At 35.4% G+C, this 72,089-nt stretch overlaps 2 protein-coding genes and 1 pseudogene across 2 annotated transcripts; all 3 read left to right on the top strand.

The window, feature by feature from the left end:
• The first annotated feature begins 17,524 nt into the window (after nt 1-17,524).
• LOC141661433 (cytochrome P450 704C1-like) lies at nt 17,525-19,689 on the top strand. The gene is made up of 5 exons (XM_074468443.1): nt 17,525-18,129; nt 18,231-18,512; nt 18,637-18,972; nt 19,068-19,268; nt 19,423-19,689. Exons 1-5 carry the CDS (start codon nt 17,611-17,613, stop codon nt 19,612-19,614), a joined length of 1,530 nt encoding a protein of 509 aa, XP_074324544.1. The 5' UTR covers nt 17,525-17,610; the 3' UTR covers nt 19,615-19,689.
• Nucleotides 19,690-21,111: 1,422 nt separating this feature from the next.
• Nucleotides 21,112-23,243, top strand: LOC141660131 (uncharacterized). The gene is made up of 3 exons (XM_074467093.1): nt 21,112-21,642; nt 21,729-22,745; nt 22,950-23,243. Exons 1-3 carry the CDS (start codon nt 21,112-21,114, stop codon nt 23,241-23,243), a joined length of 1,842 nt encoding a protein of 613 aa, XP_074323194.1.
• A 2,336-nt stretch (nt 23,244-25,579) lies between these two features.
• LOC141660130 (cytochrome P450 704C1-like) lies at nt 25,580-68,933 on the top strand (annotated as a pseudogene).
• The last annotated feature ends 3,156 nt before the right edge of the window (nt 68,934-72,089 follow it).

The following is a 72,089-nucleotide window of genomic DNA, read 5'->3' as shown; positions in this document are numbered from 1 at the left end:
TTAATTAATTAAACACTAAATCGTATTAGACTTAGCTTTTAACCCGCAAATTTTGGTAAAAACAATTGGCGCCGTCTGTGGGAAACTAGCTAAAAGTCTATACAATTTTCAACTTGGGTGACGATTCTATAAATGAAGGTACGATGACAAATCAAGGTGGTAAAGTGGTTATAAATGGGGACATGGCTTTATTCGTTAAAAAGCTTCAATATGACATAGAATTTCTTTATTTAGAAAATGATGCACTAAGGACGACTAAACGTGGACGACATCTACGATGATGAAAAACAAACCATGAGGAAGAAACTTTTATCATCGACCTTGAGGTTCCTAAGTTACAAAAAACGGGATTATAAAAGGGAATTAAGACAAATAAAGGAAGTTGATGACACACAAGTCGAAAGGTTGTTGTCTTTCATGAGTATGGGAGTGAGGTTATTTAAGTGTCAAACGATAATAGGAAAACATAAATATTTTTACAAAGACATACATATTTTGATGAGATCCGCATACTGACATGAAGTACATCCAAAGATGATGTTCAACTTCATCAATTTATTGACATGAAGATCAATACGATGACTGAGTATAATTTGGTGACATTTCTGGAGGTGTCCAACGGCTCCAACCTGTCTCAAATACAAATTTGACATGAGAAGAAACCAACAACCCGACGATAAAAGCCAAAACACCCACTGGTTGTCACGGCGATTCTAGAAAACTTGGTCAAGTTTAACTTGATGATGGGGGACATGAATGTCGTAATTGGACAGGGTGTGACACCAAAGATAGAGTTCAACTTGATTAATTTTCTGATGAAAATAATGGACTCCTTCGCTTGGGAACATGAAGACATGAAGGGTATCAACCCTGACATGATCACACACAAGTTTAATGACAAGTCAAATGATGCACATGTCAAATAGGAACTGAACATAGATTAATTAGTAAATGAAGATATAGATCACACAGACTTGACATTATTATCAACGTGACAGTTGGACATGAACTCTTGACATGATGATCGACATGACGGCCATACACAAACTCTTCACATGATGATCGACACGACGGCTAGATACAAATTCTTGACATTTTCTGGATGCATAAATGGTTATAACTAGATTCAAGTTCATCCTCCAGATGAAAAGACGAAAACTTTCATAATGGATAGGGGCATTTATTGCTACTTGGCCATATTATTTGGCCTAACGAGTTTTGATGCGAGATTTAAATGTCTTGTCAACAAGATGTTTAAAGCTCATATTGGACCTACAATGAGACAACTCCTAGAAATTTAAAATTGGGCACATTCAAGAAAATTATGGAATCTTACTCATTTTGATCGATGAATGTCATTGGATGAGAGGCCTGCAAGTTGTCCAGAATTGACAACAAACATGTTCCAAAGAATCAGACTTTTCTCAATTGGAAAGCATACTACAAGTAATCTATTTTCATGCTTCTCTGTCATTTCTTTGTTATTCCAGTTACTTTTAAATAAATCATTAGAACATTATGCTAGCTGTCTTCACTCTCCTGAACTTGATTTCAAATGTTATCTTTTACGTTGAATTAAATAAAATAGATTTGATACCTATAATATCATCATGTTGTTGTGTTGATGAATTTCATTAGATGTTTGGTTGACGTTTGCCATGATACATTGATTCACATTCACTAGTGTAAAGTGGGGAACTCAGTACTCTCTCTTGGCATGTTATCACTCACGTACTTATTAATTATATTTAGATCTTTCATTTATGCATGTTATTCACATATCACGATGCCATGTTGATTCTTGTTATTTTTTCATTCAAACTTTATAAACATGTATTAAACTCTTAGATTAAGCATGACATAGAGAGACATAAATATGTATATCTTGAAAGGAATATGTCCTAAGTCCAATCATGTATTAGGATTTAGGAATAACTTTTATGTAATCTGTTTTGATTTCATTGATATTAATAAAGACTTGTTTTATTTTTATTACGGGCTTTATCTATTTAAGTGTTTAAATAAGATATACCATAGTTTAGAGTAAAGCTTTTTATGGATTATGATGAGATCATAATAGTGAGACCTAAAAAGATGATAACTCTAAACTTAAATAGTTCCTGGTCATAGGATTACTAACTGGTAATTAATAATCCGCAAAGATCGGTACATACTATGCTTGCTTCATTATGAAGGATGTCTGTTCTCATAGACATTTGTGTGGTGACACTATAGCTAGTATGTAGGTGCTTATTATAGAATAAGTTCACTGAACATGACTCGCACAGCTAAACAACTGATGGAGTTCACTCACGTGTCAGCAGTTGTTCACATAGTGATAGTTGTACAAGTATCCTTAGACTTGCGGTCATCATAGTCATCTTGTGTACACTGAACTATGTTTTGGTTTAGTTCTTAGTCTCCAGGGACAATTATTAGGGCTCTTCTGGGTATAGGAATTTGTACACGAAGATAGTGTATGATCAATAAAGGATCTACCCCTTCCAGTGAAGGAAGCGAATGTTCAAGGCTGATCCACTTATGCTAGTTCAGGAATCTCTGCCCAGAGTGAATGAAATTAGAAAGGAGTTTCTAATTTACATAGAACTACGCATAGTAAATGGTAAGCAAGTGATTGAATTAGATAAGCTTGACACGAGATCCATGCCTTGTATTTAATCAGAACATTGTAGGGTAGAAGGAGTTTATTGTACGGTAACTATTCACTGACAGGTTCTTGGTATTCTAAGCAGTGAATTCATATTATCCGGATAGTCGCGATATGTTGAGAAGTATCACTCACGATGTAGAATAAATGTGATTAATTAATTAATCATATTTAATAAATTAGAGAATTTATATAAATAATGATAAAATAATTTTATTATTATTTATTTCTACTACCGGCTTAATATTGAACCTACAGGGTCACACCATAAAAGGAGAATGATTTTATGGTGGAGGAATTAATTAATAATGGCTAATAATTATTTATTTGTGAAATAAATAATTAATTGGCAAATTTAATAATTGATTAAATGAGATTTAACTGATTATAAATTAATTAAGAAAAGTTCTTAATATTATTAATTAAGGATTTAATTTTTGGAAATTAAATCAAGAGAGAGAATTATTTCTAATGTGTTTAGAAAAAGGATTAATAATTAAAAGGTGTTTTAATTATTAATGAGAATAATAAATGGGATAATAATAATAATATTTATGGGAAAATTTCAGCTGAAAATTTTGCCTATAAATACACTATTATAGACCCTATTTTATTCCAACCCACATCGAAACCCGAAAACCCATAAAGTTTGGAAAACCCAATTCTCTCCACCTCGTTCCTCCTCCTTAACATCGTTTTCTTGGTGGATACCGGTGGAGTGCTTCACACTTGAGGAGCAACTGCTTAGGATCTCTGATCGTTGTCTCCGAATTATTTTTAAAGGTTAGATTCGATCCCTCGAATTTTTATTCACGATTTATATGCTTTTATTTGTATTTTGTATGTGTAAAAGTGTTTTACCATGACCCCGCTGTGTTAAAAATCCAACAATGGTATCAGAGCATAGGTTGTATGCATATAGATCTGTGGTAAAAATTTCAGAATATTATGTGCTTGTATGAATTAATTATGAATTTTACAAGTTATATCATGGATTAATTTTGTCTGATGAAAAATCATTTCTCAGAATAATTTTGAATGTTGATCTGGGTTCTACAAGTGTTGTAGATCGTCTGGGTATTTTTTTCATAATTTTATGATGTATAGATTTTTTATTATGAATTTTTGAAGTTCTTACAATTAAATTCGTAATTAAATAAAGTCATATATATATATAAATAAACTGTTAGTATATATATATTATGTATCTGCACTGCTGTGGTTTCTGTACTCTGCTGCACGGAAGCAAAGGTACGGCTGTACTGTTGTGATAGTCAGGCACGGGAATCGAGAATACTGTCAGGCGGCTGCAAAAAAAAAATAGGGGTGTCACGCATTCCGGGAATGCGTTACACACCTGTGGCGCATTCACGGAATGCGTTACACCCTTTAATGGCTGAAAAGGGGTGTAACGCATCACCGGAATGCGTTACAGGTCCTGTAACGCGTTCCTATAATGCGTTACAGCCCCTCTGTTGATTTTAAAATTGATTTTCTGGGAGTTTCGTAACTCCGTTTTGGGCGTGCAATATACCGTTGGATTCGTTTTTCTGAGAAGGATCTAATGGAGTGATCAATTTTAGTTTATATAAAAGTTTTGAACTGTTTATATTTCCATGAAGTGTTTTAAAGCTGTTTTTGACTGTTTTTAAATGCTTCATGTGATACATAGAGATGTATAATGCTTAGACTAATGTGCTAGATGATATAACATGCCTACCTTGATGTTTATTCATGTTTATATATGTGATATATGCTTAGTTTATCATGTGATGATAGATTTAGGTGAACTTAAATAAACATAAGGCGTTTGTTAGACAACTATTATAGTGAAATTGTTTCATAACCTTAATAACAATATTATGAATACAATCATGAGATTCTTGTGTTTATGAAACACGTAATTGAATATGAATTTTCGATATGAGAGAAAGGATGATTCTGTCAACAACAAATTTTTATCTGTATGAAAGGGTTATTAAGTGACGCCTCTTGACAATGCTCCACCCGATCTGGGAATCATCTGATTATTGATTATTGATTTGAAATATTTAATTTAAAAGGAAGAATCTCTTTATAATATGATTATGATTGTAACGTAATATAATCCCTCTAAAATTAAATAATATCAAGTAGTAATTGGCCAATGACACAACGGGCTTGTGTCGGTCATAGCCTTCCAACATGATAGAAAAGTAGTTCTTATTTTTGAATCATTGTCGGTTCGTGCTACAGCTGAGGGCTTTGATTTCGAAATAAGAAATACTTGTCTATTACATAAAGATGTGTACATTGAATAAGAATCTAAAGGTCGGTATGTGCTACAGCCGTGGGCCTTTGGGGACTGATTCAACTGTACGGAATGTTGGGTTTGACTTGACTTAGAATATTGAGTTTGTCGTGCTACAGCCGAGACTCAATTATTCAAGAGGCTAAAGTTTGATTAAGGAATAACATGAGATGTAATTGACAAGAGTTGTCTGTCTATTGAACATTGCATGGCGGTTCGTGCTACAGCCGGGGTTGTGTAATGGAATGTAGGATCCCTATTCCCACTAGCATTATGAATGCTTAATTTTTCACGTAGGGGGTTGAATAAATTAGGAAAACTAGTGGGAGCCACTTATGAATAAAGACCCGATTCATGTAATGTTTTAAAATGAAATCGAATATTTGCTAAGTGTTGTTATGTGTTTATCATTTATAGATTTACAATATACATTATGTTTTCTGCACTATCACTCAGGAGCATACTAGATGCTCATAAATTGACTGGTCCTAATTATGCTGACTGGCTTCGAAACTTGAGAATTGTTCTCAGGATTGAGAAGCTGGAATACGTGATTGACTCACCTAAGCCTACTGAACCTGCTAGTGATGCACATAATGATGAACATGTTGTGTATCGTAAGTGGATAGATGATGCAAATGTTGCTCAATGCATCATGCTAGCTTCCATGAACATTGAGCTACAGAAGCAACATGAGCATATGGATGCTCACACTATCCTCATGCATCTACAAGAGTTGTATGATGTGGCAGGGAGGACAGCTCGATATGAGATATCGAAGGAGCTGTTCGGTTGTAGGATGTCTGAGGGATCATCTGTGAATGACCATGTACTTAAGATGATCAATTTGATTGAACGTCTTGGACAACTTGGTTTTGCCATGGATGGGGAGTTGAGCCAAGACTTGGTCTTGCAATCGCTTCCGAGTTCGTTCTCGCAGTTTGTTGTGAACTTTCTCATGAATAAATTGGATGTCAGCCTGCCTGAACTCCACAATATGTTGAAGACTGCGGAATCGAATTTTCCCCCTCAGAAGAGTTCTGTTCTTCTAATTGGTGAAGGTTCCAATCCTAAGAAAAGGAAGAGGAACTCTTTCAAGAAGAAGAAAGTAGGTGAGAAAACGCCGGTTCCACCAAAAGCTGAAGACCCTAAGAGCAAAGTTGTTTGCTTTTACTGTAATAAGGTGGGGCACTGGAAGAGGAACTGCAAGGTTTACCTTGCAGAAATGAAGAAGAAGAAGGGTAGTGAGACTACCGCTTCTGATTCAGGTATGTTCATGAAAGAAGTGAATATGTCATTAAATCAAATTTCTACTTGGGTATTAGATACCGCCTGTGGTTCTCAAATCTGCAATTTATTGCAGGGACCAAGGAGAAGTAGGACTCTTGAGGAAGAGGAGGTGATTCTACTGATGGAAATGGAGCAAGAGTTGCTGCTGAAGATGTAGAATCATTTCATTTACATATGCCTATGGGCAAGACTATTGTTTTAAATAATTGTTATTTTGTTCCCTCGATTGTGAGGAATATTATTCCCATGTTAGACTTGGCTGGATTTTCATTTATTATTGAGAATAATGAATGTTCTATTCTTAGAGATAATATTCTTTATGGACGTGGTACTTTAAATAATGGTCTGAATATATGTGACATAATTTACTTCAGATTGAACAAACTAATAAAAGAAAAGGGATGATGAAAATCTCACTTCTTTGTGGCACTGCAGTCTCCATTTAGTAGACATGGAGAGAGGGCTGCAAATTTGCTAGGAATGGTACACACAGATGTATGTGGACCGATGTCTACGCAAGCCATGGGTGGATTTTCATACTTCATTACTTTCATAGATGATAGATCTAGATTCGGATATGTGTTTGATGAAACACAAGTCTGAAGTCTTTGAAAAGTTCAAAGAGTATATGTATGAAGTGGAGAAACAACCAAACATAGTATTATAATTCTTCGATTAGATCGAGGTGGTGAATACTTGAACGGAGAGTTTCTGGATTATCTCAAAGTAAATGGTATAGTCTCCCAGTGGACTCCTCCAGATTAGTATCTGAAAGGAGAAATCGAACTTTGTTGGACATAGCTCGGTCCATGATGAGCTATGCAAATCTTCCAGTATTCCTATGGGGTTATGCATTGGAAACCTCAGCATATTTACTGAATAAGGTGCCTTCCAAATCTGTTCCTCAAACTCCGTATGAGATATGGAAAGAAAGGAAACCGAGTCTTAAACACGTTAAGATTTGGGGATATCCAGCTTATGTCAAGTAAGTTGACCCAGAGAAGCTGGAATATCGATCCGTAAAATGTAGTTTTGTGGGATATCCTAAAGAGACTTTAGGGTATTACTTTTACACCGATCATCGGGTGTTTGTCTCCAAACATGCTACCTTCTTGGAAAAGGAGTTTATCCTTGAAGGAAACAGTGGGAGCAAAATTGAACTTGATGAAGTTCAAGAAGCACAAACTACTACGGATCAAGTGGAAACACCTGTTCTGACTGAACAACCTTTTGTGGAACAGCCCATTCATAGATCAGGGAGAGTGTCTCGCCAACCTGAGAGGTATTATGGCCTTGTCATTGAGAATGACAATGAGTTGTCGATCATTGATGATGATGACCTTGTAACCTATAATGAGGCTATGAATAGTGTTGACTCAGAGAAATGGCATAGTGCCATGAAATCCGGAATGAAATCTATGTATACGGGATACAAAAGAATGATTAGAGCAGATGGCCAGGTGGAGACCTTTATGGCCAGGCTTGTGGCAAAAGAATTCAAACAAAGGCAATGGATTGACTTTGATGAAACCTTTTACCTGTAGCCCTGTTATAATCAGTTCGGATTTTGCTTACGATTGCTGCTTACTACGACTATAAGATCTGGCATATAGCCAGATGGTTTTCTTTCCAAGGGAAATGAAAGCCTAGTATGTAAGCTACTGCGAACCATATGTGGTTTAAAGCAAGCTTCTCGAAAGATGGAACATTCGTTTTGATGAGACAATCAAAGAGTTTGATTTTATCAAAAACGTAGATGAACCATGCGTCTACAAAAGGGTTAGTGGGAGCGCGGTAACATTTCTTATATTGTATTGAATTAGAGTTGACACACATAACAACATAGCAGACCCACTCACAAAGCTACTTTTTGAAAGTCACTTTGATCGTCATAAAGACAAGATGGGTATTAGATACCAGAGTGATTGGCTTTAGTACAAGTGGGAGATTGAAAGGAATATGTCCTAAGTCCAATCATGTATTAGGATTTAGGAATAACTATTATGTAATCTGTTTTGATTTCATTGATATTAATAAAGACTTGTTTTGTTTTTATTACGGGCTTTATCTATTTAAGTGTTTAAATAAGATATACCATAGTTTAGAGTAAAGCTTTTTATGGATTATGATGAGATCATAATAGTGAGACCTAAAAAGATGATAACTCTAAACTTAAATAGTTCCTGGTCATAGGATTACTAACTGGTAATTAATAATCCGCAAAGATCGGTACATACTATGCTTGCTTCATTATGAAGGATGTCTATTCTCATAGACATTTGTGTGGTGACACTATAGCTAGTATGTAGGTGCTTATTATAGAATAAGTTTACTGAACATGACTCGCACAGCTGAACAACTGATGGAGTTCACTCACGTGTCAGCAGTTGTTCACATAGTGATAGGTATCCTTAGATTTGAGGTCATCATAGTCATCTTGTGTACACTGAACTATGCTTTGGTTTAGTTATTAGTCTCCAGGGACAATTATTAGGGCTCTTCTGGGTATAGGAATTTGTACACGAAGATAGTGTATGATCAATAAAGGATCTACCCCTTCCAGTGAAGGAAGCGAATGTTCAAGGCTGATCCACTTATGCTAGTTCAGGAATCTCTGGCCAGAGTGAATGAAATTAGAAAGGAGTTTCTAATTTGCATAGAACTACGCATAGTAAATGGTAAACAAGTGATTGAATTAGATAGGCTTGACACGAGATCCATGCCTTGTATTTAATCAGAACATTGTAGGGTAGAAGGAGTTTATTGTACGGTAACTATTCACTGACAGGTTCTTGGTATTCTAAGCAGTGAATTCATATTATCCGGATAGTCGCGATATGTTGAGAAGCATCACTCACGATGTAGAATAAATGTGATTAATTAATTAATCATATTTAATAAATTAGAGAATTTATATAAATAATGATAAAATAGTTTTATTATTATTTATTTCTACTACCGGCTTAATATTGAACCTATAGGGTCACACCATAAAAGGAGAATGATTTTATGGTGGAGGAATTAATTAATAATGGCTAATAATTATTTATTTATGAAATAAATAATTAATTGGCAAATTTAATAATTGATTAAATGAGATTTAACTGATTATAAATTAATTAAGAAAAGTTCTTAATATTATTAATTAAGGATTTAATTTTTGGAAATTAAATCAAGAGAGAGAATTATTTCTAATGTGTTTAGAAAAAGGATTAATAATTAAAAGGTGTTTTAATTATTAATGAGAATAATAAATGGGATAATAATAATAATATTTATGGGAAAATTTTAGCTGAAAATTTTGCCTATAAATACACTATTATAGACCCTATTTTATTCCAACCCACATCAAAACCCGAAAACCCATAAAGTTTGGAAAACCCAATTCTCTCCACCTCCTTCCTCCTCCTTAACATCGTTTTCTTGGTGGATACCGGTGGAGTGCTTCACACTTGAGGAGCAACTGCTAAGGATCTCTGATCATTGTCTCCGAATTATTTTTAAAGGTTAGATTCGATCCCTCGAATTTTTATTCACGATTTATATGCTTTTATTTGGATTTTGTATGTGTAAAAGTGTTTTGCCATGGCCCCGCTGCGTTAAAAATCCAACATATCTAATATGCATAAATTTCACCTTAGATTCACAAGTAGTTGTTATACTGTCATGGCTTCGTCATATGATCACAATTTCTTGTCATCACGTCATAATTATTGAATGTTGTCGTATTAATCAATCAACACCTTGTGGCCAAACATAAATTAGTTTGTGCGTGACTAATCAAAGTAATTTATGTTTGAACATATTTCGTGTCAGGATGTTATTTTTATTCTTATTTTTGTTATCTTTGTTATGTCATATCGAAATGTACTGATTTTACGATCAATGAATGATACTTTTGTCATGAGTAATATGCTTCTAAATATATACAGTGTATAACGAATTCAACATGATGTCTCTATACATAATTAGTACATGCATAATATCAAGAAGTTAAATAAAATACATGTGAGAAAGTATGAGTCAGATGTGTACGAGGTAACCGAAAAGTGACAACCCACGAGCCTACGTAAAACCAAAACTATAGTATTACCTTCATGATGACTATGAACATAAAATACATGAATGCGCAACATTGAGGAGGACAATGCAAGTACTCGTCAAGAAAGGCTACTTGATAAAGAACATGTCGAGACGTAAAAATGAGTACGACAAGAGGGAGACGACACCTCCTAAATGACTACCTTCACATTCATGCTAAAAGAAGTCTTTAAGTACATCAAATAAAAATGTTCATATTCACTTGGCCATGCCATCTAAGATAAAGAGTGCATACAAACCTTTTCGATGACTTATTATTTTAATGAAGACATGAATTATAGGAACACGGTTGATCACGTTGAACACTTGACTGAAGCTCTTGTGTTGACATCTCCAACATCATTCAAAGACGTCCAAATATTGACTAACTTCTTGGAAAAGATTTATTTAAAATTATTAAATAAGTGCGGGTTGTTCCACAACATACTACAATATAACAAAAGATTCCATCGGATGGAGCAACATGAAGAAGCCTTCACACAATTAAAGGAATACTTGACAACTATGATCTCACAAGCCCTGATGATTTTGTGGCTCATTTTAATCCAAGTCTTTTGACACAACTGAACGAAAAAGTAAAGTAATACATGACAGCTGCCAATGTCAATGGACATGATTGAGACTTGTCTTAAAATTGTCACAAGGGGACACCAAAGTGTACTCTATATATCGTGACTTTAAGAACAAGAATTACAAGAGACATGGAATATGATTCAAATGATTTGTGATGCTCTAAAGCCCTTAAAAGAGACAACACTGACATTGTTATGATCAGTTATGATCGACGCATTCAGTATGTAGTATGCAAGTAATTGATAGTTTGAGAAGGCGAAAAGCGATCTGTATTGCATTGCCCAATATTTTAGAGAACATCTACAAAAGTTCTCATGCAGATTCAACAAGGAGAAGATGACCATACACAGTTGTGACATGACCACAACCATAGAGGCATTTGAATGATGACCAACAAAAGATTCACACCTCAACGATGAATCGATAAAGTAACACTGCAAGACAGTGAATGACATACACCCTAAATCCATGATACAAATTAGACTTGAATAAGATAGACATGAAGATTCTAATAATGACTATCACTTTGGTATGAAGTCGACGAAAGAGACTACAAAGGCGGGGAAAACAAGGAGGGAAATACGTCAATTCTATGCTAAGGCGCACGACATGTTCACATATTGACAAGACATACACATATAGAGACAGAGTAAAAACTCACTAGCTTATTGGCAGATCCACATATTCACACGATGGACAATACAACACATGAGCACGAATTGTTGAAACTTCTGGAAGCATCTACTGGTTTCACCCGATTCGTTGAAACCTGTGTACAAAAAGAAGGCAACAACTGTATCACGGAAGGATGCATAAATCTGAATGATGACATGAACTCTGAAAAATGGTTGAACATATCGAACACTTCACAGAAGATTTTGAGCTAACATCTTTGAGACATCTCCAAACGAGTTCCCGAAAGTTGGAACGTAATCCAGTTAAAGGCTTATGATATGTAACGTCCTTGTGCAATTTCTCTATTACGGTATGTTCCTCTATGAACTACTTTCCTCTTTGTTATTTATTTCAAAAAGTATGCAACGTGTTTGCCTTCGATAATACATGATATCTTCTTTGCAACCTAAATGTTTTATGTGAAAGATTATTTGATTATACATGTTTAAAACAACATATGTCATATATGCTTATCTATAATGCTTTATTCGCAATGTCTTTATAGAAATGCTAGACCTAAAGTGGGTTATTTATGTCTTGCATTTCGTTAAGTCATATGCATTATATATCATACATAATGCAAATACATGACGGATATGACGCACAGGGAAGTACCCCCCACAGTAGATGAAGGGCTGAGTATCCTGACTCTACTACTTTGAAAGGACTGATCATCCTACTATGATATATCGACAAGGGAAAACCCTTACCTACATAAAATAGAATGAGGGACATAATATCCTGATTTTTTTATTTTTGACATATAAACTACGAATATTAGGTGAGCTTCAAGAGGGAAAGGCCTCTTAGCCACTCTACGAGTGCATGCACCGGCGTATTATAACAAACAATACAACTGACATAACAATTCACGACACGTGTTGTAATACATAATGTTAAACACAAAAAATAAGGACACTTCATAATAGTTATTCAATTGACATAAAGTGAGCAGACAAGACTCACTATGACAATTCTTTCACTATCTTGAGATGATAACATGACTACGATATAATTGTCAAATCGAATACGTTGACAAAATACTCATTAAATGAGAATATATTTTCTCTTGGTAAACCACGTTTGTATGTGGTCTAAAGATCATGCACTTTACAATTACCTTACGTCCATAAGGACTTTAAATTATACTGCAATACTATATCTGGTAGACGTGTACAACGAGGTTATGACTAATTGTGTAACATCGATATTGTACTTGAAAATAAAAATATTGCATGATGACAATCACCAGAAGGAAAATCTTTTAGTTTATACTATAAAATGATTAGTTTTGCTTCAACTAGAAAATTACAGCATCAACGGAGATAAACAAAACAACAAAGAGAAATCAAAATGATGGGTACAACTCTGAGACTTCATTTCAGCATTTTCACTACCAAGGTTATCAAGATCGTCTGTCGGGAAGGCATCATATGGGAAAGACTCATTATAGATCTTCACTGTTTCAGCAATATCCCAGGATCTCCATTCCCCTATATATCTTCAAAATTGAAGCAACCCGCTTTGGTGCTACACGAATCTTCTCAGCACAGTTGGCTTCTTTGGGCTGCAACAATAGTGACATCAAGTTAGCTTATTCTCTAACTTTTGCACTTTCATATCAAGTACGCTTCATGTTGGACTATTGTTATATGTTTCGCATATTCTCCACACCCTAAGAGCAACGACTTCCTTCAAACGAGATTAACGAACATGGCGAGCGAGTAAAGTATCTCGAATAACATATGCATATGAAACGAAAACGAGTACAATTAATCAACAACATCATGCATACTACAAAAATGAGGCAACAAGTATAACGCCCAATAATTTGTGATAAACGAAGAACCTAAGAGTACACACACATGATGATTCTAAAAACATTGCAATATGACAATAACTTGGATGCAACTTTACGTAATTCCAAAAAACCGAGAATGTAAACATCATGGAATGACATGTACAATCACTGGACAACTCATCTACGATGAACTAGATAACAACAAGCACATCTACCTGTAAGTCTACTCGGCAAAATTTGATTACTTCATGAGGAAAACAAGTCAATACGAAGGTACATCAAGACAGCAAATGCACGACCTAAGAAGATCAAGGCACTACAACGATAGATAGAGAAAATGCACATAAAACTTGAGCCATAAGCCGAACAGATGGACTATCAAATCAGATTTTCAAGACAAGAGTACTCCAAAGAAGTTAATACAACATTCCTCTATTAATCAACAAGTATGAAAGTTGTACGCGTCAACCTCACAACAACTTGATATGCAGTATTTCGCGTCCCGGTAAGAGAAGGAGTAAATCTGAATTCAAATCCACTAAAGTGTGTTTGAGAGTGAACTATCCTTTGAAGATGATGTTATGAAAATCAGAATTCAAATCAACATGCAATAAAAATAATTTTATTGGGTGTTGAGTACTCCCAATAAAATTAGGGGCAATTGTTGTGGCCAGATTTTCACCCGTTAGGACATGAAAATTACTGAACATGACGACTGTAGTATAAAGAGTTTCTGTAGACACACAAGGAACCAACGGGAACAATCGACATCAACTACAGTCGACACGACGGGAACGGATCAGTTGGACGGGAACGGAATAACAGCTAAACTAGGTCAAATAACAACCCTTAAAAATAGGAGGGAGGTTAAACTACATCTCCTATTTTCCAGCAACAAACAGCAAGGATGTGGCTTAATTATAGCAACCGTGGAAGCTATATGAGGATTGTTAAACAAGATAAAATGGAGAGATAATCATTATCTACATATACACACACTTACACAATTTTACTTGGAGGAGAATCTCACTTCATCTCCTACACCCACTCTCTTCAATACCCACACATTATATATAAAAACTCCATACATTATCTACATATATCCATAACATATATACTTCTACTTACACAAAAACACTACTACTCTCTCTACTACCTATGTATACGTAATATTACTTGATAATGATTCATTAGCCAATTTACATTCATATATACTTTATCATCTACACTCATTCACTTCATTACTCACATATCCAATGAATCGTATATATTAATAGTTATAATTCATACATTATCTACAATAGACAACCCTATAATACATATATAAACTCCAATACTCAGCCTCTACATATATAAACAATAATACACCATATAGATAATTATCTCCTCAACCGACGAGTAGACTACACAGCCGACGAGTACATACACAGATGACGAGTAGGAACTGCACACTCGACACATCCAAACAACACATTCGACATGTCCAAACTACAGACTCGACACGTTCAAACTGTCATTCGACACGTCCAGACTGCATTCTTGAAGAAGGAGCTTATCGTTATGTTCTCTTATTATTCCATTAGTTGTAGTCACTTGTAATCATCTTGATATGAACTTAGTGGAATCATTTTGGTTGGATATCGTCCCACCCGCGATTTTTACCCTTTCACGGGGGTTTTCCGCGTCACCATTTGCTTGTGTCGTTTACTTTTATCGTTCTTATTCTTGCTTTCTTGCTTTAATTACTTAAACACTAAATCGTATTAGACTTAACTTTTAACCCGCAAATTTTGGTAAAAACATTGTAGAACACGCATGATCTTACAAATTATACACACTTGGTAAACCAAAGCCTATAACTGGCTAAAATAAGAATATATATATATATATATATATATATATTTCCACACTTGAAGTGACGAGTAATCTTTTTGCGGCAAGTCTTAACCCATCACACGCTTAATAGTGTTGGGTTTCATAATTTTTTTGAGATTAATATTTTGATATTTTTATAATCCTTATTAAATGGATTAGATCGTTAAAAAAGTCAAATCGACCTGACCCAGCCCATGTGCAGCCTAAAAGTAGCATGGCAAATAGACTCAACACGCCCAGCTCTGATGCGCTAACATGCTTCTAAAGGCTTCTTTTTTTTATCGTAGGTAACCCGCAGCCGCTACCCTTCGGGTGCGCACTGGGTAAACCCTATGGGCTCACGCAATAACCTGCAAACCACATGAACCAAGGTAAACCGCATTTAAGCGACAGACTCTTCATATATTATAAAAACCGGTGGATAACCCGTGTGAAGTACTTTCCGAGTTAACTTATTTAAATAATTTTTAAGAATTATAATAGTATAAGTAATATGTCAAAATTTCTAATTTTTACTCAGAATATCCAACAAAAAACTAATGAGTATGATATTTGTGTTATAATTGTAGTAAACAGATTATAATTATTATACGATTTCAAACTTTTATTATTTTATTAAAATATACTATGGATTCATATGGGAAACAAGATTACTGAGTTGAAATCAATATAAGAATTTCAATTAAAAAATAGGTAAATTAATATATAATATTATAAGTCATATAAAAGTAAAAGTAAAATAATAATTATACATTTAGAGTTATAATGAAATTCAAAAGGATGAAATCAAAATTTTAAACCAAACACGTACAATATATTGGATTAGTAATATATAAGGGAATTAAGAACACAAATGTTAAAGTCAGAAGGGTGAACAAAAATAAAACCAAAGTTAATAGGTAGAAGTATAAGGAAAGAAAAATAAAACTAAACTTAAAAAATCATAGGAAATGTAGAAGTATAAAATAACAAAAATAAAAACAAAATTAATAGAAATTAAAAGTTTAATATAATTAAAATATATTCAAAAATAGAATAATAAAATATACATGAAAGAATAACTGAAACCAAAAGTTGGTGGTAGTGAAACCAAAATTAATATTACCATGTAAAACAAGTTTTCGCATATTAATAAATGTTATTAATATATTTTGGTATAGTTTTCACTCTCAATGATAAATATATCTTTTAACCCTCAAATATATCGGATGGTTAAATATTTTTTTTGTCTTTTCGATTAAAATTATTATTTTCTCTGTTTATAAGGGTTAAATAGTATAAAATCTCATAGTTGAGAGGTTAAATGATATCATACTTAAAGGGTTAATGATAAGATTATTTTTTTTTGAATTTTATGAGTCCTTATTAATTTACAGGCCAGAAAAGTCATTTGGCCTTTTTAAAATTGCATATTTATAGTTCATTTGTTTCCCGAATCAATATCTAGGTTCTCAACTTGGAAAAAAGTCAATTGAGCCTGAATGAGATACACACATGTATATAAGATTACAATTAAAGCTACCAAGTCTTTCCAAATGTCAATCTTCAAATAATTATCGGTTCCCAGTATATGATGTCAACTTATATATGGTTACATATTGCCGTTTGCCGGCACATAAATGAAATGGGTTGCAGTTCATTACATGCAAAAACAAATCAATAAGGAGATACCTTGACCATATCAACAAATTGTAACTTGTAATTGTACTTACACAACACAACTAACCATATTTACTAATTGCCATTTGCAAACTGCAAATTCCATTTACTAAAACTAATTTCCCAAATATTCTTGTTGCTGTGTTATCACATGCAAAATCCTGAAATTATGGCTGCCCCTCAGATCTGTGATTAAAATCCGTGCAAATTCATATGCAATAGTTTGATAACGTACAGTTTCTTCGAACTGGTTCTTTACGGTTTGATATTGCATAATTTTTTTGGAATTTGTTCATTACAGAAATTTAAATACATCCACAAAAATTTACGGGCTCCATGGAGAGCCTGGCATAGGAAGGGAACTTTTATTTCATACTTAAATTTGAGGAATTAAAAAAAAGGCTAATTTGAACTTTTATTAAACCTCTAATAATTGAAAGGGATTAATTTTCCATAGTCAACTGTGAAATAAAGTCTTTCAGACGTCGTTGACATATAAAAATAAAGATGCTGATGCCTCTAAAACCGATTCATAATGCAAGTGATCTAATCACTACGTTTCAAATACAAGAAAGTCTAATGTATAAGAAAAATGTGTGGTAATAATGTAAATTTTATGCTATATAAACATGCTTCTAGTAACTAGGATGATATTATCAAGACTTCTGTAAAAACACTATGGATTTTCTCTCCGTCTTATCCTTTGTACCAACACTTGTAGTGCTACTTCTCATAGCCTGCTCAACCCTTGTGATCAGAATATTTTCTGGAAAATCAATCAGAAGTAACGAATACTACCCGGTAGCTGGAACTATATACGGCTTGGCATTCCACTGGAACAGGCTGCATGACTACCTAGGCGAAGTTGTTAAACGACATGGTACTTTCCGCCTTCTTGTTGCAGATCACTCGGAAATTTACACCAAAGATGTTCGGGTCATTGAGCACATACTTAAAACAAACTTTGAGAAGTACCCGAAAGGTCAGTATAATCATGATATAGAAACAGAACTCTTTGGACAGGGAATATTTTCTGTCAATGGTGCTAAATGGCGCCAACAAAGAAAACTTGCAAGTCATGAGTTCTCAACAAGGGTGTTGAGAGACTTCAGCTGTAAGATATTCAGGAAAAAGGCAGCTAATTTAGTTAGCACAGTTTCTGAATTTTCTACGGCAAGCAAAACCTTTGATGTACATGTAAGTAGACCTCAAGTCGTAGATTTAATTCATACCATTTTTATATTCTATCTATCATTTCATGGTCGTGGACTTCTAAGATATTCAGTAAATTTTTGCAGGATTTGTTAATGAAATTTACTTTAGATTCAATATTTAAAGTTGGGTTTGGAGTAGATTTAGGAAGCTTGGAAGGATCATCCAAAGCTACAGCTTTTATCAAGGCGTTTGATGACTCGAATGCATTAACATTTCAACGCCACATAGATCCAATTTGGAAGCTGAAGAGGTTTCTTAACATTGGTTCAGAAGCTTCCCTTAAGAAGAACATCAAAATCATCCAAGATTTTGTGCAAAAGCTAATTAATAAGAAGAGAGAACAGACAGAAAAGAGAATAAATTTTGTGAGTTATATATAAGTAGTACCAAGTATATTGGAGTTACCAGAATATTTAATGATAAAGTGGAAAAAAATCTACTTACATAAGCTTGTGCACTCGCTCATTTATCTTTCTCAATTTTTACCAGAGCGACAAGGAGGACATACTTTCAAGGTTTTTGGTGGAGAGCACGAAAGATCCAGAGATGAATGATCAATACCTCAGAGATATAATTCTCAACTTTATGATTGCTGGCAAAGATACTACTGGAAACACGCTTTCATGGTTTCTGTATGTGCTATGTCTAAATCCTCTTCTACAAGAGAAACTCGTCCAAGAAATTAATATAGTTGTCGGTGATCAAGGGAACAAAGCTAGCGCAGAAGATTTCCTGGCAGCAATGACTGATGAAATACTTGAGAAAATGCATTACCTTCATGCAGCATTGACAGAGACACTGCGGCTATTCCCTGCTGTCCCATTGGTATTAAAGTTATTTATAGATCTCAATATAAGGATAATCCATCTAAAAATTTGGTTTCCAGTTGTATGCTGATGATGACAACATTGTTTATCTAGGATGGGAGATGTGCAGACATGGATGATATTCTTCCAGATGGCTACAAATTAAGGAAGGGTGACAGTGTATACTACTTGGCATATGCAATGGGAAGGAGTCAAGACATTTGGGGCGACGATGCAGAGGATTTTAGGCCAGAGAGATGGCTTGTTGATGGAACTTTTAAACCTGAGTCACCATTCAAATTCGTATCATTTCATGTATGGATAGTACTATATGCCTAATATGTTCATGCACCCACCCACACACACAAACACACACACCGCATAAATCCATGATTCTTACTAGGTGAAGCAGATGTATGTGAGTGGTCATGACTAACAGGATATGGTTTTAATTTTTTTTTTTGTGTAGGCTGGTCCAAGAATTTGCCTAGGGAAAGACTTTGCTTATCGGCAGATGAAGATAGTCTCCATAGCACTTCTGCATTATTTTCGCTTCAAACTAGCTGATGATGACAGGAACAAAAATGTGACCTACAGGACTATGATGACTCTTCAAATCGAAGAAGGACTTCATCTTCGTGCACACACGAGGCAAACTTAAATATTTTTCCTATGTTAACGAACTCCTCTTTGTTTGAATATAAAGGTTAATGATTAAGGAAATAATTACGTATCAAAAAACAGTTATTTTAGAAATAAATTTACACATTCAAAATTCATATTTCACTCCTCTTGCAATGCTTTTTGACATCCTTAATTCAAAGAATGTATGCTTAATTAAAACTGCGGTTGAACTTGGATCAGTTTGTGGCAATATAGCACTTGGACATCATTTCTTGTTCAGCGCAGAATCTGATTGTAGAATGAGCTGACCCATCAAGTCTCTGACTCTAAGCTATTAACAAAATGCATAATTGATGACCAATACTTAAATTCAAGTCCACACATTAGAGATTAGATGGCCAATAACTAGAATCAAGTCCTCACGTACATTATAGACATGACTCATAATTGATACATTGTACTTTGAAAACTCTAAAAGCTCTTGGCCCCTTATTTTTCACCTCGCACTGCCATGGAAACTTAAATCTCGATTTCTAAATATGAGAACACTAACAGGGATATCCACTAGGCTAAATCCGAAAGCAGTCTGCAAAGTCTGAATTCTTTATCAAAATCAACGTTAAAACAGCCATGACATCTTGGTTTGTTGTTATTTACCAACATTCTATTCTTGTCCTCCTGTTGCAATCAAAGACACAAGAAAAATTGTACTCAAGGAAAGTGTTGCAATAGCAAAACATTTGCAGACAGTCAGTTTGCATGCCAGATTAAAAACATTTAATAATGAATATGGTAATTAAAAACTTTAAAAAATTGGTAGTGGCACTAGGAGGATGTGCAGGTGATGGAAAACTCGGAATCCTTCTTGTTTTGCCCATGTTATAAGTTGGTTTTCTGCTTCTACCTACTTTTTCATTCACTTGCTAAAACTACCCACCTTTTTCCATTTTCTCTTCTCTCTCTTCTACCTCACTAACCCATGTTTTTTTTTGTGCCATCTCTTTTTATGTATCTAATTTATTTATAAATTAAATAAATTTTATAAATTAAATAAATTATTTAATTCATTTAAATAATTGATTAAATATATCATCGTACCTAATTGGATTTTAAACTAAAAAATTAAAAAATATAAATGTATTATATGAATATTAAAATCATTTTAAAAATCATATGCAATCATTTTAAAAATTGAATTCTCATTATTGTTGATAAAGTTGTAGTGCCTTGTCAAATCTAATTCTGCAGTGTTTTGTAAAATAAATTTTTTCACTGATTTGTCAAGTCCAACTTTTCAGTGAATTATCATTTTCACCTTTTTAGTGAATTGTCATTTTCAATTTTTTAGTGTCTTGTCAATTCAAACTATCACTCCACGGTCTTAAGTTAGTCTATATATAACTTCCACCAGAATTGTGAAATCAAACAAAGTTACAAGGTAAGCTTTTTCGTGTTTCTTTATGAATTTCATGTACTAAATCAATACTAATTATATTATTTGTATCAGATGGATAATTTATCTCTTCTAAATGAAATGGCAAGATCAAATGCTATATTTAACTTAAGTAATATGGAGGATGATGAAGAAGATCATCATTATGAGTCAGAAGCGGATGAATCTGATGATGATGAAAAAGACGATGACGAGCAGGATGATTCTGATCATAGCATCGACAATGATGGTGAACATATTCCAACTGCCGTCTGGTTTACCACAGAAGAGATTGATGGTTCTTCAGGTAATTGTTCAAATGTTAACTCACTTGACGATAAATTATTTGAAGATCAGTGTTTTCCAGATAAGCAAATCGCAATTAGTGCTATAAAAGAAAATCATATAAAATATTCTCGAAATTATCGTGTTATAAAAAGTGATACAACACGATACGAGGCAACATGTGTCGTGGAAGATTGTCCATGGAGAATTCGTGTTATGAAATTAAAGCGATCTGGTTTATTTGTAACCACAAAATTACCTGCTGAACATAATTGTTCTTTGAGGACAATCCAACGAGATCATAAGAAACTCACATCCACGATGATTGCAAATGCAATAAAACAACAAGTAAGTGAAGTAATTAATTTATTTTACATAGTAGTGTGTATGTTATGTTATATTACTAATTATAATACTAAACGTGTGTCAATCAGGTTACAGAGAGTCCAAATCTGAAAGTAAACAACATTCAGAGTCAAATTGTAGCCATGTACAACTATCATGTTAGTTACAAGAAGGCATGGTACGGGAAACAAAAGGCAATATCAGATGTTTATGGTGATTGGATGACTTCTTATACCAACCTTCCCACATTTCTTAGTGCTTTGATGCAATTTAATCCAGGTACAGTTGCTTTAATTGATGCTGAACCTGATGTTGAAAAACTGAACACATCTGTTTGTAAACGCTTTTGGTGGGCATTCAAGCCAATGATCGATGGATGGCAACATGCCCGACCTGTTATTAGCATTGACGGTACATTTTTGAAAGGAAGGTACAATGGGAAGTTATTAGTTGTAATAGGATCTGATTCAAATAATCAACAATATCCCATCGCCTATGCCTTAGTTCATGAAGAAACGACTGTTAATTGGTCTTGGTTTTTATACAACCTACGCATATACGTGTGTCGGAATAGAAGGGGTGTGTGTATTATTTCAGACAGGCATGCTGGAATTATCGAAGCAATGAAAATGGAAGCAAGTGGCTTCACTGGTGAGTGGGGTATACACAGGTTTTGTTTGTTGCATGTGCGTAGTAATTTTTGTTCAACATTCCCAGGTGCACATTTGAAGATGTTATGTTGGGTAGCTGGAAATTCTTCTCAACTACAAAAATTTGAGGCAGCAATGATGCAAATTAGGGAGCTTAATCCAGAAGCAGAAAGATGGTTACGAAAGATTCCACTAGAGATGTGGACTATGTCTCATGACGGTGGTTATTGTTATGGCCAAGCAACAACCAATATGATTGAAAGTTTCAACGGTCTTTTACATTCTGCTCGGTTCCTACCTGTCACAAAAATGGTGGAGTACATATATTATAGATCTGTAAAATTGGTTGCACAAAGACGTACACAGACTTTGAATGAACTTCAAAATGGTCACACTTATTGCAAGAAATCAAGGGAATTATTTGAAATCATCGAGCAAAAGGCATCAGCACACAAAGTAATTCCCTACAATGAACAAAGGGGAGTCTTCAAAATCATTACTGCACAATACAGAACCAAGAATGGATCTTGAAAAGGTGGTAACAGACATAATGTTGATGTGTGTAGAGGTTTTTGCTCATGTGGAAAATGGAGCCGATATTATTTTCCATGTTCACATATTGTTGCGGGTTATTTGACATGCAACATAGACTGGAAGCAGTACATTGGACCATACCACAATATATCATCACTGTTTGATATGTACAAGTACGAGTTTAACCCAATTCCAAATCAAGCATATTGGACATTTCCACTAGCAAATAATTGGGAGGCATACAGTGTTCTTATTGCTGATGAATGCACAAGAAAAAAGAAAAAGAAACGTGGACAGAGAGGTCAAAGCTCGCGTATTAGAACCGAAATGGATAATTCTCGGAAGGTGATTGTTTGTGGACGATGTGGACAAGAAGGGCATACAAGACGCAATTCAAAATGCCCTCAACATGGTCACTAACATTCCATGTCTAATAATAATTTGTAATTTATTTATTTTGCGATGGATTTTATTTTTAGTATAATGCACTTTATTTTATTATTTATGTAGTGCTTTTTATGTTAATTAAATATATTTAAAATTCATTTAACTAATTTAAAAATATTTAAATGAATAAATAAAATCAAAATTATCTATTCATTTTAGTATACTTTGAATTTAGTTGAACATGCATTAAATAAGAAAAAGAATTTATAATAAAAGAAAAAGAATAGAAATTAAAATGAAGGAAATGGGGGATGTGCACAAAAGACAGGAGAGAGAGAAGAGAGAGGAGAGAGAAGGTTAAAAGATGGGTAGTTTTAGAAAGTGAATGAAAAGCTGGGTAGAAGTAGAAAACCAACTTATAACATGGGCAAAACAGGAACGGATTTGGGAAACTCGCGTACGTTCTGTCATAAGTGTTCAAGCAGCATGTTTGTAATAATTAAATGGTTTCGAACTTGGGTTAATTTGATATATTAAGATCAGTTGCAACTAGAGCCGGCCAAACGAACGGGCCGAGTGTGCCGGGCCGATTTTTTGGCGGGCCGAATTGATAATCAGTAAAGCCGTGAATGACCCGTAAAAACTAACGGTCCGTGCCGAACCGGGCCGAACAATTAAAGGAGTAAATCGTTAATGGCCCACGAATTAAATGAATTAAACGATTCATGTGTGGCGCGTGTTTTGAGTGTGTGGCGAATAATTCGCGGTTCAACCGCGAATTGGCGAGCTACGTTTTCTTCTTTTATCTGTTACTAACTTATGGACTTCCTGTTACTATTAGTCTTGTTAGTCTGTTCCCATATTTACAAATTATTTGTTTTATTCTTTTTCTTTTTTCTAGTTCACTTCCTATATTTACAAATTATTTATCTATTTTATTTTAATTTTATTTTCCAAGTTGACTTAATTTTAAAAGATAAATTTATTGATTTTTTCTTATATGCAAATGCGGATTTGGTCTCTTTTGAAGATATTGCTAAAGAAAATAAATGGAGGCAAGTCATGGATCAAAAAATTGATGCAATTGAAAGAAATCAAACATGGGAGTTAATTAAAACTTTTAAAGAAAAGAAACACATTGGAGTCAAGTTGATTTACAAAACAAAGATGAATGCACAAGGTGAAGTTGAAAAACATAAGGCGTGATTGGAGAATCTCAAGCCTGCCACTAAAGAAAGTCCAATTATTTATTGTGATAGCTGTTAGAAAAAATTGGATTTCAGATCATAGTTTTATTATGTTCTTGATGATAATCCTTAAATCTAATGATTGGAAGTTGTTCCATGATATGTGAACTTAAACTTTCATGTATGGTTTTAAGAATTTTTCTTAGTGAAATCCATAGAGAAATAGAGTTAAAACTAGTAGCTTGTAAAAGCTTGAAATGGAGAATGTGTCATTTGCACCACATTGAAAATAAATAAAGTGGGGATTTTATTTGTTTATGATTTAATTTTTATTTAGAATTAATTTATCAGTCGGGCTGGGTTATTGTTTCCGTTGGGCTTGGTCACTTTGTAAGTGGGCTGAGTCAGATTCAACTAATTTGGATATGTAACTGATAATATAAATTCATAATTGAAAACATTAAATCTGATTTAATGTGTGGATTAAATACAAAATCTGTTACATTTTATTTAAAGTCAAAATCAGCGGTTTTGATTTATGTATTGAATGAGCAGTTTTGATTTCTGATATTAAAGTCTATTAAAGTCTATTAATGTCAGGGTAGTCAGTTACACTTAGCCTCTACTATAAATAGAGACCTAATTTGTTGATGAAAAAGATCACACCTACATTCTCTTCCTCCTCTCTGCTCTCTTTTCTCTCCCAAAACATAAATTTTGAGCTGTTGTTTTTTCCAAAGACTGAGGTGTTAGTCGAAGTTGGATTTGTTGTTATTGTGAACATCAAGTCCGGAGCTGTTTTATCCTGGAGGAGACATTGTAAGCATCCCAACGTAGCAAGTGGGGGCAATTATCTCTTCAAGAGCAGTCAGGGTTTCGGGCAAGGCCTGACGACTCAACTGATTTCATTTCGATTTCTTGTTGCATTATACCAGTTGCACACCACTACTTTCTATTTTCTTTTCCTGTGTTAAAGCTATGGTTACTGGTACGTTCTCTTGCTTTACTTTGTTCCTTCAGTTTCTGATTTGCATGTTGTTTACCTACATATTTTGTTATGTAAATTGTTATCTTGGCCTTGGCTTTCTAAATATGATATATAATTGCCTCTATATTGCTGTAATAGTCCGTATTTCCACCATTCTTGAAGAGATAATTGGTTATATATTATTTAGCGTAATAATGGTTAGCGAAACTGAGGTTCTCGTTGGTGGTGTTAGTGGTTTTGGTGGTGCAACTATTGGGGCCATAGATTGGACCACTTATAGTTTTCCACAAGCCGTTGAATTAACTGGTTTACCGGAGAAATTCAACGATGGCATCGGCTTTTCTCGCTGGTAGAAAAGGATGAAATTGTGGTTGACTATAAAGGGTTTGTGGCCGGTTGTGGAATATGAGAAACCGGTTTTAGATCAAGAGAAGGCTGACATGGTTAAGGCTTTTGCGAAGTGGGCTGAGAAGGATGGGGTGGCTAGGGCGACCATTTTGGTTGTTCTAACAAACACTTTGTTTGATGTCTATTCTTCTGATGCCTACTCCGCAAAACTCGTATGGGAGAAGCTGGACCAAACACATAATACTGACTCACAAGGTCTGGAAAAGTATTATGTGGCAAGGTTCCTTGAGTTCAAGCTGGTGGACAATAAGTCCATGACTGAGCAAGTGCATGAGTTCGAGATGATAGTGCATGCTTTGAAGGAGTATGGAATGGACCTCCCTGAGAAGTTCAAGATTATGAGCGTGATTGAAAAGCTCATGAAGTCTTGGGAAGAGTTCTCTCTCTCCCTGAAAAGACAGAAAGGAGAGATCACCTGGACCAACCTTATGTTGGACATCTCAGTCCAAGAACAACATAAGTCCAAACAGGGACATGTGATGCCAACTGAGCACGATACCTCTAAGGTAAACGTAGCAACTGTAGGATAGAAAAGGAAGGTTGTTGCTAAGAAAGTGAATAGTTATAAACCTAAGAGTGACAAGGACAAGGGTAAGAAACCCAAGGAAAAAAACCATGTTGGTCTTGTGGGCAGGTTCGGCACTGGAGTAAGGACTGCCCTATGAAGAAAGGGAAGAAAACTGAGGTGGTTGCGCAAGCGAATGCTGTGCTTGGAACCGCAAGTGGGCCCGTAGTGAACATGGTTGTTGGTGAGGCTACGGCTTCTGAAACCAACGATGACCGGTATGTATCCTACAACCCTTTAATATTTTCTACCTATATGTCAAATGAATGGTTGATAGATACTGGAGCTAATATGCATATTTGTGTTGATATTAGTTTATTTGTATCTTATCAACAGAGTCATAGCTTGACTGTGAAGATGGGAAATGCTAGTGCCACTCAAGTACTTGGAATAGGAAATATGGATCTGAAGTTCCCTTCAGGACGTATACTATCTCTGACTAGAGTGCATCATGTTCCCGACATGCGTAGAAATATAATAAGTGGAAGCTGTTTAGTTTCTAGTGGTTTTGAAATTTTTTTCAAGTGTAATAAAGTAGTTCTTATTCATACTGGTACATTTTTGGCAAGGGTTACTTGTCAAATGGTTTATTTGTTATTAATGTTGAACCCGTTTTTGGGAATTTGAATAATAATATTATTCCTTTTGTTAACTGTGTTGAATCCTCGGATATATGGCATACTAGACTAGGTCACTTAAACTTTGGTGCTCTTAAGAATATGACAAACTTAGAGTTGATTCCAAAATACACCATAGAAAAGAATTCTAAATGTCAAGTATGTGTGTTTGCTAAACAAATAAGGAAACCTTTTCATAACATTGTTAGGGATTCAGACTTATTAGATTTAGTACACACTGATATTTGTGAATTTGGTGGTGTGTTGACCAAGGACCAGTTTAGATACTTCATTACTTTTATAGATGATAGTAGTAGATATTGTTATATTTATTTACTTAGACATAAGGATGAAGCACTTAGTAAATTCATTATATATAAAACTGAAGTAGAAAAGCAAACTAGTAAGTTACTTAAACGATTGAGATCTGATAGATGCGGTGAGTATACGAGTAACGCTTTTAATGAATTTTGTGCAAATAATGGTATAGTTCATGAAGTTACTCCACCATACACACCTGAGTCTAATGGGGTTGCTGAGCGAAAGAACTAAACATTTAAAGATATGATTAATAGTATGCTGATTAACTCTGGGTTGCCTAAATACATGTGGGGAGAGGCCCTAATTACGGCTTGCCATATTTTGAATAGAGTCCCTCTGAAACACATGGATAAGACACCCTTGGAGTTATGGAAATGCAGGATGACTAGTCTTAAGTATCTTCGTGTGTGGGGGTGCCTTGCTAAGGTATTTGTTCCTGAACACAAGAGAAAGAAACTAGGTCCGAAAACTATTGACTGTATCTTTCTGGGCTATCTTGAAACCACTACAGCTATGAGATTTTTAGTATTAAAATCTGACATATATGGCATAATGGAAAACACGATAGTTGAATTTCGAGATGCTACATTCTTTGAGGATGTCTACCCTATAAAGACTGGAATACCTGAAACGACTTCTGAGGAAGATCCTACTCACACGTTGAGTTCTATTCCTGATCATGTGGAAAAGATGACAAATGTGGGGGCGGAACCTAGTAGTAGCTCTATTCCTAAAGAAGTAGAGGAACCAAGGAGAAGTAAGCGTGCAAAGGTAGTTAAGGACTTTGGAGGTGATTTTATCACTTACAATGTCGAGGTTGAACCTTTAACTTTCCGGAAAGCTATGGATTCTTCGGAGTATAAGCATTGGAAGGGCGCTGTGAAAAGTGAAATTGACTCTATTGTTTCTAATGGAACATGGGAGTTGGTTGATCTCCCTCCTAGGTGTTCAACTATTGGGTGCAAATGGGTCTTTAAGAGGAAGTTGAACCCTGACGGCTCAATAAATAAGTACAAAGCTAGACTGGTAGCTAAGGTTTTAAGTAGAGGGAAGGAATTGATTACTTTGATACATACTCTCCAGTTGCTAGGATGGTAACAATCTGAATGCTTATAGCATTGGCTTCCGTCCATGGTCTTATCATCCATCAGATGGATGTAAATACCGCTTTTCTTCATGGTGAACTTGAAGAAGAGATCTATATGGACCAACCTGAGGGATTTGTTGCATTTGGAAATGAAAGGAAAGTATGTAAGTTGATCAAATCCATCTATGGCTTGAAACAAGCTTCCAGAGATTGGCATAAAAAGTTTGATGAAACTGTATTGCCATTCAGTTATAAGATTAATGAAAGTGACAAGTGTGTCTACACTAAAGTTAAAGGTAGTGAGTGTGTTATCTTGTGCCTATATGTGGATGACATCTTACTGTTTGGAACCAATATTGAGATTATTAACGAGATAAAAGAATTCTTGAAAAGGCACTTTGAAATTAAGGATATGGGTGAGGCTAGTGTGATTCTTGGAATCAAACTGATTCAGTCAGCTGAAGGAATAACCTTGACTCAATCTCATTATATAGAGAAATCTATACTTGAGAAATATGGTTATTCACAGTATAGAATCGCTAGTACACCTTATGATTCTAAAGTTGCCCTTGTCAAGAATACTTCAGGAGTGCTTGTGTCTCAGTTAAGGTATTCTCAGATTATTGGGAGTTTGCAGTATCTAGCTAACTGTACTAGATCAGATATTTCATATTTTGTGTCTAAGTTGGCTAGATATACAAGCTGTCCAAACAGAACTCATTGGGATGCTCTTGATAGAGTACTTAGATATCTAAAAGGCACAATGTACCTTAGTTTACACTACAGGAGATTTACTGGTGTACTTGAAGGGTACAGTGATGCAAGTTGGATAACTAAGAAGTCTGGTTCCAATGGAGTGACTGGATATGTGTTCACCTTGGCAGGTGGAGCAATATCCTGGAAGTCAAGCAGACAGACTATAGTGACTCGGTCTATATTTGAGGCTAAGTTGTGTACACTAGATTCCACGGGGATGGAGGCTGAATGGTTACACGGACTTATGTATACGATACCTGTAGTAAGCAGACCGCTTCCTGCTATTGCTATTCATTGTGTTAGTCGAACAACTATCGACAAGATTAGCAGTAAAAAGCATAATGCTAAAACAAAGAGACACATCCAAGTTAGACTCAAGTCTATAAGGGGTTTAGTGTCTGATAGGATTATAGCTATAGAGTTCATAGGAACTCAGAATAATATAGCTGATCCTTTGACTAAGGGACTGGAACCTGCAGTGGTCCTCAAGTCAAGGTTGGGGATGGGACTGTCAACCCATCATAATTCATTAACAGTGGGAACCCAATACACATGAGAGGAGATCCCTCGAAGTGTATTTAATGTGGTAATAACAAGCGGTAAGGATGAATTAGTAGTACATTTGCTACATAGATGATACTATTGTATCTAAGTCTATCCCTTGTAAACCTAGAAGGTACTGACACTGCTAGAAAAGCAAGAGTGTTAAAACTCTGAATGGGGTCAAGTCATTTGACAAGATAGAGGCAGTATATCTCTGGAGATGCCCAGCTAAGCGAATGTAATTGTGTGGTCACAATTAGAGGAAATGATTATTTCTTAAAGCAATCGACGAACAGGATCGAGACAAGACCATTAATGTCTCAAAGTCATAGATTGGCACCATAGCCGTTGACTTGTCGTCGTCTATGGAACATGGTTGTACTAAACGGATTAAGATTCAAGGTGAAACATTCCATATGAATTTGGTAACCATTGAAGTAGAGGACTTAGGAGGGTTCAAACCCGGAAGGGTACCAACTCTGAAAAACAAGTCATGATGAAAAACCTGATCGCATTTCTGTATGGATTTATAGGGGATTGTTAGAAAAAATTGGATTTTATATCATAGTTTTATTATGTTCTTGATTCCTTAAATCTAATGATTGGAATTTGTTCCATGATATGTGAACTTAAACTTTCATGTATGGTTTTAAAAAAAAATCTTAGTGAAATTCATAGAGAAATAGAGTTGAAACTAGTAGCTTGTAAAAGCTTGAAATGGAGAATGTGTCATTTGTCCCACATTGAAAATAAATAAGTGAGGATTTTATTTATTTGTGATTTAATTTTTAATTAGAATTAATTTATCAGTCGGGATGGGTTATTGTTTCTCTTGGGCTTGATCACTTTGTAAGTGGGCTGAGTCAGATTCAATGAATTTGGACATGTAACTAATAATATAAATTCATAATTGAAAACATTAAATCTGATTTAATGTGTGGATTAAATACAAAAGCTGTTACATTTTATTTAAATCCAAAATCAGCGGTTTTGATTTATGTATTAAATGAGCAGTTTTGATTTCTGATATAAAAGTCTATTAATGTCAGGGTGATCAGTTACACTTAGCCTCTACTATAAATAGAGACCTAAGTTGTTGATGAAAAAGATCACACCAACATTCTCTTCCTCTCCTCTCTGCTCTCTTTTCTCTCCCAAAACATAAATTCTGAGATGCTATTTTTTCCGGCGACTGAGGTGTTAGTCGAAGTTGGATTTGTTGTTGCTGTGAACATCAAGTCCGGAGCTGTTTTATCCTGGAGGAGACATTGCAAGCATCCCAACGCAGCAGGTGGGGGCAATTATCTCTTCAAGAGCAGTCAGGGCTTCGTGCAAGGCCTGACGACTCAACTGGTTTCATTTCGATTTCTTGTTGCATTGTACCAGTTGCACACCACTGCTTTCTGTTTTCTTTTCCTGTGTTAAAGCTATGGTTACTGGTACGTTCTCTTGCTTTACTTTGTTCCTTCAGTTTTTGATTTGCATGTTGTTTACCTACATATTTTGTTTTGTTAACTGTTATCTTGTCCTTGGCTTGCTAAATACGATATATAATTGCCTCTATGTTGCAGTAATAGTCCGTATTTCCAACAATAACAAGTCGACTATAGCACCCACGGAAAATCCGGTATTTCATGGAAAGAGCAAGCATATCATAATCAAATACCATTTCATTTGAGACTTGGTGAAAAAAGGATAAGTCGTGGTCACACATTGCAGCTCACGTGACCAAACTGGTGATATTTTCACAAAGCCTTTGAGATCGGACATTTTTAAGGAGTTGAAGAATAAACTCAGCATGAGAAAAAGGTTAGCTTTAGGGGGATGTTAAAATATTTTTGAGCTAAAGTTTGATTATTATTTTAATAATGTAGAATGTTCTTGGAAGCACCTAGAATAGATCTTTGAGTTACAAGACTTTTGAGTTCATGGTCTTCTGAGTTTATGAATTTTATATTTCTAAATTATTCATGTACCTAGCATATTAATTTGCAAGGCTGAGAAACTGAACAGAAACAGGAAAAACTGAACTGAACCGTGCTAATTTGGTTCGGTTCAGTCCTGATTTTTCAGAATCGAATGGACCGAAATAAAATTCGGTTGGGTCCGTTTTCTTTTAAAAAATATTTTGGTCCTGACCGAATCATAAATACTATAATTTTATATTATATATTTTACATATATTTTAAAAATTATAATCATAATTTTTAATTTCTAATTGTATTATACACTCTTAGACCTCTATATATCATATTATTTTAATTATGTTTTAGATTTTATGATTTTTAGTTTAATTTTTAATATAATTTTATTTTTGAAAAAAAAAATCGGTCTGTGTCCGGTCAATAATACTTCGGTCCGGTTTGGTCCAAGAAAAAATGGCAATTCAATTTTTAGGTCTATTGGGTTCGCTCCGGACCGAATCGACCAAATGCTAAGCCCTATTAATTTGCATTCTAGTAGGTTTTTATGGAGTCCGATAAATAGGACACTCTTTTAAACTTTGTAATCATCAAGTTTTATCAAATTATTTTGTGTCAATTACAAGTGTGAATTTATATCTTTTTTGTGTGAGTTAGTTGTATGAATTATTGAGAACAGGCTTTTCTCTTTGATATCCAACTCTTTACATATTTAAATTCCTACACTCCTGCTCTCATCGAACCTTATGTTATTTGTTATCAGACAGACTAAAGTCATTCCCACACAACATCCAATGCTAACATATGCTATTTTTTCTTAATTATGTTTGACACCACATCTTGCTAGTGATACGAATAGATCCTCCTCTCCACCCGGACCCTTATTATCGGCTTAATAGCCCGCCAATTTGCCTGATGCCCCTATTTCGAGCATAACAATTATCTAAAGGATTGGTCATTTTTTTTGGCACATGAGGTGGTAGGTTTGGTTATTTTTGTCTGAAAAAGAATTTTTTTAAGGTGTTAGGTATGGTTTTGTTAGTCCAATAGATTAGAGACTTTTGTATAGGCCAAATGTGTGCTATAAATACTTGTGATAAACTACAATGAATTGTTATGAATTCTGATTAAAAAACACTATGAATTTTATCTCCCTCATCTTAACCTTTGTATCAACTCTTATACTACTATTTTTAATAGCTTGCTTAATCCTTGTCATCAGAATTTTTTCTGGAGTGTTAGGCTTGCTGAGCAGGCCTAACTCCACACTAGTATGATATTGTTTGCTTTGGGTCGAGTCCGCACGTATTTGATTTTGGACACATCCCAAAAGGCCTCATACTAATGAAATTATCCGGTTGATTATATTCTAGCAATCTGCCCTTCCCACAAATGATGTGGGACAACTCCTAACAATCTCCCCTTCACACATCGGGCTCAACACCTATCGAATCTGCCACCTGATTGTGTGATCTGGCTCTCCCTTGACCCATACTGGAAGTCCATCTGACTATCTGCTCGCCCAGGCTCATACTATACTGGATAGCACATCTGCCTTTTTCCTTTTTCTTAGGCCCATCTAGAAGCCCAATTGAGATTGTTCTGGACCATTACAACTTGAAGCTCTGATACCACTTGTTGGGCTTGCTGGGCAGGCTTAACTCCACATTAGTATGATTTTGTCCGCTTTGGGCCGAGCCTGCACGGATTTGGTTTTAGGCACATCCTAAAAGGCCTCATAGTAATGGAGTTATCTGGCTGCTTATATTTTAGTAATCTTCCTTTCCCACAAACGATGTGGGACAACTCCTAACATGGAGAATCAATCCTAAGTCAAAAATACTACCCGATAGCTGGAACTCTATACGGACTGACATTCAACTAGAACTGCAGGCTACATGACTACCAAGGCAAAGTAGTTAAACGACATGGTACTTTCTGCCTTCTCGATGCAGATCACTCGGAAATTTATATGAAAGATGTTCGGGTCACAGAACACATACTAAAAATCAATTTCCAAAAGTACCCAAAAGGTCGGCATAATCATGATGTAGCTCAGCTAGGGGATCTTTTCTGTCAATGGTGCTAAGTAGGGGTGAGCAAAAAACCGAAACCGGTAAAAACCAATAAAAACCGAGCCGAGAAAAACCGAACCGAAACCGAAATATTAAAAACCGAACATATTGCATGGGTTTGATTCCAGTTATTAGTTAAAACCGAACCGGCAATAACTGAACCGAACCGATTAACTAAATAATTAAATAAATATATAATTTATATAATTTATATGAAACTAAAAAAATCAAAATTTTATATTTTAAATAATTAAATATATGATTTACTAGACATGTGCACTGTAGTTGGTATAATTAAGGGGCACTGGAATAGTGTGCATGATTAAAGTTTTTATCCTGGTAGTCTAGCAGCAACTTAAGTATTCTCAAGGGTAAAAACTAAAACACAACTTGTAATGTAATGTTTAAAACTGTAGTTGTTTTCTTAAATTCCCCCAGCCTGCAATACATTAGCATTAATATCATACACATTTTACTAACTTATGGTTTTCTTTTGAAAATTCCCGTTGTTACTTGTGAAAGGGATTTACAGAAAGTTTAGATGTCATGTTACTACACTTCTTTTAGTTTATATATTATTTTTTATTTTTTTATTTGGCGGTTTTGTAACCGAAACCGAACCGATTATAACTGAACCAAGATTTTTTAAACCGAATCCGAACCGACGGTTGCGGTTTTCATTTTTGAAAACCGGACATAATTGGTTGCGGTTCTGGTTTTATCCCGAAACCGAACCGACCCACGCTCACCCCTAGTGCTAAGTGGTGCTAGCAAAGAAAACTTGCAAGCCACGAGTTCTCAACAAGGGTATTGAGAGAATTCAGTTGTAAAATATTTAGAAAAAAAGGCAATTAAGAATTTGCTACTGCAAGCAAAAACTTTAATATAAAAGTAAGTTGACATAAATTCGATAGATACAAGGAATTCCATGCTATCTCTATATCCTACCTATCAATTCATGCTCCTCCTAATTCATATTTCCACCGGGCTTGAACTCTTAAATATTTATTTCATTTTATATATGAATTATTATAATGATTTGGTGTAATGATAAATTTGATTCAATTACGGATTTATCTGTTAACCGACTAGTTAATTAGCGCATCTAATAATTTATACGTGCAGTAGCGCACACGTTTAAACGAGCTTATATAATATAGCTATAGATCTTAGATTTTATCATCAAGAATACGCGGCCTCTCTCGCTCAAACATGAAACCTTACTCTTTCTATGGTTATAGTTTCTTGCATGTTCAAGCCGGTTCTTAAGCAGGGGAGGTCAAAAAGCTTTAGCTTTCTAAAAAATTTCATCAATTTCAGTTTTTCGTATATAAATTTTATTTGAGTGAGTCAAAATGTTAATTTATGTATAAACTTCAACTAAAATTTGTTCAATATGATAAAATTAATACGCAATTATAAGTTGAGTGGGTTCAATTGATTCCACTCATTATTCTTCTCATACGCCCTTGCGGCAGCAATGCCGTTTTCTCATTTTATACCGGGAGGTTATCGACACGTCATGAGAGGTGAAATAACTTTAAGGAGATAGTTCTTTGCTGGAATCGAGAATCTCTTCCTTATAGTCTTTACTCGTGTATTCCAGTTATTGTCATATGTTATTCATGCGGGCGCACACACTGCTAATTGTATGTATTAATCGCAGATTGTATTCAAAGGATTAACCAAGGCTACAACCTTTGTCAAGGAATTTGATGACTCGAATGCATTAACATGTGAACGCCATGTAGATCCATTTTGGAAGCTGAAGAGATTTTTTAACATTGCCTCTGAAGCTTCCCTTAACAAGAACATCAAAATCATCCAAGATTTTGTACAGAAGAAGACAGAAAAGAGACTAAATTTTGTGAGTACTTAAGTAAAATAAATATACTGCAATTAGAATATTTAACAAAAAATTTAGATCAGCCTTACTGAATATGCTTGTGAATTTGCTCATTATCTTTTTATACTTTCACTAGGACGACAAAGAGGACATACTTTCGAGATTTTTGGTGGAGTGCAAGAAGGATCCAGAGATGAATAATTAATACCTCAGGGATACTGCTAGAAATATACTTTCATGGGTTTTTTATATGCTTTGTTAGAATCCTCTAATACAAGAGAAACTCATCCAAGAAATTAAAATAGTTGTCCGTGATCAGGGTAATAAAGTTAGAGTTGATTATTTCCTGGTATTCCCGGCTATTCAGCTATTCCCTTGAGAAAATAGATTACCTTCATTCAGCACTGACAGAAACATTGAGGCTATTCTCAGATGTCCAATTGGTATTATATACATAATATATCTCTATATAAGAACTATTTTTTCTAAAACAATGGTTTCAGACCCTCTCCAACCCAATTCTAAATATGCACTTTTACATCATTTTGATGTAAAACACTTTTCCAACACAACTCTAAAAAGTTACACCATTTTGGTGGCATAACAAAAGTTACACCATTTTGGTGTCATACCAAACATTATACCAAATTTGGTGTCACGCTAAACTTATAGAGTTTTTGTATATTCTCATGGTGCCCTTCTATATCCCACATCTTTAATATTTTTAACTTTACTTTCATATTTTAGTAATAAAATAATCTATATAGTACAAGAATGGTGTAAAATTTAGTGTTAATGGGTTGAAGTTAAATTTGAAAATAGTGTAGTTTTTACACTATCTTAGCGTAAACTACACCAAAATTGTATAATAGGTTGGAAATGCTCTCATACTTGTATGCTAATGATAACAACATGGTTTATCTAGGATGAGAGATGTGCAGATGTAGACGATACTCTTCCAGATGGTTACAAAATACAAACTAAAGAAGGGTGACGGTTTATATTACTTGGAACATGCAATGGAAAGAAATCATGGCATTTGGGGAGAAGATAAAGAAGATTTTAGGCCTGAGAGATGGCTTGTTGATGGCACTTTTAAACCTGTGTCACCATTTAAATTCATATCATTTCATGCATGAAAATAGCTATGCATGATGTATATGTGCATGCGCACACACACGTGAAGAGAATGAATACAGTTGTACAACTAGGTAAATGGTAATGTGTTAGGTCACACACACTGTAGAAGGGGGTTGAATACAGTGTTTACTATAATCAAATCGAATTTAAGAACTCAAGTAACAGAAAACATATTTTATTCAACACAATAAACTCTGTTACAATATGGAACTGTCTTCTCTCAGTGATGAACAAATTATCACCAGAGTTGCTAGTGTCACACCCCCAACTTAATAATACATAATATAAAACTATTACGATAGATAAAAGAAAGTAAATACAACTGAATCCAAGATCTTACAGTTTAGGGTTTGGAACAACCCAACACTATTAACTATTACAACTGATTTTAATATCAAGTCCTCACAAAAAACTATCTTTTATTCTACCTGAGCTCGAACATACGCATCGGCATCACAAGTCTTACGTGTTGTCTACTTGAATCTAACCATAGCTGCTAGCTGTAATATCAGGGTGAAAGCAAGTAGAGAGCCAAATGCTCAACAAGTGCTAAACAGTACGGTACAAAACATAATTCGAGATCTATAAAAGAATGAAAATGTGAAGATAGAGCTAATAATTACAAGAGATGAACTTCTGGGTGATGGCATCATTTATTTGTATCAAAACATTTCCAAAATCATTTTTTAATCAGAAACCATTTTATGACGCTACGGATTACAGCCGGTGATCGGCCGCGAAGTAATCCCGAACCTCGCTGGGTTCTAAAACATTAATGGGATTCTTAGGCAACTTTTAAGCCTACAATTTAAGTATGGAAAGGACTTGCGTCTCAGTCCAGATCAACTATTTAAAGAAAACATTTATCCTCCTTTGGGACTGAAAATCCAAATTTTTAATCATTTCAAAAACTGAAGCCGATTGATAATAAATTTCTTAAACAGTAAACATCTTTATCAAGGGAGTATAGAATAACTTTGAAACACTGTAAATATGTTCACTAAATCTCAGGGCCATGATCCACTAGACTTTACTCTATCAGGGTAAATGAAAGGTTTTTATTTACAAGGACTTGGACAAGGAGATTTAGCAAGGCTATCGGATAATATGAAAGAACAAAGCCTTATTAGGCTTAAGGTAATGGTTCCAGATAAGGTATAGGTATTAAAATACAAAGAAGGTGAGCATTAATTCGAAGTATAACAGGGTATCATGTGTTAGGATAAGAATAGGGATATTAAACAATCATGAATGACTTTAAGAAATAACTGGCTTTTAAGTATCAAGATAAAGTTTCTATCGAGGTTCTTACAAGAGTTGAATCAAAGCATCAGGGTACAATATCAAGATTTCTCAGGAATCAATAGCATGTTAATCAAAAGGATCAATAAAGTATTATAACAAATCTCTATTTTATCATGGAATCACAATTACTTTGGTATACTAGCATGGTATGACTTTTGATCTACTTGAAATAAATACTTGAGGGTTCATGGCATTTCTATATAATACGAAGATAGATTTGAGAATCACTTGGTTCAGGTATAACAAGATAAATCAGGATACTCACATCATATATATAGGAATGAGTTATCACACATTCGCAGTGTAAACTAAAAAGCAGGTTGAATCACTTGCCTTGAGAAAAGCTGGACTGGACTGGACCGGACCGGACTGGACTGGAAAGTAGGAGCAACTGGAAGCTTTACTCGACCTTTATGGAAAGTTTACCCTCATCTCGAGATCCTACACAATTAATAATAACCTTATTATAATATATTCTCACCAACTCAACCTATTTACAACCCGAAATTAAACACAAATGGCATTTAGGCCTATATGCACGCAATTTATAATCACCTTATAAATATAGTAGTACACATAGCCACATATACTCACATACCATATTTAAGTACCAAATAATATCACACACACCATATTGCAACACTAGGCTTGGATAATCTCGCTCCACATCTTAAGTCACTTGATCGCTAAACTAGACAAAATCTCCAAATTTTGGCCTCCTAACTCGATGTGCCTTTACTAAACCATCCAAATCCTATTGACCCTCACTTGGGTCTTTCACTCTACTGGCTTTATACTATCTTGCAACTATAGTGGTCAACCTAGGCCTCACTCATAAGTACTCTAAAACTATGTGGTAAGTGAAAGTGCTTATTATGGTAAATTTTAGAATGACATCAAAGGTTTCTTGGGTGCAATTGACACTCTTACACTTTAAGTTTACCTCCAAAACTTCTACACTGGACTCTTCTGATTATAAGGAAACTCCCAAACTTGATGTGGCTCAAGGGTCTAGCTTGGGCCTCCCTAGGCCTAAGCTTAAAGTCCATGGTTCCCCTGTTTTTCTGGGCAGAAAAGGTCCTGACTTGAACTAACTTGTGACACATTATTCTAACTCAAATCCTATGAACTATGGCTGGAAAAAATCCTCTGACGCTCCCTCTAACTAAGTCCCAACAAGGCCTAATGAGGGACTACCTATGACATTATCAAAACTTCCCATTTCTTAGTTGCAACAAAACTGTCCCCTGCTGGACAGATTTTGTGATTCCACTCGTGCACCTAACCAACCGTCTTACAAACCTCCAAAAAACACCTAAAAACTATTATATACTCCTAGTGCTAGCTTCTGTTGGCTTGGGCCTCAAAGTGCACAATAAATGCCCAATCAAATCTTCCCCACAAACTAGTGCAAAATTCTGAAAAAATACAAACACTAACCAAACCCTTTCCACCTTAACTCCCACTTATTAACCAAGCATCCAACCTTTACCAAAGCAAACCTAGTGCATCAACATCCTAAAATAGTGCCTCAACAGGAGTGGAGATCATCCATTCCCTAGAATACCGACATGCAAATAAAAATACAACATGCAACTCATGGAAAACACTTAACATGGTTTCGGCTAATCATGGAGTTTAAATTCTTGCAAATTCGACTTGAACCTATTTCTCAACCTTAATAATTATGAAATATATATTATCTTAACAATTATTAATCAATATATCATGGAAACAATCTATTTCAAGCACAAATAATTCGAATTTATAGACTTTTAAACATGAAAACATGATTTCGAGAAGAGTAGCATACACAACATGGTTGATCATCATATTAACATCTTAAAACTAGCATACATGGCTAAACATGATTATATAGTGAAATTTCAGTAGCATGCAAAGGTTTTTAAGGCATGGTTTCTCCATAAAACACTTGTTTAAAACATATATGAAATGTATCTCATAGAGAGCTCTTAAATTCACAAGAATCAAGAGTTTCTCTTTGGAGATCACACAAAAGCTACACATGCAACCATGAAACTTCATCTTCCATTCACAAAACTCTTGGGAAGTATATAAAATAAATATAGGTAGGAGAATTATACTAGGGAAGATGATAAATGGGATGGAAAAATGATGGAAGGGAGTGGGGAGGGGGTTCTCGGCCGAGAGCAAGAAGGAGAGGGAGGGGAGGGAGGTGAGATGAGCGTGGAGTGTGGAGTGAGTGAAATGATTCTCACATTGTGTGCTTGGTTTTATGTTTTTGATTGACTAAAAGAAATGAGTGGAAATGAGAATGTACAAAAATAACCTCTAGCTAAAGTTAGGCCATTTTGCATGCAAGGTTAAAGTGGTAATTTGGCTAACAAAATGTGAGTTAGTGGGGTTGTTATTGACTCTAGTGCCCTTGAGTTGAATTAGAAGTGATTTGCATGCATGGGCAAAAGATTAAAATGCAAATTAAATAAACAAATAGTTGTAAAGAATAATCTTTATAAATAAAATTAATAATTCGAAAATTATAAAAGTTGTAACATAAAATAACATGGATTTTTAAAAATTTTATGAGATCACTTTTGAAATTTATGAATGAAATAATTTTTAAAAGAAAATTTTCCAAGGTATAGAATATTCCTTATAAATCAAAAATAAAGGCAAATAATAAAACTATTTGCTTTGAAAAATTTATAATCTACATAAAGCAACTTATAACGCAGCAAATTCCATTCACACAAACGTACAATCACTACGTATATTTTATAATCGGCTCTAATATTATACAAAGTTCACAAATAATATTACACAAAATACCGGTTGTAACATCCTCTCCCCCTTAAAGGATTCTGTCCCCAGAATCTAAGAGAACAGATGAGGTTACCGGGAACGCATATCAGACTCTAACTCCCAGGTTGATTCTTCGACCTTGGGGTTCCTTCAAAGTACTTTCACTAACTTTACCGACTTATTCCTAAGACTCTTTACTTATCAGTCGAGTAATTTGACAGGTTGCTCCACAAATGACAGGTCTTCCTGAATTTCTACAGGTTCATATTCTATCACATGGTTGGCATCAGAATTGTACTTCTTAAGCAATGATACATGGAACACATTATGCACATGCTGATACTGAGGTGGTAAGGATAACTCGTAAGCCACATTCCCCACTTGACTCAAAATTTCAAAAGGACCTATATATCTAGGTGCTAACTTCCCTTTCTTGCCAAATCTAGACAACCCTTTCCTTGGTGACACCTTCAGCAAAACGGCTTCGCCTACTTGGAATCTAACATCCTTATGCACTGGATCCGCATACTTTCTCTGTCTATCTTGAGCAGCAAGCAACCTTTTCTGAATTAATTTAACTATCTAATGCAACTTTTGTACCAGTTCTGAGCCTAGAATCTTTCCTTCTTCTACTTCATCCCAACTTGTCGGTGATCTACATTTCCGTCGGTATAAAGCTTCATTTGGTGGCATGCCAATACTAGAGTGATAGCTTTTGTTATAGGAGAATTCTACTAATGGCAAATGGTCGTCCCAACTTCCTGCAAAATTAATTACACAACTGCGTAACATGTCTTCGATTGTTTGAATTATCCTTTCGCTCTGACCATCAGTCTGCGGGTGATACGTCGTAATCATGTTCAACTTCGTGCCAAGACTCTCTTAAAATTGCTTCCAGAATCTCGAGTTAAATCGGGGATCTCTGTCTGAAACTATCGATACGGGTGTCTTAGTACGATTTTACGCACATACAGATGAACCAATCTGTCCAATGACGACTTCTCATTAATTGGAAGAAAATGCGCCAACTTCATAAGGCGATCAACTATAACCCATATAGCGTCATGTCCGGATTTCGTTCGCGGTAGTACCACTATAAAGTCCATAGCAATATTTTCCCATTTCCATTCTGGAATCTTTAGGGATGAATTAATCCGCTTGGTCGTTGATGTTCTGCCTTCACTTTCTGGCAAGTATAACACTTCGCAACCCATTCTGCCACTTCTCGCTTAATATTTGGCCACCAAAGTTCTGCTTCAAGTCTCGATACATCTTGGTGCTTCCCGGATGGATTGAAAATCTTGAATTGTGGGCTTCTTACAAAATCTCATTCTTCAATTCAGGTTCATGAGGAATCCAAATTCTTGAGGAAAACCTTAGTATACCTTGCTCATCCTTTTGAGTACCAATCTCTTCTCCAGTTAGCTGATTTTTCTCTTTCTTCATCACTTCTTCCTGACATTTCCTTATCTTTTCCAATAACGTTGGCCGAAAAGTCATTGTACAACAAACCTCTTCAACTATTCCACAATCACAAGGTTCCAATTCAAACCTCTTAATCTCTTCAGATAATTCCTTTGGTGTTGCTATCATATTCAATCTTTCCTTCCTACTCAAAGCATCAGCTACCACGTTCGCCTTTCCAGGATGATAATTTATTGAACAATCATAGTCCTTAATTAGTTCCAACCATCTCCTTTGCCTCATATTGAGCTCCTTCTGAGTGAAAATATACTTTAAACTCTTGTGATCCGCGTAGATCTCACACTTTTCTCCGTAGAGGTAATGTCTCCAAATCTTAAGTGCGAATACTATGGCTGCTAGTTCCAAGTTATGCGTAGGGTACTTCAATTCATGTGGTTTTAACTGTCTTGACGCATACGCGATCACCTTATTATGTTGCATTAGCACACAGCCCAATCATTTATGTGACGCATCACTGAAAATCACAAAGTTTCCTTGGTCGTCTGGTAGTACCAACACCGGAGCTGTTACCAACCTCTGCTTCAACTCTTGAAAGCTATCCTCACATTCTGCATTCCATTCGAACTTCTGATTCTTCCTGGTTAACTTAGTCAATGGCGTGACGATTTTCAAAAAATCCTTGACAAATCTTCTATAATACCCCGCCAATCCTAGAAAACTTTGCACTTCCGTAGGTGTCTTTGGCCTTTCCCAACTCATAATCGCCTCCATCTTTACCGGATCTACTTTAACTCCTTCATCTCCAATGATGTGTCCCAAAAATTGAACTTCCTTTAACCAAAACTCACATTTAGAAAACTTGGCATACAACTTCTCTTGTTGAAGTATCTCCAATGCTATCCATAGATGCTGCTTATGTTCTTCTTCTGACTTTGAATAAATAAGGATGTCATCAATGAACACCACTACGAACTTGTCCAAATATTTTTTAAATACCCGATTCATCAGATCTATAAATGTTGTCGGGGCGTTAGTCAATCCAAAAGGCATTACTAAGAATTCATAATGTCTGTATCTGGTCCTGAATGCTGTCTTTGAAATATCTTCTTCTTTGATCTTTAATTGATGGTATCCTGATCTCAAGTCAAACTTTGAAAAGCACTTTGCTCATTTCAGTTGATCAAATAGGTCATCTATTCTTGGTAGCGGGTAACGGTTCTTAATCATCACCTTATTCAACTCCCGATAATCTATACATAACTGCATACTTCCATCTTTCTTCTTTACGAACAGAACAGGTGCTCCCCATGGCAACGTACTTGGATGTATCACTCCTTTGTCCAACAATTCTTGTAGCTGGCTCGCCAACTCTTTTATTTCTACTGGTGCCATCCTATATGGGGCCTTCGAAACTGGTTCTGTGCCCGGAGCAAGATTGATCTCGAACTCGATTTGTCGATTTGGTGGTAAGCCTGGTAGTTCGTCTGGAAACACATCTGGGAATTCATTGACTACGGGAATATCTTCTATGCTGGGGTTGTCCTTTTCTGAATCCACTACATAAGCTAGGAATGACTCGCAACCTTTCCTAAGTAACTTCTTAGCCTGAACGATTGTAAGAAACAGTTGCTCTTGCCTCTGTCCCTTAAATACTACTTTCTCTCCACTCTTCGACTTTAAATACACCTTCTTGGACTTACAATTAATCTGGGCGTTATTCTTCCCTAACCAATCCATGCCTAAAATTATATCGAACTCTCCCAACTTGAAGAGTATCAAGTCGGCTGAAAATTTATACCCCGAAATATCAATCTCGCACTTTGGACAGAGTTGACTCACAGGAATCTTCTCTTGGTTCGCAATTACCACATTTACTACCTCGTTCATAACCATTTTATCACATTGAAGTTTATCAACAAAATTTTCTGATATGAAAGATCTCATCACTCCCGAATCAATCAATACTTTAGCTTCAACATTATTTAGTAAAAGTGTACCTGCTATCACCTCAGAATTCTGAACAGCGTCCTTCATTTTTAAATCAAATGTCCTTGTTGTTGCTTGCGGAGTTGTTGTAGGTGGTGGAGGTAAGGCCAATACCTCAACTGGCACGCTTGCACTGGTACTTGCCACGTTCATCAGAGCTTTGATTGGTCCAGTTGACTTGCACTCCCTAGCTATGTGTCCATTCTTTCCACACTTGTAGCATGTAACTCCCGGCTTTGGCATCTTACACTCGTTTGCCAAATGTCCCTTCTGGCTGCACCTATAGCATGTCATGCTCAGCTTAATACACACTTCGGGGTGCCTTCTTCCATAATGTTTGCATTCTGGTCTCTGAAATCTATTTTCTCCAACTTGTCCTTGGCTTGCCTGGTTGTTCCCCTTTGATTCTTGTCTTTTACTCAAATTTCCCTTCTTTTGAAAATTTCCGCCTTTATGGAATCCAATCTTCTTCATATTCCTGTCTTGTGAATTTCCTGCTTCGGACTTTTCTCCATAGAATGAAACCTTTCTCTTCTTGTTATCCATTTCCTTCCTTGATTGCATCCCATTACTCTCAATCAGAGCAGCCTTCTGCACTACGCCTACATAAGTATCAAGCTCAAACATAGCCACTCTATCTCTGATCCCAGACTCTAATCCTTGTTGGAATCTATTTGCTTTTTCCTCCTCACTACTGGTATACTTCATCACAAACCTTGACAACTCTGTGAACTTCTTCTCATACTCCAGTACAGACATACTCCCTTGCTTTAATTCAAGAAATTTAAGCTCCATCTGATTCTGCATGTACTTAGGGTAATACTTTTCCAGAATAACTTCTTAAACCTTTCCCAATAAACTTGTTGATTCACTTCCATAGCTTTTACTGAATCCCGCCAATAGATGACTTTTCCCTTCAGGAAGTAAGTAGCATATGGTGTCTTCTGATCGTCCCCTAACTATACCAATTCAAAAGCTCTTTCGATTTCCTTAATCCATGTGTTTGCTATTATGGGATCAGTGGTATCATGAAATGCAGGTGGATTCACATTTTGAAAAGCCTTGAAAGTAACAACTTGTCGAGGTGGTACTGGTGGATCAGGTGGTTGGTGTGGTTCACGGTTATCCTGGTTTTCAAATTGTTGTTGAAGAGTTAGTTGTTTTTGAGCTATAGCGTTTGTTTGCTATTGTAAGGTTTCCAGTAATCGAAGAATATTTGGATCTGTGGTGGACGTGGTTGTTGGGTTCTTCTTTTTGGGTGCCATGATCCTGAAATAAGAGTTACGTCAAAACAGGTATGAATAATGAAATAATTCGAGGGTGTCGCATGGCATTCTTGTTCACATATGAGGTCAAGTTTCAAATTAAATAAATAGGGTGATGCATATAAAGGCGTAAAATAAATAATTGAAAGCAAACGGAACGATAGTGCATTGAAATTTAAGGTCACAATACATCAAGATTAGAATAAGGTCTGAATTTAGGAATAACATGCTTATTTAAAGGAACAACAGGGAGTTCTACATATTCCGATAATACAACAACATGAAAGGTAGATAATGGAAAGAACTAAGGCTCCACTCCATCGGAACAGGGTTTGGTAGTCTTCTCCTCTCGAAGCGTCTTCACAATACTCTGGAGCTCATTCGCAACAATCTGGATGATATACTGGCTGGTACGGTCTCGGTGCGATGGCATCTCCTCAAGCTTAGTGTTGACGTACTGAACCAAAGTCTCAAGCCTCGCAGTCATCTAGTCCTTAGGCTTCCCTTCATAGTTTCGGTTGTCCGGATACATGTTCTTCAATCGGTCTATCAGTCGGTCATACTTGCCCTGAAGCATGTCAAATTCGCGCCTCAACTCAGCATACACGGAGAAAGCAATAGTGTCATCCGACCCAGAGGATGATGAGGAGTGCGCCCTTTGCTGACAAACCATACATTGATATATAAGAGGAGTATTAATAATAAATTTACTTAACCTACTCTCTCGCATAATATCTATAACTTATACATATATCCTATAACCTATTTGGGTTGTCCAGGGACTCTAAACCGTAGCTCTGATACCAAAACCTGTCATACTCCCAACTTAACAATACATAATATAAAACTATTACGATAGATAAAAGAAAGTAAATACAACCGAATCCAAGATCTTACAGTTTAGGGTTTGGAACAGCCCAACACTATTAACTATTACAACTGGTTTTAATATCGAGTCCTCACACAAAACTATCTCTTATTCTACCTGAGCTCGAACATACGCATTGGCATCACAAGTCTTATGTGCTGTCTGCTTGAATCTAACCATAGCTGCTAGCTGTAATATCAGGATGAAAGCAAGTAGTGAGCCAAATGCTCAACAAGTGCTAAATAATACGGTATAGAACATAATTCGAGATATATAAAAGAATGACAATGTGAAGATAGAGCTAATAATTACAAGAGATAAACTTCGGGGTGATGGCATCATTTATTTGTATCAAAACATTTCCAAAATCATTTCATAATAAAAAACCATTTTATGACGCTACGGATTACAGCCGGTGATCAGCCGCGAAGTAATCCCGAACCTCGCTGGGTTCTAAAACATTAATGGGATCCCTAGGCAACTTTTAAGCCTACCATTTAAGTGTGGAAAGGACTTGCGTCTCAGTCCAAATCCACTATTTAAAGAAACATTTATCCCCCTTTGGGACTGAAAATCCAAATTTTTATTCATTTCAAAAATTGATGTCGATTGATAATAAATTTCTTAAACAATAAACATCTTTATTAAGGGATTATAGATCAACTTTGAAACACTGGAAATATGTTCACTAAATCTCAGGGCCATGATCCACTAGACTTTGCTCTATCAGGGTAATTGAAAGGTTTCTATTTACAAGGACTTTGACAAGGAGATTTAGCAAGGCTATCGGATAATATGAAAGAACAAAGCCTTATTAGGCTTAAGGTAATGGTTCCAGATAAGGTATAGGTATTAAAATACAAAGAAGGTGAGCATTAATTTGAAGTATAACAGGGTATCATGTGTTAGGAATAACTGGCTTTTAGGTATCAAGATAAAGTGTCTATCGAGGTTCTTACAAGAGTTGAATCAAAGCATCAGGGCAAAATATCAAGATTTCTCAGGAATAAATAGCATGTTAATCAAAAGGATCAATAAAGTATTATAACAAATCTCTATTTTATCATGGCATCACAATTACTTTGGTATACTAGCATGGTATGACTTTTGATCTACTTGCAATAAATACTTGAGGGTTCATGGCATTTATATATAATACGAAGATAAATTTGAGAATCACTTCGTTCAGGTATAATAAGATAAATCAGGATACTCGCATCATATATATAGGAACGAGTTATCACACATTCGCAGTGTAAACTAAAAAGCAGGTTGAATCACTTGCCTTGAGAAAGGCTGGACTGGACTGGAAAGTAGGAGCAACTGGAAGCTTTACTCGACCTTTATGGCAAGTTTACCCTCATCTCGAGATCCTACCGAAATTAAACACAAATGGCACTTAGGCCTATATGCACGCAATTTATAATCACCTTATAAATATAGTAGTACATATAGCCACATATACTCACATACCATATTTAAGTACCAAATAATATCACACACACCATATTGCAACACTAGGCTTGGATGATCTCGCTCCACATCTTAAGTCACTCGATCGCTAAACTAGACAAAATCTCCAAATTTTGGCTTCCTAACACGATGTGCCTTTACTAAACCATCCAAATCCTATTGACCCTTACTTGGGTCTTTCACTCTACTGGCTTTATGCTATCTTGCAACTATAGTTGTCAACCTAGGCCTCACTCATAAGTGCTCTAAAACTATGTCGTAAGTGAAAGTGCTTATTATGGTAAATTTCAGAATGACATCTAAGGTTTCTTGGGTGCAATTGATACTCTTACACTTCAAGTTTACCTCCAAAACTTCTACACTAGACTCTTCTGATCATAAGGCAACTCTCAAACTTGATGTGGCTCAAGGGCCTAGCTTGGGCCTCCCTAGGCCTAAGCTTAAAGTCCATGGATCCCCTGTTTTTATGGGAAGAAAAGGTCCTGACTTAAACTAACTTGTGACACATTATTCTAACTCAAATCCTATGAACCATGGCTGGAAAAACTCCTCTGACACTCCCTCTAACTAAGGCCCAACAGGGCCTAATGAGGGCCTACCTATGACATGGTCAAAACTTCTCATTTCTTAGTTGCAACAAAACTGTCCCCTGCTAGACAGATTTTGTGATTCCACTCGTGCACCTTACCACAAGTCTTACAAACCTCCAAAAAATACCTAAAATATATTATATACTCCTAGTTCTAGCTTCTGGTGGCTTGGGCCTCAAAGTGCACAACAAATGCCCAATCAAAACTTCCCCACAAACTAGTGCAAAATTCTGGAAAAATGCAAACACTAACCAAACCCTTTCCACCTTAACTCCCACTTATTAACCAAGCATCAAACCTTTACCAAAGCAAACCTAGTGCATCAACATCCTAAAATAGTGCCTCAACAGGAGTGGAGATTATCCATGCCCTAGAATACCGACATGCAAATAAAAATATAAAATGCAACTCATGGAAGATACTTAACATAAAATAACCTCTAGCTAAAGTTAGGCCATTTTGCATGCAAGGTTAATGTGGTAATTTGGTTAACAAAATGTGAGTTAGTGGGGTTGTTATTGACTGTAGTGCCCTTGACTTGAATTAGAAGTGATTTGCATGCATGGGCAAAAGATTAAAATGCAAATTAAATAAACAATTAGTTGTAAAGAATAATTTTTATAAATAAAATTAATAATTCAAAAATTATAAAAGTTTTACCATAAAATAACTTGGATTTTTAAAAATTTTATGAGATCACTTTTGAAATTTATGAATGAAATAATTTTTAAAAGAAAATTTTCCAATGTATAGAATATTCCTTATAAATCAAAAATAAAGGCAAATAATAAAACTCTTTGCTTTGAAAAATTTATAATCTACATAAAGCAATTTATAACGTAGCAAATTCAATTCACACAAACGTACAATCACTACGCATATTTATAATCGGCTCTAATATTATACAAAGTTCACAAATAATATTACACAAAATGTCGGTCGTAACAGCTAGGGTTACAAAGAATAATATTTTCAATAATGATAACATTTATAGTGTAAACCCTATGCATGTGTTTATATACTACACAGTTACAAGATAATGTTCTAATTGATATGGAATATAATTCTGCTTCCTAAAATATATCAACTAGTTATCTTTTCTTCCAAGTATTCTATTCTTCATAGAATTCCTTATACATGCATATTTCTTCCTGTCTTAGTCTCGATCTTCTTTCCTTTTAATCAGTCGCCTGCCTTATCTGAAAGTCTCTTAAATCCTCATATTATCTCCTGATAAATATCTTCTGATAACTTAAGTTCTGATAACTTAAGTTCTCATATCTTAAGTTATGTCTTCAGTATAAGTGCTGATTTCCAGTTAAGTACAGATTTGTCCTGTTAGGTAAGATTTGAAAACTAAACACAAATCATATTACACATGACATTATCAAATATATCTAACAATCTCCCCTAACTTGTAAATTAGCATAATATACAAGTTCAACAGATATTTGATGATGTCAAAAACATTAAGTACAAATGCATGAGAATTTGACTAGATAACTACAACTTACATTCCTTTCAGCTTTACCATCTTAAGGTTTGATAACAGCTTCAGTCTGTATATACTTTCAGAATTGAAGTAGTTATAGATCTTTGACTTGGCTTCAATTTCTGATCTCTTTGATATCAGGAGTTGTTCTGAGATAGTTCTTCAACAAACATCTCTCAGCATATTCAAGTTCATTGACCATCCTCCTTTTAGCATTTATCAATTCATCTGTATCTTCACCAGTTTGAAAAATAGTTGCTCTGAGATCATTTATCTTAGCTTTTCTTATCTCCTGATCTAGTCTGATCAGATATGCCTTGTCAGACCCTAAATTGAATTCCACAGCCTTATAACCCAGAAAAGTAGTTATGATCTTAGCAGAGTTAGGCTTCATTTCGACAATATCACCTTTGTGATCTCTGTACTTGGGACAGTATGTGCTGTCAGAATTTACAGAATAAAGCTTCTTTTGTCTTTGAATTTGAGACTTTAAATAACCTGCAGCACTATCTGTTAATCTGTCTTTCACTTGAAGTAGGAATAGAACATGTTCCAGTTCCTTAAAATACTTCAGTGGTATAGCATTCTTCCTAATATGGTATACCCTTCCATCTGTCATAAAATATAACAAGATATGTTCTTTCAAAAAGGTATGGTAAACCATTTGTACAGATTCAAGTCGATTCAATCTTTCAGGAGTTGCTCCAACACCTGGTTCACTTAAGGAAGTTGGATCATTGGTAGTGTTGTGTACTCTTCTTTCATCAGAACTACCCAATCCAGATTTATCTCTTACTTCCTTTCCTGTAACAACTCTTGCTTCAAAACCACTTGTTGCAGTCTTCAAAGATTGAGTCTGTTTAGCTTTGGTGAATCCTGGTAGGAGTATCTTTGAAGGTTTAACATGAGCAATGTCAGAGGTTTCCTTTTCCTTATCTTTTGATATCAAGCCAACTTGAGCTATGTTAGAGGTTGCTTTCTTCCCTGTCATATCAGAACTTACTACATCTTGACTCTGAACAACATGAGCCATGTCAGAGGTTGTTTGAAAAATCTTCTTTAAAATCAGAGTAAGACTAGCATCTTCTTCATTTTCAGTTATCTCTTCATCCATGACTGGCATATAAACCTTTACAGGTTCATCAACTTTTTCTTTGCCCTTGGACCTTGGATCAATTTCCACTTGTGATTTGGCTTTGGTTGCCTCAGAATTTGTTCTTTCCTTTATCACAATACCTTTAGGCTTTGGAAATTTCTTTTCAACAACAGAAGCGTTAGATTTTGTCTTGACACCTTCTGCTTTGAGTCTAGCTTCTTCTTCCTTTAGACTCTCAAAGTCCATTCCTGGATTTTCTTTAAGAAATAACTGCTTTAAAATTTCTTCATCAAGTTTCAGATGTTCACCAGAACTTATCCTTTTACCAGTATCAGAACTTATTCTTCTCCCAGTATCAGAACTTGTTCCTTGACTTGTAATTCTAGCTTTACTTGATGAAAATCCTTTTCCTTGACCTTGGTGCTTCCGTAACAAACTTCTTGATTAGATCAGCTTTATTAACTGTTTGTTGAGGTGCATGTCCTAATGGACCAGCTGCATCAGCATCTAAATTAGCAGCAGCTTCACCAGTAGTTTCTTCATTGGCAGCATCAGAACTTGCAGATCCTGCAGTATCAGCATCCTCTGATAAAATAGCAGTATGTGAGGCTATGAAGGCTTCAACATCATCCTCTAAATTCTGATATGCAGCCAGGTTCTGATCAACATCCAAAATTGATGTTGTTGGTGGAGTGAGTTGAATTGGTGGAGCTTCCAAGTACAAAACTTCAGGCACAATCAAGTTATGAATATCAATTTTAGCACTTGTACCTGGTTCTTCAGTATGTACTGGATCAACTATAGGTGACATAGGAGGTGTAGGTATTCTGTCTTGAGCAGTTTCAGGTTGTGTAGATTGAAGTGATTCAATAACAATTGGTTATGTTGAGATCAGAGATTCCTGATCCCCTTCCTTAGCTGCTTCCACTACATCCTCTGAATCTGACTCAACTATGTCCCTGTGAGCTCTTTGTTTCTTTAACTTCTTCAAAGGTGGAGACACTGTAGGAGCTGTAGCATCAGAATTTAACTTTCTAAGCCTTTTGAGGGGCCTAGAACTCCCAGTTATAATATCTTTCTGAGAAGAAACCTTCTCAGCTTCTACAACAACAGATTCTGATATTGGAACCTGTTCCTCAGTATCTGATTCATCTCGCAGGATAATTCTTCTTCTCTTCTGTTGAGTCTGAGGTACTTTCTTAGTCCTCTTGGGTTTGGAAGATGAAGGCTTCACTGTAGGATCTGAGGGTTGAGGTTGAGAAGTTGGAGGTGTTCGTGTAGAGGTGGTAGGTGCTGATGGTTGAGGTTCTGATGGTTGGACATCAGGATATAGTTCAGTGTATTTAACTGGATCATAGGTTATTAAGGCTTGTTTGACAGATAAAGGAACTCGGAGGGGTCTTAACACAGCCTTCTTATTATCAGTAGATAATAAGTCATTAAATGCTCTTTTAGCTAGTCCGAATGATGAAATTAATTCACTAGATGATTGGGGCTTATCATCACAACAAAAACTATAGATAAGCTGACAGAATCTAGCAAAGTAAACAGTATTTCTGTCTTCTGTCATTCTATCCCCAATAAAACCTAGGACAGCACTTGCATAATCAAAATCAGTTTGGTTAATGAGAGCATACCCGATTTGTTGGCTGAATATGGGGATTGCATCGAAATTAGAACATTTGTTTGCAAAAGCCTTGGTTATGCAGTCAAAGAAGAAACTCCATTCCCTCCTTATGTAAGATCTCTTCAACTGACCAAGCTTTGTCAATGTCCTCTCATACCCCATACTGGCCATCATGTTTTCTCAGGAAGCTGCAGTGCTTGTCGAACCGTAGTCAATGTCACGACATGATCATCCTCCCCTAATGAAAAAATAATACTTGGGGACCCTTGAGCACCACCATCATCATATACTCCGCTTCTCCAGAACTCCAGCACTTGAGTACCAGAGACTGCATCAGGTTCGGTCAGAGCGTACCCAATATCAGAACTAGCAAGAAAGTCCTGAATGAAGTGAAGTTATGATTGGGCTTCTGACTTGCTAAGAATAGCGGAGAAGTTATTAGGAACAAACTTAGCTCCATCAAAAATTACGTCTTTTGGTGCCATCTCTGTAAGAAATTAAGTGAATAAGAGTATGTTTGCAAAGTGTTTGTAAAAAGTCATGAGAGAAAACAACTTCAGAAAATAAGAGAGAGAGAGAGAGAAAAAAAAATAAAAGAGATTTAGAATAGAAAAGTAAGTAAAAGATTAGAAAATCTTTTATCTCTCATATATATACTCTCTCCACTCATCAGTTGTATTTTTGAAGCATGGGATACACTTTACACCTGGCACCATGTGAACAATCAGTAAACGGTTAGAACAAGAGTTAATGGGCATGTAAAATAAGAAATAATTACCGTGCACATGCAGTTTTGCAGGACATACACGTTAACCACTAACCCATAATGATTATGACTGTTTTATCTCACATTAACCAATATTCTGTAAAAATATTATCGTTCAAGTAATGACCAAAAATAAACCAAGTAAATAAATATTGCCACGTCAGCATCAGAACTTGATTATTATCAGGATTTAAAAGTCATCAGAATATGGCTCCTTAACTCGAAAAGTGAATATTTATTCATGTAATTCTTCACATAAATACTGATATGGTTACATCAGAACTTAATCATCAGAACTTCCATCAGAACTTGTCCTCGGAATTTATGCAATCTGACACATAAACTGTTCATCTAAAACAAAATTTATCACCACAGTAATTTTCATCATTCATAAGGAGTGTAAGTGTGTGCATTAAGTTAAATATCAGACAAAGAGTAAAGTCTGATTCACTTTAGTACATCTTAGAAATAAGGCATAACTAAGAACTTTGCTCAAAATCTGGCATTGTTCGGAAGCCTACTATTGAATGAGTTCATGCATGAGTCCACCTCAACTATTTTGTGCTCATTTTATGCATCTTTTGAAATTCCATTTTACAGTGGCTTCTCAGTGTAAGTGAGTCACGACTGCTTATCAGAATTTATCCTGTTATCAGAGTATTTCTCCAGTAATCATAGAGTGTGAAAAGTCACCAAGAAAAAAAAAATTTTGCTTTTCTAATGCATATTACTTAATGCCAGCAATGCACTTGGGTCTTCCCTTCCACATTTTTACTCTAAATCTCAAAGGAGTACCTGATTTTTATTTCTTTTTCTTTTGATAAGTGAGGCTTATCAGCACTTAGTACATCCAGCAGATTTACTAACATCAGAACTTAACAGATAAGAAGCACTATTCTAGTTTTTGACTTAGTAATAAGATACACAAAGTAAACTTAACTAAGCTCAATATCAGAATTTGCTTATGTTAAAAGATTTCCTCATAAACAATTACTTCATACATGGGATTTTTAGTATATTAAAGACTACTAGGTCAGCATCTAGCACAGTTATCCTCATTGGATTGAATAGTCACTGAAATATTCATATCACTATCAGAGTTTAGTATTCACATCAGACAACAATCAACACTTAAGAAAATTTCAATTTAAGCACAGAATACACAAAGATAGTAATATCTGTAAATACTGATCATAAAGTCTGATGTATCAGAACATAAACTAAGCAGATTTAGAGAAAGAACCTGAAACCATTCCAAGTTCATTTACCAATCTTGTAAAAGTAGCTTCACACAGTGGTTTTGTGAAGATATCTGCTAGTTGTTGATCTGTTGGAACAAAATGCAATTCCACTGTACCTTCATCCACATGTTCCCTTATGTAGTGGTACCTAATGCTGATGTGCTTTGTCATTGAGTATTGAACTGGATTACCTGTCATAGCAATAGCACTTTGATTATCACAGTAAATAGGGATTTTAGAAAATTCTAACCCATAATCCAGTAACTGATTCTTCATCCAAAGAATATGTGCAGAACAGCTTCCTGAAGCAATGTATTTTGCTTCCGCAGTTGATGTAGAAATTGACTTCTATTTCTTGCTAAACCAAGAAACCAATCTGCCTCCAAGAAATTGGCAGCTTCCACTTGTGCTTTTCCTGTCAATTTTACATCCTGCAAAATCTCCATCTGAGTAACCTATTAGCTTAAAGTCTAATTCTCTAGGATACCACAATCACAGATCAGCTGTATCCTTAAGATACTTGAAAATTCTTTTCACAACTATTAAGTGAGGTTCTCTTGAATCTGCTTGAAATCTTACACAAAGACAGGTAGCATACATGATATCAGGTCTACTTGCAGTTAAATAGAGTAGTGAACCAATCATACCTCTGTAATCAGTAATATCTACTGATTTACCAGTATCCTTATCCAACTTTGTTGCAGTAGCCATAGGAGTGGATGCACTTGAATAATCTTGCACTCCAAATTTCTTCAACAAATTTCTGGTGTACTTAGATTGACTAATAAAAGTTCCTTCTTCATTCTGCTTGACTTGAAGGCCCAGAAAATAGTTAAGTTCTCCCATCATACTCATTTGATATCTTGACTGCATCAGCTTAGAAAACTTCTTACAAAGTCTATCATTTGTAGAACCATAAATGATATCATCAACATATATTTACACCAAAAGTAAGTCATTTCCATTGTTGAGGTAGAACAGTGTTTTGTCAATAGTCCCTCTGTTAAATCCACTTTCTAGAAGAAACTGAGCTAATGTCTCATACCATGATTTTGGAGCTTGCTTAAGGCCATAAAGTGCGCTTTATCAAGCCTATAGACATGATTTGGAAATTTAGAATCTACAAAGCCTGGAGGTTGTTTAACATATACTTCATCTTCCAATTCTCCATTAAGAAAAGTACTTTTCACATCCATTTGAAAGACTTTAAACTTCTTGTGAGCAGCATAAGCCAAAAATATCCTTATGGCTTCCAATCTAGCAACTGCTGCAAATGTTTCATCATAATCAATTCCCTCCTGTTGAGAGTATCCTTTTGCAACCAGCCTTGCTTTATTCCTTGTAATTATGCCATCACTGTCAGTTTTATTTCTGAACACCCACTTTGTACCAACAACAGACCTGTTCTTTGGTCTTGGCACTAGGGTCCAGACTTTATTTCTTTCAAATTCATTTAACTCTTCCTGCATTGCTTGCACCCAATCAGCATCTTGAAGAGCTTCTTCCACTTTTTTGGTTCAGTCTGAGATAAAAAAGAATGATAGAGACATTCATTTGATGTAGATGTTCTAGTTCTGACACCTGCATCAGGATTTCGAATAATTAAGTCAGGTGTATGTGCTTTAGTCCACTTCCTTGCAGATGGAAGGTTATCTCTAGAACTAGATGCTCCCCCATAATCCATGTTGTCTCCATCAACATTTTCTGATGCTCCCCCTGAAATTATGCTCTCTGAGTTGGATCCTTCTTTATTTGAGTTTCCAGAAATATCAGAACATGAGTTTCCAGAATTATTAGAACTTGGCCCATCAGAACTTGATGAATCAGAACTTGAAGAGCCTGTTGTAGAATCTGATGCTTCTTGAGATGTGGTTGTATCTTCAGTATGCTCCCCCTGCACAGGTGCATTTTCCTTTGGCGTAGTCACCACAGTTTCAATAACATCAGAGTTTAATCCATCAGAGTTTATAGTATCAGGATTTAGACTGTCAGGATTTACAGAATCAGAATTTAAAACTTCATTTTCGAATCTCAGCTGATCATGATCATTGAAATCTTCAAGTCCAGTAATCTTCTTATCATCAAAAGAGACATTGATAGATTCCATGACAACCATTGTTCTTAAATTGTAGACTCTGAAGGCTTTTGTGGAAAGTGGATATCCAACAAAAATTCCTTCATCAGCTTTTAGATCAAATTTGGATAGCTGTTCGGGATGAGTCTTAAGAACAAAACACTTGCATCCAAATACATGAAAATACTTCAAATTTGGCTTCTTTTTCTTCACCATCTCATATGGTGTTTTTCCATGCTTGTTGATGAGTGTAGCATTCTGAGTAAAACAAGCAGTCTGCACAGCTTCAGCCCAAAAGTAGGTTGGCAACTTTGCTTCATCAAGCATAGTTCGTGCAACTTCAATAAGAGTTCTATTCTTTCTTTCAACAACTCCATTTTGCTGTGGAGTTCCAGGAGCAGAAAATTCCTGCTTTATTCCATGGTCTTTGCAGAACTCTTTCATAATCAAATTCTTGAACTCAGTGTCATTATCACTTCTTATGATTTTCACAGAGTCTTTGACCAATTTATCCAGTTGCTTGACATGATCAATCAAGACAGATGCAGTTTTACTTTTTGTGTGCAAGAAATACACCCATGTGTATCTGGTGAACTCATCCACTATGACCATAGCATATTTCTTCTTTGCAATAGACATGACATTAACTGGACCAAATAGATCAACATGTAGTAGGTGATAAGGCTCAAGAATCGATGATTCAGTCTTGCTCTTGAATGAAGATTTTCTTTGTTTTGCCTTCTGACATGAGTCACAAAGGCCATCAGGAGCAAATACTGATTTTGGAAGTCCTCTCACAAGATCTTTCTTGACTAGTTCATTTATATTATTAAAATTTAAATGAGAGAGTTTCTTGTGCCAATCCCAGCTTTCTTCAATTGATGCTCTACTTAACAGATAGATTGCAGAACCATCAGTACTTGTTGAAAGCTTGGCTTCATAAATGTTACCATGCATGTATCCTTTCAGAACAACTTTGCCTGTAGATTTTCTTACAACTTCACAGTGTTCTTCAAATAAATACACATGATAACCTCTGTCACAGATTTGACTAACACTCAACAGATTGTGTTTAAGTCCTGAGACCAGAGCTACTTTTTCAATGATGACATTCCCAAGATTGATATTGCCATATCCCAGAGTTTTTCCCATATTGTCATCTCCATAAGAAACACCTGGGCCAGCTTTCTCCACAAAGTCTGATAGCAGGGCTTTATTTCCAGTCATATATCCTGAACATCCACTGTCCAGAACTAGGATGTTCTTCCTGTTGCCATGCGATCACATAGACCACTAATGATTAGTTTTAAGGACCCAGACTTGCTTGGATCTTTTGTCCTTATTAAGTTTGTTAACATTTGCAGTGGATTTAGCATCAGAGTTTATGTTAACAGTTTTCTTATCAGAATTTGCAATATCAGACTTTGCATCAGAACTTACACTAGAAGGAATAATGCTAACTTTCTTTAAAGAAGGTTTTATTTGATAATAATCATAGTAAAGACTATGATATTCCTTACAAGTATAAATGGAATTTCATAAACTACCACAATGAAAACAAGGATTTTGTGGCTTATATCTAACAGACTGACTCTTAACTCCTGACTTTGAGGGTAAGGAGTTAATGTTCTTATTCTTCCTACAAAAAGAAGCCAGATGGTTAAAATTTCCACAGTTATGACATATTTTTCTAGGAGCATTAGGAACAGGCTTATAATTGTTACTTTTGTTCACACCTTCCTTTCCATTCCTATTTTTCCTAGGTGGTTTTACCTTGTGTACATTTTTAACATCTTTCGGCTTATGCTTAAGATGCTTCTTAGTCATTAAGCCTATGTTAACTTCAGTTGGCTTATCCTGTTTAGGTTTGTCAGAAGTTAATTTCTCCTTAACTTCTGATTTCTCAATATCAGACTTTGCAGTTACAAACTTAACAGGATTTACCTTTGGTTTTTGTTTAACAACTATAGGCCCAGTTTCTACAGTTCCCTTACTGTTCTTATCATCTTCATAACCTAAGCCCTCTTTCCAGTTTCCACTACTAAGAATATCCTGAGTTGCTTTACCAGAGTTAGTCCAAGTCCCGATAATCTCTCTTTCCTTTTCTAACTCAGTTTTTAAAGATTCATTCATTTTTAGCACTTCATCTCTAACATAGAAAGCATCATCTCTATCTCTCTGAGTTTGATGGAACATAACTAACTCCTTTTCTAAATAATCATTCCTCTTTTTATAAGCAAGATTTTCAGAAGTTAATCTTTCACATGTTAATGTTTGATCTTTATAACTAATGAACATGGTCTTAAGATATCTTCTCAACTCAATAATATCATCAGTATGAAAGGCTTAAGTAGTTTGAGGTACCTTTAAGTCAGCAGTCTCAGAACTGCTATCAGCATTTGCCATCAAGGCATAGTTTTCCTCATCCTCAGAATCTGAAGCATCTGACCAGCTTTTCTTCTTTGTGACAAGAGCCTTGCCTTTGTCACTTTTCCCTTTTCTGCAATCAGGAGATATGTGGCATTTCTCACCACAGTTGTAGCATTTAACATTTGAGTAATCTCCTATGTCAGACTTTCCTCCTTTTCCTTCAGATTTTCTGAAACCTTTCTTATCAGAACTTGCACCTTTCTTGGAAAACTTCTTTACTCTCCTGAATTTCCTGTATGCAATCTTTGTGATTCCTTTCACCATAAGAGCACACAGCTTCATCATCTCCTCATCAGGGTCCATCTCATGTATACTTTCAGTTTCTGAGTCATCATCACTATCAGAACTTGATGACTCAGTATCAGACTTTGTGATGAGAGCCTTTCCCTTGCCTTTCTTTGAGGCAGCAACTTTGAGACTTTCCTCCTCAGCCACAAAGGCAACTGTCATTGACTTTCTTCCATTCCTCTTGCTTATTTGTTCCATCTCAAGTTCATGAGTCTTGAGCATCACATAAATTTCATCAAGAGTTGTTTCATCAACATTATAGTTGTCTCTTATAGTTGTTGCCTTCAAATCCCAGCTTTCAGGAAGAGCTAACAGGAATTTAAGGTTTGAATCTTCAAGATCATATTCCTTATCAACCAGTGACAAATCATTCAAGAGCTTGACAAATCTGTCATATAAATCAGTCAATGACTCATTTGGCTTTGAGTCAAAGTGTTCATACTCTTGAGTGAGTATTGTCTTCCTGTTCTTCTTAATCGAATCAGTTCCCTGACATCTTGTTTCCAGAGCATCCCATATCTCCTTTGCAGTCTTGCAGTTAATTACCCTGTTTGACATTACATTATCAATGGCACTATGCAGCAAGTGTCGTACCTTCGCATCCTTAGAAATTGAAGCGATATCTTCAGCAGTGTAATCACTCTTCTCCTTTGGTACAGACTTTGCTGTTTCACCTGCAACTGTAACAGCGAGCTTTGTTGGATTGTGAGGTCCTTCCTTGATTCTGTCAAGATATTCTGGATCTGTAACTTCCAGAAACATAGTCATCGTCACCTTCCATATGGGAAATTCAGACGGTTTCAATATGGGAACTCTAATAGTCTCATATCGACTATGGATTTGTGTCTTTGGTGGTTCTTCAGTTTTGGTGGGCTTGGTTGGAGTTTCTGCTTCAGACATGATTGTTTTTGGATCTTAAACTGTTTGTGTGTTATCAGATAGGCTCTGATACCACTTGTTAGGTCACACACACTGTAGAGGGGGGTGAATACAGTGTATAGCACAATCAAATCGAATTCTAATAACACAAGTAACAGAAAACAGACTTTATTCAAAGTAATAAATTATGTTACAGTATGGAACTGTCCTCTCTCAGTGATGAACAAATATCACGAGAGCTGCTAGGGTTACAATGAATAATATTCTCGATAATGATAACACTTATAGTGTAAACCCTATGTATGTGTTTATATACTACACAGTTACAAGATAATGTTCTAATTGATATGGAATATAATTCTTGTTAGGTCCCAATGTGTTTGTAGAAGGGGGGGTTGAATACAAACAGTACCAAATAATCGAATAAATGCGGAATAAAAATGTGAAACAAAATTCAAGTTAAATAAAAATATTATTAAACTTGAAAGGTGTTACAATAACTGTATCGATTACAAGGTATTAATCTCAAATCAATTATCACAAATCTAGAATAAATTCGACATCAACTTTTTCTATTTTTGCAATAATTAGAATCAAATGCTAAACGCAATTTGAGATTAAGTTCTAGGGATTTTGATCCGCTAGATTGTTATACAAGAACAAGATAAAGATTTCTAGTTGATTGAATTTAACTTTACAATCTAGAAATTTAATCTTGAAGTTTGCAGATGAAGGATGAAATATTTGTTTTCTTTTTCTTTTCTGCTCTGTTCTTGTTTTGACTTGTATATTGGATGGATAATTGAACTGCTGCTTGTCTGCTTTTTTTTAATCAACAGAATAGAATTGAACTGGCAAGACAATCCTGAGCTCAGCAAGACAATCGGTAGGACTATCCTTAGAACTAGCAAGACAATCAGAATGAACTAGCAAGACTTTCGGTATGACAATCAATTGTCATACCGATTGTCATAGTAGTTCAAACAGATTGTTTTTTGCTGAATTAATAAGTGATTTTATTCTAATAATAATTCTGGTAAGACAATCAACTGAATTAGCATGACTTTCGGTATGACTATTGATTGTCATACTGATTGTCATACTAATACAATCAGTTGTCTTTTTAGAATTAAAACAGATTCTAACCAATTAAAAATTCTGAAAAACCTTAATATTAATTCTGAATTAATTAATCAATTAATTTAATTAATCAAATAAATTAATCTTTGCAGATTTAATTTATTTTCTTAATTAAATTATATGACTTAATTAATTAATAGAGAATTAATATTAACCCTGAGCAGCAACCAATCTTCTGAATATCTTCTGAAAATCACTGAGAATTATGAATCAATTCCACCACTTCAACGTTGACACTCGATGTACTGTCTGGTTCATGAGTGACTAACTTTCGTGACGTTTCTTCATGTCTTGACTTTGATACTCTTGATTTTCTTCAGACTAAATCCTTGTAATTAATTATACTCTGACGAGATCTCTGTCACTTGATTAAATCCACAATCTTGATTTATATCACTGAGGCATGATCAATTTCTTGAACTTCTTCCAGTGAATTAATTTCTCAAGTCTGTAGATGAACCTTGTTTCTGAATCCTTTGACAGATATTACTTTGCGAGATCTCTCTGACGGTCGATCCACTATTTACTTATTACATTCTTATTTGAGTTGAGTTGAATCCTCGAATATACAAATAGGCTATGACATATGACTTACAATCTCCCCCTATTTGTTTGTTAGATAATAACACACAAATACCTAGAGGATAACTCAACTAACAAATAAGAAAAAGATATAAACAGAAATGCAAAGTAAATAGTAGAAAAGTTCTGGATGACATTTAACATTTTCCAGATTCCAAGTAGATGTTCCTCTAGACTGAACATATCTTCAAGTAGTTCCATCTTCATTTGTACAACCATATTTCCTGTTAAGAAGCGGATATCTGTCTTGCTTCTCCCCCTATGAGAATCAACTGATTAAAGAAGATCACCTTCGTTTACCACCTCTCCCGTACAATAGGATCCGCAGATAAAAACTAATGGTACTCCCCTAACAGCTTCTTCCCTTACTAGAAAATCACCTTGTGTTTACCACCTCTCCCGTACAATAGGATCCGTAGTTACAAACAACAATGGTGTGGTGTAGTGTACATGTAGGATCTTTTTCTTCCTCCCTGCTATTTCTCCCCCTTAGTTGAGGAATTCTCCAAACTATTACTTAAGCTTTTATCTCCCCCTTAAAGAAGGAATGTATGCCGTCGTCTGAAGGAGTTCTCATATTCACTTGGTTGGAAAAGAAATAACAAGTAGTTTCTCTTTCTTCCTCACTGTGAGTGTGTGATTCTGTTTAGTGTACCTCACATGAGTTTCACTCTTCTCTCCACTCGTGTTTACACTCTTTCTCACAAGTGTATCACTCCTCTCATAGCTCCATATTCCAGCTGTACCTGCAAGGAAAATCACCTTAGCCATCCTTAAGGAGGTCACAGGTGGTGCAATGGGAGTTCACAAATCCCCATCCTTGTTAAACTCGTCAGATGAATCTGAGTCATAATTTACAAGTTACTAGTTTCCCTTTTAGGGTTCCAGATTTGAATTCTGGGAAGGTAAACAATGATCCAAAGAATTTAGCATAAAGATCAAAGTTCCCTTCTAATGTCTGTGAAGACATTTCCTTGTGACTCATCAGGTTATATCTGAATCATTGTCAACAAGTTGTCGATCTGCACCTATGTCAGATCCACTATCCGCAGATGCATCCAGGGGATTTAAGCCTGGGGAGGTAGACACTGACCACTGACATATGGCTTTTGGATCAGTATCCTCTCCTAACACCTGTAAAGGCAATTGGTCCATTAACGAACCTTAAACAATCGAATCTGACCTTAAAATGGTCGAAACTCTTGTTTCCGTCAACTCATCCTTTGTGTGTGTAACATTTCCTTGTGCATCAAGAATTGTTTATGTTTGAAATGGTGACACTACATCGGATATCTTGGCCGACAGGCAAATTTCAATAGACGCACCATGTTGAGAGAATGAATCTAGTAACTGTTTTTGTGCCTTTTCAGCCATTACATCTTTTTGAGAAGATGTATGGGGGCTAGCAGTTGTCTTGGTTTAAATACTACTCATCTATGTAGGAGACAGAGCTATTGGGTTGACTACAGAACCTTCCTTATGTGGTGCACTAAGGCACTATCTCCCTCACGCTCATTCATACTACATTTAGTGGTAAGAGAGTGTTGGTTGGTTCTGTTTTTGTGTTTGTCTTTACAGTCTGGGATAGATGTTGTGGGTTTTCAACCTCATGACTGTCAATGAAAGAAAGTCATTGGAGACTGAACCTGTACCACAGAACATATGGTAATAGAGAGAAAATGATTTACACTAGTGATTTCAAAAGATTTTACATGAAATAAGAAACCACTAATGTAGAAAGAAGTTTGATTTTGTATTTCAATATGAATGAGTTTTTGATAAAACATTGATCACTTAGGGTAAAGTCTAAGTAATTCTCATTCATGTCAAAAGCTTCCAAATATCTGCAACATAATGTTAACAACATATCATTGACCGATACTTGTCAAGTACTTTAGATACTAATTGTTATGTTGCATAATCAATATACCACTGCACATATAAAACAATATGATTGTGCCTAGTGATAAGATAGTTATAAATATGACGACTCTACTTATTCATATAAAACTGTAACTGCAGTTAGAGTGTCATACCATGTCATTGACGATTGCTTGAGCAGTATACTAGTTCATACCAACCTGAAGTGAGATTGTGAAGAAGAGATTGCATAGTCCAATAGATCTGCAACTGCAAAGTCCATGAACTATGGTGCATTGACTTCCTCTTTTGACTCACCAACCAGGAGTACACTTGTACACATCTTACTAGAGTCCAATTCCAAGTGTAATGTGCAGCAGGTGCCTGATATGTCATAATATTCTCAAGTCTCGTCACTGGTGCTATATGTTAGATGATGCTTCCTGATAATAACCTAGCACACTATACAAAATTTTCAATGATAACATTCCCAGCTTGCAAACAGCCATATCCCTCAGATAAACCTTTGATGTTATCTCCAAAGGTAACCAGGGGGCCAGCTTTCTCAACCACATTTGATAGCAGGGCTCTATCTCCGGTTATATGTCTTGATGATCCACTGTCAAGAATCCACACTACCGGTTACATCTGTTTAATGCCCTGCACTACAAATGGATTAGACCTTCTTCGGAACCCAAACTTGGTTGGGCCCGGCACACTTATAGAATTTTCCTTTGTCAGGCAAAACAACATTTTTAATTTTAATGGTCTCAACATCCTCAATGACTGAACATTTGACCTTGTAAACAGCCTTAACAAATTTCTGTTTAAGCTTAGGCACAAATGTCTCCTTTCTAGCCTTAGAAGGACTAGCAGTCTTACACCTATCATGTTTCTTGTTATTCACATGCTGACGAGGAGTAGTCTTATCATTAGACACATGCTTACCATTAAAATAAGCATACATCATATTAAAAGCACAAGACATACAATTAGAAACACCACATGCTTTATGAGAGTGATTAACAGTAGGTAATTTATGCATGGTAGACATGGCATTTTTGTTATCCAACTCATGTGTGTCTGAGTTAGTCTCAGTTGCTTTCACAACTTTGACTGGAACTTTCGACACACTTGACTTGGAAACAACCTTCTCATTAGCAAGATCTTCAGCACGTATTTCTTCTTGAATAACAGAAGAGGTCGCATCAAATGGTTCAGCAATTGATGCTTTATAGAGGGGTTCATCAACACCCTTAAGCACATGTGGTACTTCCCTCCCTTTAGCACAGACATGAGGAGGGGAGTTTATGCCTAATTCTCCAATAGCAGCATTGTAATCATAACCTATTCCAGATGTTTGATTAACAGCTTGCTTACTGTAGAACTCTTTAGCCTTCGAACAAGAATTGAAGTAGGCTCTAACCTTAGTCTCAAGACCGGTGATCTTGTCTTTGAGAATAGTTTCGAGTTTTCTATAACAGTCAACTCTATTCTCTAGAAAAGATACTTGTTCTTTTAATTTGTCTTGATTAATGTGCACAAGTCTTAATTCATTGACCTCTTTCTCAAGGTCTGTGATCTGTAAACTTAACAGTTCATTATCACGACGTGCACAATCTAAGTTACCTCTTAGATGATAAACCATTTCAGCATCAGAAAGTTTTACCTCTATTCTTGACGATGAAGCTTTTCCATCAATAGCCATAAGAGCAAGATTTCCTTCATCTTCATCTTCACTGTCAGTATCATCCCAGCTTCTTCCCTTTGCCAGATAAGCCCTTTCAGAGTTCTTTCTTACTTGCTTTGGCTTCCTACATTCTGTGGCAAAGTGTCTCAACTCATTGCAGTTATAGCATCTGATGGTGCTCCGATCAACCATCCCTGTTTTGTATCCACCACTGCTGGTGTTAGAGGATGAAGATCCACCTTTCTGGAATTTGTTGTAGTTGGACTTGTACTTAAGCTTGGGATTCCTCTTGAATCTGACATGGGAGAATCTCTTGACAATTTGGGCCATTGATTCATCTTCCAATTGCTCCAGCTCTTCCAAGGAATAAAAATCATCACTTGATTGATTTGTAGTAGGAGGATCATATTCTGCTACTAACTCATTTTCCTCACCCTTGGAAAACTGTACCATTCTTTCTAACTGTTGAGATTGTTGTTGTTGTTGACCTTCAGCTACAAGTGCATTAGATGTGCTGACCATTCTATCCTTCCCGTAGACTTCCTTCTGTTGAATCTGCTCCAACTCATAAGTTTTTAACACTCCATAGAGCCTGTCCAAAGAAATCTCACTCAGATCTCTAGCTTCTCTAATGGCAGTGATTCTATGTTCAAGATGAGCTGGCAGTGTTAAAAGGAACTTTTTGTTGACCTCCCTGATTGAATAATACTTTCCATTGATGTTCAGGTTGTTGATCAACGCATTGTACCTCTCAAACACTTCAGTAATTCCTTCTCCTGGATTTGATTTGAAATGTTCATATTCAGAGGTTAGGATTTCCAACTTGTTCTCCCTAACTTCCTCTGTGCCTTCATTAATTACCTCAATAGTTTCCCACATGTGTTTAGAATTTTTACAGTTTATCACATGTATGTTCATCAAGGGATCAAGGGAATCAATTAATATTAATTGAAGGCTGGCATCCAAGGAGGCTTCTTCCTTCTCAGCAGGAGTAAAATCTTCGGGCTCTTTTGGATAGGTTCTAGCTTTAGTAGTCACCACACCATCTATTATTACCTCCGGTTCAATAACCATCGGAGTTTTTATACCCTTCTTTAACAAGTTTGAATATTTGGGATTTGCAACTTGTAAAAATAATAGCATCTTCTTCTTCCACATGATATAATTCTCTTTATCAAATTGTGGAATTTTAACGGTTCCAACTTTATGTGAAGTCATTATGAATTTTTGAATAAATAAAAATTCAAGGAGTTGAAAAATCACAAAAGTCTAGGATCTTGATTTGTTCGTTAATCAGAAGGCTCTGATACCAATTGTTAGGTCCCAATGTGTTTGTAGAAGGGGGGGTTGAATACAAACAGTACCAAATAATCGAATAAATGCGGAATAAAAATGTGAAACAAAATTCAAGTTAAATAAAAATATTATTAAACTTGAAAGTTGTTACAATAACTGTATCGATTACAAGGTATTAATCTCAAATCAATTATCACAAATCTAGAATAAATTCGACATGAACTTTTTCTATTTTTGCAATAATTAGAATCAAATGCTAAACGTAATTTGAGATTAAGTTCTAGGGATTTTGATCCGCTAGATTGTTATACAAGAACAAGATAAAGATTTCTAGTTGATTGAATTTAACTTTACAATCTAGAAATTTAATCTTGAAGTTTGCAGATGAAGGATGAAATATTTGTTTTCTTTTTCTTTTCTGCTCTGTTCTTGTTTTGACTTGTATATTGGATGGATAATTGAACTGCTGCTTGTCTGCTTCTTTTTAATCAACAGAATAGAATTGAACTGGCAAGACAATCCTGAGCTCAGCAAGACAATCGGTAGGACTATCCTTAGAACTAGCAAGACAATCAGAATGAACTAGCAAGACTTTCGGTATGACAATCAATTGTCATACCGATTGTCATAGTAGTTCAAACAGATTGTTTTTTGCTGAATTAATAAGTAATTTTATTCTAATAATAATTCTGGTAAGACAATCAACTGAATTAGCATGACTTTCGGTATGACTATTGATTGTCATACTGATTGTCATACTAATACAATCAGTTGTCTTTTTAGAATTAAAACAGATTTTAACCAATTAAAAATTCTGAAAAACCTTAATATTAATTCTGAATTAATTAATCAATTAATTTAATTAATCAAATAAATTAATCTTTGCAGATTAAATTTATTTTCTTAATTAAATTATATGACTTAATTAATTAATAGAGAATTAATATTAACCCTGAGCAGCAACCAATCTTCTGAATATCTTCTGAAAATCACTGAGAATTATGAATCAATTCCACCACTTCAACGTTGACACTCGATGTACTGTCTGGTTCATGAGTGACTAACTTTCGTGACGTTTCTTCATGTCTTGACTTTGATACTCTTGATTTTTTTCAGACTAAATCCTTGTAATTAATTATACTCTGACGAGATCTCTGTCACTTGATTAAATCCACAATCTTGATTTATATCACTGAGGCATGATCAATTTCTTGAACTTCTTCCAGTGAATTAATTCCTCAAGTCTGTAGATGAACCTTGTTTCTGAATCCTTTGACAGATATTACTTTGCGAGATCTCTCTGACGGTCGATCCACTATTTACTTATTACATTCTTATTTGAGTTGAGTTGAATCCTCGAATATACAAATAGGCTATGACATATGACTTACAATTCTGCTTCCTAAAATATATCAACTAGTTATCTTTTCTTCCAGTTATTCTATTCTTCATAGAATTCCTTCTACATGCATATTTCTTCCTGTCTTAGTCTCGATCTTCTTTCTTTTCAATCAGCCGCCTGCCTTATCTGAAAGTTTCTTAAGTCCTGATATAATCTCCTGATAAATATCTTCTGATAACTTAAGTTCTGATAACTTAAGTTCTGTCTTCAGTATAAGTGATGATTTCTAGTTAAGTACAGATTTGTCCTGTTAGGTAAGATCTGAAAACTAAACACAAATCATATTACACATAACATTATCAAATATATCTAACATAATGCATAATGCATACTTGATCATGACTAACAAGACATGGACCTTTTTTTGCATAGGCTGGTCCAAGAATTTTCCTAGGGAAAGACTTTGCTTATCGGCAGATGAAGATAGTCTCCATGCTCTTCTGCATAATTTTTGCTTTAAACTAGCTGATGATGAGAGGAACCGAAGTTTAACCTACAGGACCATGATGATTCTTCAAATCAAAGCAGGACTTCATCTTCGTGCACACCCGAGGCCAATATAAAGACCTTTCCGATATTATGAACTCCTGTTTGTTTAGATGCGAAGATTCATAATTAAGAAAATTATTGTGTGCAGAGATATTAAATAATTTGAGTAACATGTAAATATCAAACCAGCTCATAAATATAGTTGAGTTGAAATCTTGAAGAGAGCTTTTTTACCTCTAGAAAGTCTGGGGGAATAATACATTGGATTAAGTTGTTGTTAATTTGTGTACGCGAACTATTGCTTCTACCTTGTGAAGCAAATAATGTTCCAAGGCAATCTCAAAATTTTATATGTCCTCAAAGTAAATTTCGATGCATACAAATATTTTATATAACTATAATACTTGGATGTATGCAAGATTGCAAGTTCACATATGAAATTGTATTAAACTATTTTTATTATCATTTTTCTTTGACATTATGGTATTACACCAGAAGGTAAAGATAAAGGAAAATTTACAATTCTCAGATAGGAACATATTTGCAAGTGCATAAAAAGGTGAAAGCTGGTGTCTAATGGTGCCTCCAGAGTTACTGACATATAGCACCAGTGGCTGACTATATGCTGACTTTATGTCATTCCTCTGGTCTTCATATTGTGCTATTTATTGACAGAACATCCTCCACCATATTACTAGTACTAACAAAGGCTCTCCTCTCCTCTTCATCATATTTATCACCTTATCTTGCCATAAGAACAGAGCCCTTTGTACTAGCTGGTAGATGGAACTGAACACAATTTGGCATTCCTCTGGAACTGCCCAGGCGAAGTTGCTTAACGATATGGTACTTTCCGCCTTCTTGCAGTAAATCACTAGTAAACTTTCACACGACTGATGTCCGGATCATTTAACACATACTAAAAACCAATTCTGAGAAGTACCCAATATGTGAGTATAATCATGAACTAGAAAATGAACTCTTTGGACAGGAGATTTATCTCTGCTAATGGCGCTAAATAAGAGAACTTTCTAGTGAGCGCAATAAGATAGTTCAAGTGGTTAAGGGTTTATCTCTTGTCATCCTAGGCTATGGGTTTAATTCTTACTGACCCCGAAATTTGTTAGAACGGATGCTCAATTGTAAGGTGTACAAGCCTAATTAGTCAAAAAAAAAAAGAACTTTCTAGTCATGTGTAACAAGGGTATTTTTTTAGTCATGAGTAACAAGGGTTTTGAGAGACTTCAGCTGTAAAATATTCAGAAATAAGGCAACCATTTTAGTTGGCACAGTTTCTGAATTTGCTGCTGCGAGCAAAAACTTTGACATACAAGTAGACATAAACTCAATAAATACAGGGAATTCCATGGCATTTATTTATCGTATCTTCATTTTACTTACTAATATTTTGTGCACTTCAAAGATATTCAGGGAACATTTTCAGGATTGGTTTATGAAATTTACTTTTGATTCCATTTTCAAAGTTGGGTTTGAAATAGATTTAGGAAGTTTGGAAGGATCAACCAAAGGTACAACGTTTGTCAAGGTGTTTGATGACGAATGCAAACATATTACTGCCACATAGATCCATTTTGGAAGCTGAAAATAATTCTTAACTTTGGTTCAGAAGCTTCTCTTAAGAAGAACATCAAAATCATCCAAGATTTGGTGCAAAATCTAATTTATAAGAAGAGAGAACAGACAGAAAATAGAATTAATTTTATGAGTTGTAGTCAAATAAGTATATTGTAGATGCGAAAATATTTAATGGTAAAGTAAAAACAGATAATGCAGATGCTTGTTTACTAGAGCTGAAATGAGGACATACTATCGAGGTTTTTGGTGGAAAAGAAGAAGGATCCATAGATATATGATTAGTATCCTTGGCACAGCTTCTGCATAATTTCTCCGTTAAACTAGCTGATGATGATGATTTTACAAATCAAAAAAGGACTTCATCTTCATGCATACGAGGCCAAGATAAACATCTTACAGTATTATGAACTCCTGTTTGTTTAAATGTTAAGATTCTTGTACTAAGAAAATAATTATTTAGCAAAAAAAATATGTATTTCAACACCTGTAGAGAACTTAAATAATAGGAGTTACAATTGATTACAAGCCAGCACTAAAATATATTTAAGCTGAAATCTTGAAGAGAGCTTTGTTACCTCTAGAATGTGTGCATCAATTTGAGTCAAATAATTTTAAAATCAAGCTGAAATGAGATTATTGTATTTTGGTGATCCATTGACAAACAGCTTTGCTAGATTATGGATACAATGCACAAAGCAAAATCTTGACGTGAACATGTTGACAACTTAATATTAAACTAACGATATGAACAAGAACAAGCATACAATGAGAAATAAGATCTGAGAAGAGCAAATCTGTTTCTTGTTCTGCCAATAATGGAAGAAAACATTATCCTTATAGTCCAAGCACTAGCTAGGATACAAAAAGTCATTACGATTAGACAGCCCTTACTCTAACAACCTTAACATAAAACAAACTAGGAAATGCAGGTTTTCAATGGTAAAACAGTAAACTAGAGAACAGACAAATTAACATAAGAAAATAATAATAAAAACTGTTTTAGGCCATATTCTTCGATACTCCTCCTCAAGCTGAGGATGCATTTTTCAGAGTGTGTCCCAGGTTGCCAACATGTTGAATATGTGTCTTGACCGGAAATATGTTAGCAAGGATGTCTACAACTTGCTCGCTGCGTTTGTTCTAGGAAGATACAATGACCAGCACGGATTTATTTTTGGGCATATCTTAGAATACCTCATACTAATGGACTTATCTGATGACTTATTTACTAGCAATATGCCCCTCCCACAAACGATGTGGGACAACTCCTAACAATATAATAGGTTGATGCATGTATTGAGACAACAGTTGGACTGGAAAGAAATGCCTGGCCTCGTTATGGTCAAGTATATCAGCTTGCCAACCATTATTTGATATAAGCTTGGATCATAAATAATGTCTCCCTTTTCTAGTGTTAGCTTCATATGAATGTCCATAGGAAGTTGGATGGGGTTTTGCCGGCCATTCCAAATTCAGAGATGATATCAATAGTGTATTTCTTTTGACAGAGAGATCCCATCTGCAGATCTTGATAATTCAAAGCCAAGAAAATACCTTAGGACTTCTAAATCCATCATGTGAAGGTTTTGAGCAAGAAATAATTTCAGATTTTGAATTGAAGCTGTGCAATTTTCACATATCAGCAGATCATCCACATAAATCAGCACCACTGTAACAGTTGTGGAGGTGTGAATAAAAAATAGAATGTGATCACTTATTAATTAAGGGTACCCCATAATGAGCAGATTTGAAGAGAGTTTACCAAACCACAATCTAGGGG

Source organism: Apium graveolens, chromosome 5 (assembly GCF_009905375.1).
Source record: "Apium graveolens cultivar Ventura chromosome 5, ASM990537v1, whole genome shotgun sequence".
Lineage (NCBI taxonomy): Eukaryota > Viridiplantae > Streptophyta > Magnoliopsida > Apiales > Apiaceae > Apium > Apium graveolens.
This window is presented reverse-complemented; position numbering and strand designations above follow the sequence as displayed.

Coding starts and splice junctions, on each gene's coding strand:
- LOC141661433 (XM_074468443.1), top strand. CDS start 17,611: ATGGATTTTCTCTCCGTCTTATCCTTTGTACCAACACTTGTAGTGCTA. Junction 18,513..18,636: donor CAGAAAAGAGAATAAATTTT/GTGAGTTATATA, acceptor AATTTTTACCAG/AGCGACAAGGAGGACATACT. Junction 18,973..19,067: donor TATTCCCTGCTGTCCCATTG/GTATTAAAGTTA, acceptor TTGTTTATCTAG/GATGGGAGATGTGCAGACAT.
- LOC141660131 (XM_074467093.1), top strand. CDS start 21,112: ATGGCAAGATCAAATGCTATATTTAACTTAAGTAATATGGAGGATGAT. Junction 21,643..21,728: donor CAAATGCAATAAAACAACAA/GTAAGTGAAGTA, acceptor TGTGTCAATCAG/GTTACAGAGAGTCCAAATCT. Junction 22,746..22,949: donor AAAAGGCATCAGCACACAAA/GTAATTCCCTAC, acceptor GACTGGAAGCAG/TACATTGGACCATACCACAA.